Source organism: Silene latifolia, chromosome 2 (genome assembly GCF_048544455.1).
Source record: "Silene latifolia isolate original U9 population chromosome 2, ASM4854445v1, whole genome shotgun sequence".
Lineage (NCBI taxonomy): Eukaryota > Viridiplantae > Streptophyta > Magnoliopsida > Caryophyllales > Caryophyllaceae > Silene > Silene latifolia.
The window spans coordinates 114,277,053-114,349,141 of NC_133527.1; the positions used below are offsets into that span (position 1 = coordinate 114,277,053).

Genomic DNA, 72,089 nt, shown 5'->3' on the forward strand with positions numbered 1-72,089 from the left:
GGTGATGTCTTCATACCTGAGTGGTCCTGGTAAGGCACTTGGAGTATGGGGGTGTTACAAATGGTATCAGAGCGACGATCCTGAAACCTGTAACCAATGAACTTAATGAACATAGGGAGTCAATTAAAATGAACCCGGGGTAAAAGTTGTAGGAGCTAGTGCAAAGGCTTGGGAGACGTCCTAAAGTCGCGGGGGTCGCCCTACAACTTTGAACCGGTCACATGGGAAAGTGCTTGTCGAGTCATATGTGTGCTTGGTTAACTTGTTAACAATGTGATGAAGTGTGTGATTGTTGGATGTTGGAGGAGAAGTTGAGAATGTGAAAGAAAAGTAATAAATGTGTGGACTTGATGTTGGAATAGCATGTTGGATGTTTACAATGTGGCTTTAATAGCATGATGAATTGATCTTGTTGATAGCAGAATAGACGCGTAGCATATTTAGTATGATATCATGTGGTTTTATAAAGTTTAGCATGTTAGTGTATGACGTAATATGCGGGTAGCTCTTACGTATTAGTGATACTCGATCGAGTGGGGCTGACTCGATCGGGTGGGTTTTTGCGATTTTGAGTCCGAATCGCGTTTTTTAGGCACACTCGATCGAGTAACTAGGGGTACTCGATCGAGTAGAAATCACTCGATCGAGTAGCCTAGATACTCGATCGAGTGGGTTAGAGATCAGAAGGTCTGTTTGGTTCTGGAGTTTGGGTACTCGATCGAGTACATGGGGGCACTCGATCGAGTAGCCCGTTACTCGATCGAGTGGGTTTGGATACTCGATCGAGTAGGTTCTGGGCAGCGTGTTTTCGTGTTTTGAAGTTTAGTACGTATGTTCATATCTACCCTTTCTTATATATGTATAGTTTCAAGATGCCGCCAAAGAGAAATGCTTTGTACGCGAGAGCAGAGCTTATGACCATGGATGACATCGTAAAGATGTTAGAACACCAAGATGCTCTTCTTGAGACCCTAAAGAAAGTGAATGAGGACAAGAATAAGGATAAGGAGAAGGAGGTTGACCATGCTAAAGTCAGCCTCTATATTGCGAGGTTTAACCCGAAGGAGTACAAGGGAGTTGAGGAGCCTAACCTTCCGGATAGTTGGTGAGGGAGATGGAGAACATACTAGATTTAGTTCACCGTCCCGATGAGATGAGAGTGGATCAGCTGCATTCTATCTCGAGAGAGGCCGGCAAGTGGTGGGATTCGGTGAAAGTGAGTGCCAAGGAGATATATACCAACCAAGGGTTACCTGCTATACCTTGGGAGGAGTTCCGTAGGGTCATGTGAGGAAGGAGTTCGTACGCAACATGTGAGGAGTAAGTTGAGAGAGGAGTTCGATAAGTTTAAGATGACTCCGAGATGTCCGTGGGCCGAGTACTACGAGCGTTCAATGAGATATCTAGATATGCTTTGAGGATATGGGTTTGAGTGAGGAGAATCTGGCTTTGAGGTTTGAGAGAGGGCTAACCACGAAAATTATGGATAAGTTACCCGTGGGAGTCCTTACGATGTAAAGGAAGCGTATGAGAGAGGGTGGGAGAGCCGAGAGACTAGTGGAGATGGCTCAGGAGAGGTCAGGTGGAGAGAAGAGGAAGTTTGAGAGCGAGGGTGGTGGCCAATCTAATTTCAAGAAAGGCAACTACAATCGATCTAAAGGATTTTCTTCTGGTCCGGGTTTAGTCTTTGGGACTTCCTTTGGGCGAGGCCGAGGGAGTGTGAGTAATAGTTGGGGAGTGACCTGCTTTGGTTGTGGTGGTGTAGGCCACAAGAGACATGAGTGCACGAGTGCACCGGATCTGCTCGAGACCCGCACGAGCTTTGCGAGCAACGGACCCGGTGGATCATGGCCAAACCGGGAGGTCGAGCTACCGAGTGGAGGCAACCGCAACGGCGGTAATTCTTATCAGAAGACACCGATGAACAACAACAACAACAATCAAGGGTCGGGTGCTAAGCCGACCGCATCACCAAGATCTTGTCCCAGGGAGGTGGGCGGAAGACCGATGGCAAGTTGTTCATGATGGACAAGAAGGTAGGCGAGGAAGATGCGCACGTTATCACCGGTACATTCCTTGTTAATGGTATTCCTACGTTTGTTTTGTTTGATTCGGGGCTTCTCGGTCGTTTGTGTCTTGAGTCATGTAAAACAGTTGGGTTTGAGAGTATATGAGTCCGTTAGTGAGCGAGTTTTCATACCTTCGGGTGAGTCCGTATCGTGTGGGAGGTTGTTTAGAGATGTATCTTTGATAGTTGGGCAAGTCGATTTCCCTGTAGACTTGCTAGAGTTTCCTTTTAATGGTTTTGAGATGATAGTTGGGATGGATTGGTTAGGAAAGTATAAAGCTAAGATAGACTGTCATCAAAAGAAGGTGTCCTTAAGGGGTCCAAAGGGTGTAAGTGTGTCTTATCGTGGGTTTCTAGTCAAACCCAAAGTTAAGTTGATTGCAAATTGTTACTTTGAAGTCGTATCGAGGAAGGGATGTCCTTTGATCTTATGCCATGTGAGAGATGACCGGATAGAAAGTCCAGCGATTGATGAGATACCGGTGGTGGGAGAGTTTGCGATGTTTTCCGGAGGAGATTCCGGGGTTGCCACCGAAGAGGGAGATAGATTTCACCGTTGAGTTGAAGCCAGGGACGGGGCCAATCTCTAAGGCACCGTACCGTATGGATCCTAGGGAGATGGAGGAGCTTAGGAAGCAGTTGGATGATTTGATAGAGAAGGGATACATTAGACCAAGTGTATCGCCTTGGGGAGCACCCGCCTGTTCGTGAAGAAGAAAGATGGGAGCTTGAGGCTATGCATAGATTACGGGGAGAGCCGAACCGAGTGACGATAAAGAACAAGTATCCTTTGCCAAGGATAGATGACCTGTTTGATCAGTTGAGTGGTGCAACAGTCTTTTCTAAGATTGATTTGAGGTCGGGGTACCATCAGGTGAAGATTAGAGAGGTGGACATACCGAAGACAGCTTTCACGTCGAGGTATGGCCATTATGAGTATGTGGTGATGCCGTTTGGGTTGTCTAATGCGCCGGCAGTGTTTATGGATTTGATGAACCGAATCTTCAGACAGTTCTTGGACCAGTTCGTGGTGGTGTTTATCGATGATATCTTAGTCTACTCTAAGACTAAGGAGGAGCATGAGGAGCATCTGAGGATCGTGTTGCAGACTTTGAGAGATCATGAGTTGTATGCTAAGCTGTCCAAGTGTGAGTTCTGGTTAGAGAAAGTTGCTTTTAAGGGCATGTAATCTCTAAAGATGGGGTAGCAGGATCCAAAAAGATTGAGGCTGTGACAAAGTGGGAAGCACCGAAGAATGTTGCTGAGGTTAGGAGTTTCTTGGGTTTAGCTGGATACTACAGACGGTTCGTGAAAGATTTCTCCAAGATAGCTAGACCGATGACGGCGCTGATGAGGAAAGAGAACAGGTTTCGTTGGGATGAGAATTGTGAGACGGCGTTCCAAACATTAAAGGAGCGTTTGACCACAGCTCCTCTCCTAGCATTGCCTAAAGGGAGCGAGAATTTCGAGGTTTATACAGATGCCTCGAAGAATGGGTTGGGATGTGTGTTGATGCAGAATGGTAAAGTGATCGCCTATGCTTCTAGGCAGCTGAAGCCTTATGAGGAGAACTACCCTACTCATGATCTGGAGTTGGGTGCAGTGGTGTTTGCTCTCAAGATTTGGAGACATTACCTTTATGGAGCAATCTTTAAGGTATTTTCTGATCACAAGAGTCTCAAGTACATCTTCACGCAGAAGGAGTTGAACATGAGACAGAGGAGGTGGATGGAGTTGATTGGCGATTACGACATGGAAATCATATACCATGAAGGGAAGGCCAATGTTGTTGCTGATGCTTTGAGTAGAAAGAGTGTACATTCCACAAATGCACTCTATCTTTGATGAGGCTGAGGGATGAGGTAGCAAGCTTTGGGATTCATATGATGCGAAAGAAAGGAGATGCTATGGGTGATATGACAAAGACATATGGAGTTTTATGATGACATTCGGGATAAGCAGGCTTTGGACCCTAAGGTAGTGGAGTGGAGAGCTGGAGTAGAGAAAGGGACAGTGTCCCGGTTTTCCATTCATACAGATGGTAGCTTGAGGTTTGATGGTAGGTGGTGTGTTCCTAATGATGAGGAGTTGAAAAAGACGATCATGACGAAGGTTTATTGCACACCATATTCATTCATCCAGTGGAGACAAGCTATACAAAGATTTGAAGAAAACGTTTTGGTGGCCTGGGATGAAGAAGGAGACAGGTGAGTTTGTGTCCCGTTGTTTGACATGCCGAGAGAGTTAAAGGGGAACAAAGAACGACCACAAGGTAAGATTCAGTCTTTAGAGGTGCCTGAGTGGAAGTGGGAATCCATTTCCATGGATTTCATTGTGGGTTTGCCTAAGAGTCAACAAGGTAACAACATGATTTGGGTGATAGTGGATCGTCTGACCAAGTCAGCTCACTTTGTTCCAATGAAAGATACATGGACTAAGGCACAATTGGCTATGGCCTATCGAAAGAACGTGCTGAAGTTGCATGGAGTCCCTAAGGACATAGTGTCTGACAGAGATGCGAGATTTATATCGAGGTTTTGGAAGGAGTTGCAGGAATCGTTGGGGACAAATCTGAAGATGAGTACAGCTTTTCATCCTGCGACAGACGGACAGACCGAGAGAACAATCAAGACTCTTGAGGATATGTTGCGAGCTTGTGTGATGGATTTTGGTGGTAGCTGGGAGCAGAGGTTGGACTTGATAGAGTTTTCTTACAATAACAGCTATCACACTAGTATTGGTATGGCACCGTTTGAGGCTTTGTATGGGAGGAGATGTAGGAGTCCAATCTGTTGGGACGATAGTCTTTGAGGCAAAGTGGTTTTAGGACCGGAGATGGTGCATGAGATGGTGGAACAGTTAAGATGATCGAGAAACGGATGAGAGCAGCCCAGGATCGACAGAAGAGTTATGCAGATCTACATCGTCGGGACATAGAGTTTCAGGTTGGGGACAAGGTTCTTCTGAAAGTGTCTCCGATGCGTGGAGTTATGAGATTTGGGAAGAAAGGCAAGCTAAGCCAGAAGTTTATAGGGCCTTATGAGATCTTAGACCGAGTTGGGGAAGTGGTTTATCGTCCGGCTTTACCAAACGTTAGAGAGGGTGCATAATGTGTTTCATGTATCGCACTGCGAAGTATGTGAGTGACCCTTCACATGTGTTAGAGGCCGAGAACTTAGAGCTTGATGAGTCTTTATCATATCTTGAGGTACCTAAGCAGATCCTAGACCGAAAGGTTAGAAAGACTAGGGGTGGTGAGACAGTTTTGCTCAAGATCCTTTGGTCTAACCACGAGACCGAGGAAGCTACATGGGAGCCGGAGGAAGCTATGAAAGAGCGTTACCCCTTCCTTTTGATCGGTATGTATGGTTACGGGGACGTAACCTTGTTTCTTTTAGGGGGGGTAGGAGATGATCGCGAGCAGTTTCTAAGAGTTTTATACACCTTTTTATATGTTGCGTCGGTAGGTTGTCGGGATGAGTTGGGTAAGTAGCGTGTTTTATATTGAGTTTTGTTTTGGTTGTTGAGTCGGGAATGTTTTGGAGTACCTTTGTTTTAGTAGTGGTTTGAACTTCGGGGACGAAGTTCCTTTTAAGGAGGGAAGACTGTAATACTCCGTATTTATAGTCTTGGGGGTACTCTATCGAGTAGGCCTTACTCTGTCGAGTAAGGGTAAGTGGCGAAGCAAAATAGTTTCTGACCTGTTGGGCACTCGATCGAGTAGCTGGGGCACTCGATCGAGTAGGGGGGTACTCGATCGAGTACCTTGGGTACTCGATTGAGTGTCCGGTTTTACGGGGGAGTTTTCTCGGGTTTTGTTAATTACGCGATTAAGGTATTTAAACATATTCGTCATTGTTTTAAATCACTTTTTACAAAACCTAAAACCAGTTTAAGAGAGAAAGCAACTAGTTCTTCTTCCTAATCGCGTTCTTGACAATTCCCGGAGTTCAGACGGTCAGTTCGTATCGTAGTTCGTGTCATTGGATTCCTTGCGTCGGGGATAAGCTTTTAAAATAATTTCTATAATGTTTTGTTAAGATTGGTGAAACCCTAATTTAGGAATTGGGGGTTTTGGTGTGTAGTTTGTGATGTGTAGTCTTTATGTGCTGTATGATAGGAGGAGAATTCGTAGAGGAGCCGTTTTGATACAAACAGTAGATACCGTCTGCGTGTTGTGCTTTCCAGGTAGGATTTCCTACTCAGTATTAGTCCCATAATGGGATATTGGTGATGTGCTGTAGTTAGTTGTTTGATATGATGATTGTGATTGTGATTGTGATCGTGATTGGTTGTCTATGGCTCTCGAGATGCGTTCTCGGCTGAGGGGGGTCACTTGCGGGAGTGACTTCACGCCCTAGTTTCGCCCTTCGTGGAACCCGCCACGGAAGGGGATGTGCACATTAATGGGACAGGGTTATCGCTCGTACGATGAGCGGGGCTTAGGTGGGAACGGCCGCGGTCCCCCATCGCGGGTCGGTCCAAGTGGACGGTCGATATTGAGATGATGGGAGTTGGTGGTGTGTGTGTGTGTGTGTGTGTGTGATTCAAATTGTCTGTCATGCGCTTATTACCATTATCTATATTGATTGTGTGATTAGTACGACCCGGTGTTGTTTTGTAAACTGTGGTGATCCATTCGGGGATGGTGAGCGAGATATTGAACAGTATAGAGATGAGTCTTTGGGATAGGCTGGGATGGCCACGACATGACGATAGAGTCTTCCGCTGTAGTTTAGCATTTATTTACATTTCAGTTGAGAACAGTTAGTTTGGAATAATGTATCGTACTTTGGTTTGGTTTTGAGGATTGTATTTATCCATTAAACTATTTATAATAAATGTTGTTTCTGTTTTGTCTATTTGATTATCATACCTCGGGCGACCGAGATGGTGATGTCTTCATACCTGAGTGGTCCTGGTAAGGCACTTGGAGTATGGGGGTGTTACATAGTCGGTCGAGCTCCAAGCTACTCGATCGAGTAGCCTCGACTAGATCGAGTACCACACCCAAAACTCACCAAGTCACAAGACAAAGCTCATAAGGTTTCCCCAAAGGCCAAGACACATCACTAAGGTCGGTCAACATCGGTCAATGGGTCCTTAAAAAGACAGGTATTACAAAACGGTTGGGAGTGATGTTCGAAAAGGGGTCCAAAACCCCCTACTTTGGCTCACAAAACCAGGGGAACAGGTTAGGTCTTTGGGATCGGATTTAGGCTAGATCAGGGCAGGGCTAGGGCTAGGGCTAGGATAGGTGTTGGGGTTATGGGCTAGGTGTTGGGTGTGAGCTAGGCTAGATGGGTGCGGGATTCGGTGGGGTTTGGCCTGGGTTCTGGGTTCGGGAAACAGGGGACACGAGATGTTGTTTGTGTCGTGAGTTTGGAAGGGAAAAAGGAAGGGAGAAAGTGTTGGTATGGGGATTTGAACAAGGGACCAGTGGGGATAGGTTGTGCTAACTTTGCTCCTCGGTATTCGTGCTCAAATTTGTACAAAAAGCCAACTTTGCTCCTCGGGATTCTTCACACATTTCTTTTTCAAATAAATTTAAAATAAAAACTTTAAAATAATTTAGTTTTCAAATAAATTATAAATGAAAGCTTTAAATTTAAAATAAACTCGAAAATACGTAAAACGATGAAATAAATTTCATTTATTTCAAAATCAAAACAAATAATTTAAATTTCATTTAAATTATAAAACCGTCAAATAATACCCGTCTCGCATCACAAAAACGGAATTCATTAATGGTTCGGTGCTTACTAACGTTTGGTTTTAAGATTTGGTTTCTCAAATATTAACTTACCATTATCTTGGATGACGGAATTCCAGTTCGCGATGGGTATTCTCTCGTACCATGAGATGCGTAAAAAAGTCTTAATAGTTCGATTTTGAAAAAATGGTTTAAAAATTGTATGACCTCGATGATGACTTTTCGAATTTAATTGTCAGCTGAAATGATTTAAAAGTGCTTGTTCTTTAAATTTTGTTTTCTACTTTTAAGTTTCGAGGACGAAACTTTTTCATAGTGAGGGAGGTTGTAACACCCGTAAATTTTTTAATCTCACTTATTTTATTATTAATTATGAGATTTAAAGTTTTAATTTTAATTTATCGGTTTTCGTCAAATCGTTGATTTAATTCCGTTTTTAGTATTATTTCCGTCGGATTTCTATCAGGCCGACTTTTACAGAAATGACACGTGTTTTTTTAAGCGAGATGGGAAAACGATTTTGATACCATTGCTATATGGACCGTACATTTGACTATTATTAATCAAGTTAAGTAATTAAACTTATTTTATTCTTTAATGATTTTATTTGAAAACCTATAAAATTATTATTATTGTCCTATGTTTGATATTTAATTTATAAGAAAAATCGGATGATAATTTATGGTTGTTAAACAACCATTTGACTGGTTTATGTGTAGCAATTCAAGGAGATTATTATTATTGTTATTATCATCATCATCATCATCATCATCATCATCATCATCATCATCATCATCATCATCATCATCATCATCATCATCATCATCATCATCATTATCATCATCATTATCATCATCATTACCATCATCATCATTATTATTATTATTATTATTATTATTATTATTATTATTATTATTATTATTATTATTATTATTATTATTATTATTATTATTATTATTATTATTATTATTATTATTTTACTCACTCTTAAACTCTCTTAACTTAGACCACATTCACTCTATCATCATTAAAAAAAAATGAAATCAAACCCTAGCTATGCTACGTTTCATTCCTTCAAAAAATATTACGTACGTACTTGCCTTCTTACTTCTTTATTTCCGTTCAAACAAATTACGTATGTGCTTGCCTACTTGCTTATAATCAGGATCGATCTTCCTTCATCTTTTCTTGCTCCGATTCGATCGTTCCTAGTCTTATTCTAAGGATAATTGATGATCCTTTACTTGTTTTTACTAATTGTTATTCTAGTTTAACAAACATGTAATTAATTCATATGTATAATATTTATTTTGAAGGCAATCAAAAGGACCCTTACAAAGACGAGTACCACATCCAGTCGGATAGCGATTAGAGGTAACTTCAACGTTACTCGGTATAACGAGATGTTTATGTTGTAGTTTCATATATTAAGAATTATTTTTTTGGTGTTGTGAATTGTTGTGCTGGCCGAGATTCACTAATAGGGTGGTCTTGAGATTTTTAATCAATTGTTTTGATATTAGAGTTGCAAATATTCGTTTTTATGTTTGAAGGTTATTAAAATATTTTTCTGTAATTAATATCTTATTTTAAGACACCATGAATTTTCATGGTAACTATTTTGGAGTTATAGTATTAGTTTCGGATTTTATTGTGTTGTTACGATTTCTACAATGATAGTAGTGTTGAACTGTTTTAATTGGATTTAAAATACTAATTCAAATGCTTAATTCACAAAAATTTAGTATGTGGCAGAGACATGGAGTATTAAGGTGTGCGTAAAATTTTAGGTCCTGAAACCTTCATTTCGATTTTATAAGTAATTTAGAATTTAGTATGTGGCAGAGACATGGGGTATTAACGTTCGTTAATTGTGCTGAATCTGACAGTCTGTTTGTAAAATTTATATCGCCTTGTTTTATTTCTAATATGCAAAAATGTTGAAAAGAGACTCCTATTATTTTCAAACCTAGAGTCAGCACAAAACAACCCATAAAATTCTGATGTACGGTTTGCTCAGAATAAATTTTTTGTGAACAGCTCGCCTATAAACTGTCATTCTATCTTTTGCTCAAAGATTATTTTGTAAAATGACTTTCCTTTGTTTTTAATTGGCTAATAGTTTTCCTATATAAACTTTGGGATATCTAGTTATGTTTATAATTTTTCTTTGCCTTAAAATGTTTTCTTAAAGTCGTTTTATGAACTAAAATATTATGGATATTGTTTTCTGTCAGCTTTTAGAAATGAATTTTTAGACCCCTGATGCTTTCACCTTTTAAAGTTTATCAAAGAATAAAAATTTTAGCTAAGAGCTACATAAAACCATGAAAATTAGCTTTACGTCATTTCGATTTTTCTGTATTTAATTATGAATTTTACAATACTGTTGTACTTTTTTATAAACTGTTTTAGAACTCCGTCTCATTAAGGCGTAAATAACATATCTTTACTAAAGTATTTTAAGTCATTTGATGGTTTTGAGTTTTAGTAGAGTTACTTATTTAATTTAAAATTGTTGAATTAATTTTATACTTTTGGAAGTGAAGTTTAAGCTTTCTGCTTGAAGAAATAAAAAGTTTAGTTCACTTACGAACCTTTGAAATTATATGCTTTGAATAAGATAATCTTGAGGATAATTTTTAAGTTTGGAATAAGTAAAGGAAGGGCAAAAGAATAATGAACTAAGGCATTCGGGTTCTTATACATCTATACGATTGGGTACTTGTGGGAGGTACAGATTGTTATAGAATCATGTACATGTACTTAGATTGGGACTACGCACTGTATGGTAAGACGAGTCCTGTTATAGTTTGTTGTCTAGTGAGTTGACTTGGAGTTGGTCATCTTTGCATGACACTGGGTTCCCGAAACTAGTGTAAGATGCTGCGGTGTCAAGGAGTATTGCTAAAGTTGCATTCTGGCCTGAACTGTATTATTTCCATTCTGTCATTTGAGGAATTTTATTTTTAAGCATGCAACACGTTTCTTTTTAAACGTGATATCGAAATCGTATTTTCTTTACATAGGTTTGTAATATTCCAATCTATTTTTGATATATTATTGCTTCTGCAACATTTATATTGTGTGATATGGGTGGGAGAACGTCGTGTAACACGCCCATTTACAAAGGTACCTTACCAAGGACCACCCCAGCATATTAAGGTGCTACCATCTCAGTTTCTCGAGGTAAGTAGATCAAATAAACAATAACAGAACATTTATTAATTAACTTTATGCTTTATAACATAAACCAACGTGAGAAAGATTACAACATATACAACTAGAAGAACTACTAGACATGGGTGACAGCGGCACCTAGTTCGATAGCGTGATGACTCGATTCCCTTCCATGTCCCGCAAGCATCGTGACTAACAACAGCTGCTAAACCAACTGCTCACCATCCCCGAATGGATCACCACAGTTTTGAAAACACAACACGGGGTCAGTTCACTGAGTAATTAAGATAACTAGAGCACAAAGACAGTTAACACCATTCACAGCAACTGTATGACCATTCTCCAATTCCTATCATAACCAATATCCGACTACACACTTAAGTGTGTCGCCCTGCCATATTACCTGTCGCGACAGGTAATCCTCACCGCTACTGGGGGACCGGAGCCTTGCCCACCTAAGCCCCGCTCATTGCAACAAGCAACAACCCATGTCCATTAATGTGCACACCCCCCCCCCCCCCCCCCCATGTGATGGGAACCACAAGGGGCGAATCAAGGGCGTGAAGCCATTCCCGAAAATAACTCCACTCAGCCGAGGACGCACCTCAGAAACATTGACAAACAACAACAATTCCAACAACTAAGAAAGATAATGCCAATAACGATACTAATCATGCCAATACCACAATAAACCATCTTAAATCAATTAAACAGGCAACTGAGTAGGGAAAACCTACCTTTTCGCTATTCCATGAAAGTGCATCCAACAAACAAGCCAAGCAAGACTCCGTGATGAATCCTACAACTAGCAACCATATCCTATTACTAGACTATTCAAGATCTATTAAAAGGTAACAACAAAGCACAAACTCACCTTGAGACACAGACCGATGCTGGTAACGGGGACAACCCGACTCGATGACTTCAAGCATAAACCATCTCCCTTCTTGGGTTAGTGTCAAGGTCATGTGATAGTATAGGGTGATAAGAGATAATTGGGAGAGAGAGAGAGAGAGAGAGATATTAAGGTTAGAAAGAGAAAGGGACCGTCGAAAAGTGAATTGGGTTTACGATTCCGCGTTTTTATAATAACACGTTAACTGACGTGGTACTCGATCGAGTATAGACATACTCGGCGGAGTACGCCCTACTCGGTCGAGTATCCAAGCTACTCGGCCGAGTCACCATAACTAGGTCGACTACAAGCTACATTGGACTATTAACCTCTCTTGTATCCCTTGCTAAGACTCTCCTTTGATCAATAGGTTAGTTAACGGGTCCCTAAACAGGGCGGGCATTACAGTCTTCCCCCCTTAAAAGGAACTTCGTCCCCGAAGTTCGTCCCACACTTCCCAAAACAACATGACAAGGCATCTCAAGGAATCCCGAATATCCAAGCGACACGGAACACCATGTAAATCTATGACGCATACCGAACTTTGTTGTTATCATTACTTGATACTGATTTGCCAATCATGAAGTCACTGTACCATCACTATATGCAACCATCAAACTATTTAAGAACAAAGTTGATATCGTGGATTAATGAAGTTATGAAGTGACGACTTAAAGATTCCAAAGTAACACATTAAAGAAGTTTTGTGGCAACTTAAAGACTCAAAATTAAAACATTGAAGAAATTTTGCTAACTTTGCCATGACTTTTGCCGCGATGTTATCTACCCCTTTCAAAAGGAACTTCAACCTCGAAGTTCATTCCAACCATAAAACGAAACTTGCATATACCTAAATACAACAATCATGGAACATATACCACTTTTCTTAACAATTAAAACATACCTGGAACATGAGTACGACAAGAATCATATTCATGAAATTTAGAATTTAAAGTAATATGCAACATCAACAAAGAGAGGTGTAAACTATACACAACTTTAACTAGTACGATAACATTGTCATGTCATCATTCATACCAACTTTTATATTGTTACCGTTTTAATTCCAAGTTAACCGATGTACCGTCATCATATAAGCCGTATTCATACCATCCAAGACCCATGCCGATACTAGGACATCCAAGGATACATATATAATAAATTCAAATACTAAAGTTTATTGTACAACAAGCTTAAACAACCATGAATGCAATCTCCAGATACTCGGTCGAGTATCGAAAAGTACTCGGTCGAGTACGCGATACTCGGCCGAGTATCAGCTTGCTCGGCCGAATTTTCGAGTCCAGAACTCGATTTTCGTAATTCATGTTCATGGCATAGAAATATTAACCTGCAAAACACATCGTATGTCCACTACCAACACAAGGTTCACGGTCTTAACGACCCAATAGCAATACGGAGAAAACAAGTAGTGGCCTTATGGCCGATTACAAGCACTCAAAATAAAAGAAAGTACGATAAAAGTCTAACAAACATCCAACGACAAGTCCAAAAATACAAACGGAGCTCAGATGCCCGCATCCTCATCCATATCCTCTCCATCCGCGGTACTAGATATCCCTGCTCCCTGATAAGCTCCAGATGTGTAGCCTCCACCGCCAGTCCACCTCCCTGCCTCTTCTAGCTAGCTGCCGTAGTTGGCTCCCCCACGGTCCTGCGAGGCAGCCATACTCGGTCTTCGTCGGTGCTCTCCAAGTGTTGGGGTCCACCCCGTAACTATGGAACACCCCAGAGTCATTTTCGGGCCCTCTCCACTAATCTGGTTATGCCAACTCCTTCCCTATACCCTGGTTGTAAGCCATCTGATACATGTTCCGTAACACCAAGGTAGTAGAGATCCGCTTGGTCAGCTCTATGACCTGCATCCTAGGGTCGTGGACGGTGCGGTAGGGCGAGTACGGCGAAGGATGAAAGCTAGATGCGGTATAGGAAGGGTCAGTCTCAATCTCGGCCTCTCTAGCCACTCTCCCTCTATGGTGCTCGCGGGGTAGCGGAACGATCGCCTGCTTCTCCGAGGTAGTGATCGGCCCAGGCAAGTCTAGAAGGATGGTGGGATCGATCAGGTAAAACTGAGGCTCGGGTCAACGTTCCCCACTCCCCGGGTCGTACTCCTCTAGGTGGTTCACCACCGGTAGGTTCTCATGATCGGGGAGTACTATCCACTTAGTCCCCTCACCCTCCAAGCCAAGGACCCATCATCTAACCTCCTAAGCCACTTAATGTGGCACTAATACCTATCATCCATAGTAGGGACAATCTCAAACAACCCCGCTCCTGACGCAGATGGGGCCTCAAAATCAGTCAGTCTCTAAGCCAAACTGGTCACTATAGCCGCGCGTTTTATAATAACACGTTTTATGGCGTGGTACTCGGTCGGGTATAGACATACTCGGCCGAGTACGCTCTACTCGGTCGAGTATCCAAGCTACTCGGCCGAGTCACCCTAACTTGGTTGAGTACAAGCAACATTGGACTACTAACCTCTTCTGTATCCCTTGCTAACGCTCTTCTTTGGTCAATAGGTCAGTCAACGGGTCCCTAAACAAGGCGGGTATTACACGTCGAGTTACTCCCCACTGGTTGTGATTGTTATGTTCATAACATGACATGTATTCGTTTGCCGGGATTCGTGTATGAGCTACCTAGTAGTCTTATGATCCTACTCTGTATTTATGTTTCTATTTGCATATGGATTTTGTTTGAACACTTTGGAGGAATTTTATTTTCGCCATTTCTATAAAAGTGGCAATTGTTTAGACTTAACATTTTAATTTTATTGTTGAGAATTTCCATATTCTCGATTTAATAATGTTAGATTTTTCATCTATGTGCATTTAATTACATTTAATAATGTTTTCGCCACTGTTTCGCACTAAGTTTTATAGGGGATTACAACATGGCTACACCATCAATATATAATGAAACAGACAATTACATTGTCAATTGTAAACCTACACACATTTGAATACAACTATACAAGTAATACGACTATTGCTATGACAATAACCCTAATAAAAACAGACATGACATGTCTTCCACTTCAACCATCCTTCTTATTCATCTTCCTCACTTCTCATGCAGCTTTAAGGTTGTCCTACTCCATTTTCAGCATTTTTCTCTCTTCATGAAGTGTCTCAACCTCACTATTCAAAAAACGCACCTCATTTTTCATGCGCTTCTTCTCAAACATTATTTGATTGACAACATCCCTTTGTCAATTATTGGGATTAAGATCAATCCACTCAAAATACTTGCACCCAAGCACCTTAGCGACTGGGTTGTATGTAACACAAGCTTGAAACCTGTTACCTGGGTTGTTAGTCGTCCATGAAGTGGCAACAACAGTTTGGTTACCACAGTAGCATGTTCGTCTCCCTCCAAAACTACATCCTGAGCTACAAGGGGAAGAACTATTCTCAGACCAAATTGAACACATATTACCAAAATTGAAGAACTCTAATTTTTTTTAATTTGGGGAAAATTGATCTACAAAATATAAAATAGAGATAATGAAGAACACTAATTATTTTTAAGAGAAAATGGAAATAATAGTATTCAATTCAATTGATTAGGGTAGAATTTGAAGAAAATGGGCGAATTGGATTAGGTGATATTGTTGAAGAAATGGAGAATTAGAGAGATGATGGAGTTGTGAAATATAATGAAGGGAATGAACACAAGGGAATATAAAGGATGAAAGTAAGGGTGTTTTCGTCTTAAAAAGTGAACTTACGTGACAAAAATTCAAATTTGCATCAATTTTCCACCGGAGTAAATTTTTTTGCTGTAATTTCTTATAAGAAATGTTATTATGGCTATAATTTACAAAAAAAAAATTATAAAACTATAATTTACCAAAATTAATGATTTTTAAAAAACTGTAATCAACAATTTTCTCTTTTATTAATGTATTTTTTCTTTTTAATAGCTAGAATTGCGGATATCGTGTGAAAAAAGGATTTTTCATGATAATTTATGAGAAATGTATCTACTTAGGATATAAATACACTATTAACCAAAATGAAAAATTAATGTATGAATCAAGATATGCTATCTACTAAAAATGTGATCTTTTCATTTCAAACAACCATAGAGTACCATCTTTGCAATGTTTTTGTTTTCATTTGTTTGACCATTTAGCAATATCATAGAGTGAAACTTTGGTGTTGAAAGAAGTATTATTCCTTATTGATAGCTGGGCAATTTTTATCGGGATACTAAAGGTAATTTAATGAGTAAACCCTTACCAAGTTTGGTTTTTTCATTCGTAAGAGAAGGAATCAAAATCCTGACCACTTAAAATGTTGAAATTTAACTAATTGCGATATATGACATTATGACCCCATTTACCTTATATGAAAGTCTATGGACCAAAATAATTTGTATTTGATGTTGTCCAAGGCTCTAGAACCCGATTCCTTTCTTGCATATATGATATACCTCATTTTACAAGCATGATTGAAGAAAGGACACAAAAAGAGTTGCTCAGTTAAAGCACATTATGCTAATTGTGCCTTTCTTATTTACAGATTTTCCCTTCTCAACTGCTATTATCCTAACTAATTCCTCTAGGAAGTACCACTTGCATGAAGAGCCACTAATGATGCATAAGCACCATCCTGTATCTTCATTAACTCTTCATGTTTCCCTTTTTCAGCAATCACCCCATTCTTCACCACCGCGATTATGTCAGCATTCTTTATCGTTGTCAACCGATGAGCAACAACCACGGTCGTTCGATCAACTGACACACTATCTAAAGCACCCTGTACGATGCGTTCCGACTCTGCATCAAGCGCACTGGTTGCTTCATCGAGCAACAGGATTCTCGGGTTTTTCAGGATAGCTCTCGCTATAGCTATCCTTTGCTTTTGCCCTCCTGACAATTGTACCCCTCTCTCCCCGACCGAGGTGTCGTAGCCTTGAGGAAGTCCTGAGATGAAGTTATGTGCATTGGCAGATTTTGAGGCCTCAATTATCTCATTTTCTGTGGCATCTCCTTGCTTGCCGTAAGCAATGTTCGTTCGGATGGTCTCATTGAAAAGTATCGGTTCTTGGCTGACTAACCCCATTTGTTGCCTTAGCCAACTTAGCTTGAAATTTTGAAGTTCCACTCCATCTAAAAATACTCGTCCATTGTCCGGCTCGTAGAACCTCTCAATCATGCTAATAACCGTCGACTTCCCGCTGCCACTTTCTCCGACAAGCGCAACAGTCTGAAAGAGGTAATAATTAAGAACATTTACATGGCGAGTAAAATGAACGGGACAGGTCTGCTTTTGACCCTAAAATAACGAGTATTTTTTTTTTATCTCAGGTTAAGATTTACAGGTCTTGACCTTGAAAAAACGAATCGGATCAAACAAATTTGAACGGTCTAGATGGGGTAGCTAACAGTCGAGTCAACGTCACATCACATTTCTTAAGGTTCTTGTCATTTGTTATGTGGAAAAGTCACTTAGATCAATTTTTTTTGGATTATGTCGCTGTTAGTTCCAACATAGTTCAGACTTGATAGAGGTCGAATCAGCTAATCTGAGTTGTTTTGTTGGGGTCTAATTCAAGATTCAAGTCAAGTAAGTCGGGGTGGGTAATTTGTGTAGGATTTGTCAGGTCTCAATATAAGGGAAACTTTGAACACAGAATATTCTTCTAAGAGGTTATGATTTTCAGAGGAATACCTTTTTAGATGGAATGAACAAGCTCAGGTCTCTGAAGATTTGAATGTCAGGCCTTGTTGGATATCGAAAGCTAACGTGGCTAAGTTCAATATCGCCTTTGACTACTTCCAAAGTTGTTCCTTCATCACTTTTTGAATCGATGCTGGGTTTGCTATCGAGAATCTTGAAGATTGAGACAGCGGAGTCCTTTGCCTTGGTTTTGTCCATAGCCATGCTACTGCTTTGCGATAAACCAACTGCTGAGATAGTTACTGCAAAGAAAACCTACAACCAGGAATTCGTATCAATGATTCTATAGTGATGCTGTAAATAGTTTCCATTTTTAAAGGATGACTTGACAATGTATGGGGTCAACCAGAAATAGTCTATACGTTTTAATATACAGGTAAAATGCGTACATTGGCGGATGATGATCATAACTTTTAGGGTGGCCACAAATTTTAGGAGGCCTACATTCAAACTCTAAAGCTCCTAATCAATCTTACTATTATTACTCTGTTAACCAGCTTGGCAAAGCGAGTTAACATGATAATCAAAGCTAACTAACTGTACACGATCAACAAAATTTCAAGGAGACCCCACCCCTGCCTGATAGCGAATAAATCCCCCTCTATCCACCTATGTTCGATCCCCACACCTTACCATAGACGAGAGCTTTTGAGGCATTAGAGCATATGTTAAAGTTGACAATGATAATATATATACAGAAAAAGGAAACCAATAATCATGCACAGAATAAGCAATCAAATAATAGAAATTGTGACTTCTGACCTTGAAAACTTCTCCAAATGTAGCTTTGCCATGCTGAATCAGGACGGCACCAATATAGAAGCAGAAGGCATTAGTGCAGTAAAGAGCAAGAAAGGAGAAACCAAAGCCTGCACCACTAATAAGTCCCAAACGAATGCCGCTTTTCACTGGAGCGTCGCATTTCTTGTTGTACAAGTCCATCACCTTTTCCTCTGCACAAAATGATGCAACTGTCCTGATGCTGCCTACTGCATCATTTGCAACTTGGCTTGCTTCTTCATACATTAGCTGCACAGTACATTAAACATGCAACTTTCTGTTTTCGTGGTAATGTATGTTTATTAATTTGGTGCAAGCAATATTGATAGAGACGGGGTTTCTAACTTTGATCTATGTAATTCTGATAACCAGACTTTGCTAAAAGACTCGTAAATTTTACAAAACTTACTCTAATCTTGAAAAACTGACCAAAGGTTCAAATTAACCCAAAAGGATTGCTCCAAAATGCCACGACACGACACTAAATAATTCAATTCAAGTCGTAGCTGAGCTGAATTTTTTTGGACTTGATATTTACCAGTTCCAAAATGAGCCCGACCCAAAACCACTGACACCAGAATGATCTTATCGAAAATTATGAGATCCAAAACGTCATGAAATTACTACTTTTGAGTTACATTTAAATTTATCTATATAGCAACCTACAGATAGGATGCGCCACAACCCAATCTAAGTTGAAATACATAATACACCCAACATGACCTCACGAAAGACCTGACTAGTAAAAACTGAACACCCAACTTGAAACGAGTTGTAACCAGAATGATTCGCCAAGAACCAATCTAAGCGAAAGTGCACAATATACTTGAGTGACCCAACTTAAACTGCCCCGAATCGTACCCGACCCCAATGACACAGCGTTCATGAAAATCTACATATTTTGCCTTTAAATGAGGAGTTCAGTATCATACTCATATCCGTGTGGAGACCTGGCAACAGTCAAAGTAACATAGACCCAAGTCCTGGGTATCATCCCCAAATGGTCTTACCAGCAGGTTGATATATAGTTTTCTAACAATGCTACAGATACAAAATAGTAAGAACTCAAAATTTATGACGAACTGACCTTAGCATCGGCACTGAATCCCTTCATAAATTTTCCCTGAAAGTACCCTTGTACAAATATAAGTGGAGCCACTGCCAAAAGAATCAGCGCTAGCATCCAGTTAGCTGTGAAAGCAATTAGAAGACCTGCGACTAGAGTCGCAATATTCTGCATAACCAGGGCCAACTGATCCCCAACCAAACTCCTCACGTTGGCAGCATCTGTTGCTAATCTAGCTCCAATCGCTCCACTGATATCAAACACATTCAAAAATATATCAAAATATTTCAGATACGAAAACATGAACTCCATCTTACACGATACCTGACCTGAGCTCTAAATAGAACAACCTGATATCCCTGTAAGAAATGAAACCCGAAATAATCCTATGCACACCATACCCTACCCGACTTTTACTGGCCTGATGCTGACCCCACTACAAGCGACCCATATTTTCAAATAAAAAATTTAAATTACACTTACATTCATCACGAATAAAATTACAAAATCTTAATTGACACGCAGTCAATGACCTAGCTCAGGCCCAACTGATGAAGACCAAAAAACCAGTATCCTGGTATAATTGTAATACCTTGAATTTGCTGGGTCATCGAACCATTTAATTTCCTGGTGCACAATCTTTTCAAAAGTCATAAAACGAATTCTTCTGATCAGTTTCCCTCCTGCAACTCCAAACAAGTAATTCTGGAACGGTATGGCCAAGAAACTAACGATACCGAAACACAAGTATACCAGAGACCACTTCCTTGAATCTTTCCGAAGAAGATGGGGTGGTTCATAGAAAGTTTTAATTACAGAAGATATCATGAACCCAAACATGGGAAAAATTATCCCATGAACAGATGCAGCAAGGCTGCCAAGTACCAATATAGGTATTTCCGGCTTATTCATGTAAGCTAAACGTCTCATCGAAAGATTTCGATGTTTCTCGTCTTCTACTTCATAAGCATTGTCTTTGTCCGTATAATTTTCGTAATCATCTTCTCCTTCATCGGTCTCCTGAATATTGACAGGACCAACAGCACTAAAACTGATGGAAATTGAATGCCTGCTACCAGATGAACCCCTGCTTGCTGATCTCCTCATGGATAACTTCTGGCTTGCTGATCTGCTCAGTGCTCTGTCATTGTGGTATATTACATCATTGTTGTTTGGATCCATCAGTGCGGCTTCTTTTTCCTTGGCGCCTTCTTGAAGCCTCACTAATTGAGTGTAGCCTCCTTCTGGGTCTCTGATCAGTTCATCATGACTACCTGATACGGAGTACAATTTACAGGCAACGATTAGACTTGGAAATACTGACCTGGCCCAAATCAGTATGAACAACACGGAGTAGACCCAAAGGTGACTTCAACCTACTCGAAAATGACTCAAACTGTGTAATTTGAAACCAAAGCCTTAATATCTTCAACCTAAAGAAAACTCAATTGACCCAACGCCTAACCATTGACCTTAACAAAAGGACTCAATTGATCCAACGACTAACCATTGACCCTTACCAAAATAACCTGATCCAAACCCGACCTGAATGACCAGTTTGCCAAGTCTTGTAATAATACTGAATATTTAGTGGAGTGGCGATACAAAACAATTCAAAAACTGTAAGAAAGAAATGGCTATTTAGTTTGTTTTTACCTTTCTCGATGATTTTTCCTTGATGAACAACTGCAATCATATCTGCATTCTTAATAGTGGTCAAGCGATGTGCAACAATGACTGTAGTCCTGTTAGTCATGATTCTGTCAAGTGCATCCTGGACAATGCGTTCAGATTCAGCATCTAGGGCACTGGTTGCTTCATCTAGGAGGAGGATTCTCGGGTTTTTTAGAATTGCTCGTGCAATAGCTATTCTTTGCTTCTGACCTCCAGATAGCTGAGTTCCTCTATCTCCGACCATTGTATCAAGACCCTACAGTGCGATTTGCACACATTAGAATAGAGAGAGCACCATTTTAACACGCATTAATAATGAAGATACTGAACAATCTAGAATGGCAAAGTCTTGTAGACCAGAATAAGTCATTTTGAGTACGCTATTATCAGCCGTTTTCAGGTCAATATTTACAGATTTGGTGATCAGGGTTATTGTTTCAAATTTTTGCTCTTTACACAATGATTTTTTTTTTTTTTTTTTTTTTACCTTGGGAAGTTTGTCAATGAATTTCGCAGCATTTGCAAGCTCAATGGCAGTTCTTATCTCCTGATCAGTGGCACCTTCTTTTCCATAAGCAATGTTTTCTTTCATTGAAGTTGTGAAAAGGACTGGTTCCTGGCTCACTAATCCAATCTTCTGCCTAATCCAAGATAGCCGATACTTCTTCAAATCCACTCCGTCGATAAGAACTTCTCCTGAATCAGGGTCATAAAACCGTTCTACAAGACTAATCACTGTAGATTTACCACTTCCACTCTGCCCAACAAGAGCTGCAGTAGTGCCACTAGGAATTTGCAATGAAAACCCAGCAAATATCTGCACATCGAGCCTAGCTGGGTACCTGAAGTACACATCTTTTAGCTCAATATCACCTGTAATATCTTCCCTAGTGATCCCTTCTGTGCTTGAGGAATCTATTTTTGGTGTCCGGGTAATCGTCTCGAACATCTTATATGCTGCTGCTTGTCCAGCTGCAAATGCATTTAGACATGGAGATGTTTGCCCGAGTGACCTGTTCAAATATTACATACAATCATAATCATAAGAAAATGTAAACCCTCTTTGCACCAAAAAAAAAAAAAAAAAAAAAAAAATGTAAACTCTCCTAGAAGTTATCCGAAGCCACCTACCGGACCTCAGATTATGGTCCATGGTTTTTCAAAAGTGAGTATATGTATAAATTTCGGGATCATATGGTTAGTTCAAAATTCAAATCTACTCGGTATAACAATAAGGAGTATATTAAGCTTTGTAGCCCGTACTGCTATATTCAAACCATACAACAGCTATTTAATCCAGAAAACTCAGCGATTCTATACATGTTTTGTCGAAGAGCAAATACTTACATTCCACCGGTCATCATAGCCATGATAACGTTGATAACTTGCCCACCATTGTAACCTTTCTCAAGAATCATTCTCCCACCATACCATACAGCAAGAGCATAGCAGCTAGTAATTATGAAAAGTAATGCACCCAGTCCTAGTCCTGACGCCAATCCTTGAGTTACGGTTGCTTTATAGGCAACCATAAGCTTGTTATCATATTTTTCCATTGCATTTTTTTCTCCTGTAAATGATGCAACCTTTGGCATGCAGTTAAGTAATGCAAATCAGTATAATAGCATGGTAATGACGAAACTCTAAAATTTAAACTAGAAAGCCAAATTCGGTATTTCAGTATAGTAATTTTTTTAAAAAAGAACTTGGTCAAATTAGGCCAATATAAGAAGAATTACGTAATTTTACATGCCTATAGAGACATACCGTCCTGATAGAAGTCACAGTTTGCTCTACAACGTTACCAGCATCAGCGTACGCCATTTGTGCGCGACTAGACATCTTCATCATTATCAGTGCCATAGTACCACCAGAAATTACAAGGGCAGGAATGCATGCTAATAAAACAATAGCCAAAAGCCACCCTCTCACGAACGCAATCACAAACCCACCAACAACTGTTGCCGTTAGCTGAATGAACTTGGCTACCTGCAAACATATAATACAGCAAGTTACTAAAAATTAGTACAAAAAGGGGTTGTGAACAATGTTACTACAACTCTTCATTTTTGGGGCCATACCCGTGTCCTACACAGCACTAAAGGATATGGGCATGGAATCCATACTCGATACTTACCAATCCGCCACTCCTCCTTACGGACAGAAAAGAGAGGCTTGCATGACAAAAGTAGAGGAAAGGATTGAGTATGTGAAACATATAGCTAGCATGATTTGTGATAACTATGAGCCTTATTTCATAAACACCTCTCTATTTCAATTTGAAAACTCGAAATATGATACTCTGTATCTGTATTATAATAATTCTGCTTTGAAGGCGTTTCCCCAAATCCATATCATAATTTTAAGCTGTCTCAAAAATTTGAAGCATGGCAAGGTCAGCTTTTAAAGATGTAACCATGTCCAACACACATACCCAGTAATACATGTCGTGGTGTCATGGCCCCGACAAGAAATATGAACCCATAGATGTTCGAAAATGTATTGTCTAGCTCCGCTAATATTACCTAGACAAGAAACTCTAAATATAGTAATACAAAGAATGAAAATGAACCTTTTCACCCATGGCATCTTGAATAAGAACAGTATCTCCTGACATCCTACCAATGACTTCACCAGTGGTTGTCTCAGTGTCAAAGAAGGCCACATCTTGTCTAAGTATTGTCTGCAAGTAGAGGCCTCGGATACGTGCTGCTTGTCTTTCCCCAGTTATCATCCAGCATGTTACCTCTGTTACATGTAAGCGATATCAGAATAATGGTACTATAGCAGTGTATTCTCTGTTTCAAATTAATTAACAGGTGGATTGTTTCATGTCAAGCTAAGGTTAGTGAGAATTTTCGAGGTTCATCAACTTTCGTTCTTTCATTTTATTTTTCTTCTCCCATATTTCTATTTCTTTTTGTTCTCCTAATTCATACTGACGGTTTCAGACCCAGGTCATTCTTATCGTTGTTGTTTTTAAGTTGAGCAGGACTATATCTTCTTAACTGTTATCGGTGTGACATTAATATGTTAAAGCAAACTGTCATATGATCAAGTGATGCACAAGTGTTAGCAATGAATGCTTAGACTAATATAAGCAGCAATTACCAACTAAGCTATTCTTAAGTACTCGGTAGGCCGTAAAAATACGTAATTAATTTGATAATCACACTTACGCAGAAAGCAAGCTATGCCAGTGTATATTGCAAGGTACAAAAACCTAAGAGAGACCTGCAGCCAGACATGATAAAAGAGTTAATAAAACTAGAGTCGAGATTTCAAAAGATTTGTGCTCGAAAGTAAAGTTATTAATTATAATAACAAAGTAATACAAATGTTTTATACATATAAAGTACTCGTATATAATGCTGCTCTCTTTTGCTGCCACTCAAGAGTCAAGAAGGATTGACTAACTGAGACATTTTTAATTTAATTATTCTGTATTAGTATTATCTAAAGGGTCTAACCACGAGGAATTAGCTCAAATATAATATTATAGTGTAAATTATTACTTTGGCACTAATTTGTTTAATTTATGTTTCTCCACCTAATACACTCAAGAACTAGCTAAGGTTACTTATGATGTTGCATCCACAATTTGTGTATAAGTAATTAGAGGTAGCAATGGATACAAAAAGGAAAGCTAGAGGTAGCAATTGGGTGGGTAGGTTGAGTTTGAATCTGTCATTATATGTTTTTCTTTGTATTTCTCCAATCCTAAAGTTCGTACTATGTACTACTTTACAATTGCGGGAGGGTATTAGAATATTAGGCCCATTAGGGCCGCCGGCTATCGTCTAGGGTTTAGTATAATAGGGTTAGGGTTTCATTAAGTTGGGAGGTATTATAAATACCTCACCATATCAATGTAACACGACGACTATCAATATAATTCCTTTATGCAATCTTCCCTCTATAATCTTATCAACTTCACTTTGTAAACAATTGGTCTCCCTTGTGACGGGTTACCATTTGTGACGGATATTTTGTGAGTTAAAATGGTTATAAAATGGGTTAGTGGAGAAAGGAGACCACATAAATAGTGTTGCAGAGAGAGAAAAAGTGGGTACTTTGTGAGGTAAAATGGTATCCGCCACTCAAGAGTGACGGATATGTGCCATCACAAACAAGAATTTGTGCTTTGCAAAATTCATCATGCAATTGCTTGTTAAATCATGTTGAGAATAAAGTTTAGAGTCTTGTACTTTTAGCTTGAAATAAGCTTATTTTAAAAACCTTATTGACTAGACCAAGTAAATGAATCATTAGAATAATTAAGGTCATTTATTTAATTTTAGGGGTATGAATGATTTTCTTCATTCTGTTAGGTTATTCAGTACAAGCTGAGTTAAACCGATCTAAACGGTCAAAAACACAAGAAAAAGAAGTTAGATGCATAAATAAAAGAATAATGATGAGCAATAGAAGACAACAAGTGAGACATTCCATATTTCCATCAAACTTTGTAACATTCAACTTTTGTAATGTCGGCCACTACTCTCATACATTTTGATATAACCCTAAACAATGCAAGGATCCAACTTAACTTATACTAGCAAATTGCAATTAACACTTCCTTAATTAATTTACTAATAATTATGCTTTCCTAAAACAGCAAACTGACGCGTACTGATCTATACAAAATCCCCTCAATAAAACACCTTTGAACGATGATCATTCAATGTGATTAACAACCTTGTCATATCATATACTCCGTAGTATAGTAAGTGGATGTGAGTTCAATTATTTTGTTACGTCATTTTCATTCTAAATTCTTTCAAGTCTAATCTTGCCTCATTCCTCCAACACTATAGTAATTATAAGAGATGCTTTATTGAGTGTTATTATAATTATAAGTAGTATGAATTTTGTGTTCGACTGTTCCCTTAGTTAAAAAAGGAACAATAAGGCATGAGCCAAAGGTGCACGCCTCATTTACGGACTACACTCTCCCTCACAGCTATAGTCTCAATTTGGAGGCATTTTTGAAACATTGACAAGGTTATTTCTCAATTTCGTAAATTTGAATTACTATTAAGTTAAAAAAAAAAAAAGGTTCAGGAGCAAAATGTTTGTAGCAAAAGACATCTTAGATGAGTAGTTAGACAATTGAGTTGGAGCATCTAAGGTGGACACCTACAAATTAGTGACATTTACCATATGCATTTGCTTAAAAAATTATGTGATGTTAATTGTCAACCAAACTAGCTAGTGCGTGTTATAAGTTACTCTATAACTCATATCGTTTTTCACGAAATCCCACCAACCAACACGGTTTTTCCAAGCCATCCTTTGCCCTTCTGCCTCTAAACTAAAAATCTACACTACACAAGAAGAAGAAACGGAGGACATACAGTATACCGACTGTAATTTTTAAACAAAGTTGGTTGGTTGCTCCGTTCAAAAATACATTGTCCCCATCCTCTTTAATTCTCTTTCATTCTAAGGACATATATATATATATATATATATATATATATATATATATATATATATATATATTTTTTGTAATTTTACTCTATTTCTTAATCCTTCTAAAAATAGAAAGTAGAACGATAAAAGTAGAAAGGACTCATGGAGGGAGTAATAATTACTATATTCTTGTGTAAAATTATCTTACAAAATAATTAATATTTTTACGTAAAACCGCTCTACAATAGATTTAAGGACTAAGAAACGACTCTCTAGATAGTCTCTATCAACGTAAATGAGACCGAACTCTCTCACTACTAAGAGAATGAAATAGACTCCTAAAATTATCATGTAATCTTATCGTTTGGAAAATGGAACATATTATATGAGAATTTATGATAATCTTGATATAATGACATTATTAGTAGTAAGAAAGAATATATTGAAATGAATGAATCATTACCATATTAGAACGCTTGTATTCACATATAGACAAGTTTTGGTTCATAATCACTACGATTTTTTGTGATCTCATTCATTGTGTGTGATTCATTTTTCCAAAATTCTTGGTGATCTGTTACTTAAATCTTTGAGATGACATTTATGAAGCAATAATAAAGTAATGAGACGAGGAATGAAGTTCAGTATCGTGATGAAATTCTCAAACTACAACCCTAAAATTAGGGGCAATTTTGACATGCAAATACATTCACTCCCCAACATCGATCAACAAATTTCTACCACATTAACACTACTTCTAAAGCTACTGTAATATCTATCTAGTGTGTCGTTATGTACAGTATAGTATATACACTATGTGATTTGTAGGCTATCAGTATACTTATATTTAAAATGTTTACCCGATCAAAAAGAAAAAGAAAAATTAAACGAATATAACAAACAATTGCTACTTTGATCATTATTTTCACGTCTCAAATAAGAATCTTCTAAACTGATATATCCGTCTTAAATAAGAATTTGGGTTAAACTAGAATTACGTTCACATCAAGCTAAGGTACGCATGACAAAATACCGAAATCGAAATCGAAAATCTTGGAGGCAATAACATATATACTCCGAATTTCGTAACAAAAAGATTTTAGAAAAGGGAGAAGCCAAAAAAACACATACCTTAGAAACTTGATGAACAACATGATTGGGATCAGTGTGGCCAAAAGAGTTGATAATCTGACCTAAAATAAGAGTCATCAAAGGTTGAGCAATACCATTACACATGGCGGCTATGCTTCCCACAATCATCAATATTGTATCATATTTATCAGCAAAACTGAATAGCTTGTAGAATGATACTTTCTGCAACTCTTGTTTTTTATTCGTCTCTTTTTTCTTCTCTTTTCCCGACTTATTAATCTCTTCACTTTCATTATTATTATTATTATTATTATTATTATTATTATTATTATTACTTCCCATCAATCCAATCCAAATTACAATAATATAATCAAGAGTTTTGTTTTGTTTGTGGGTTAATGATGATGAATTTGGTTAATTATTAATCAATTAATTAAAAAAAAAAGTAAGGTTTAGGGAGATGAACGAACGAATGAATGAATATAGAGAGTGTATGATGTGTTGTTGGTGATTTCAGTTAGTGGTATGTGTTGTGTTTGAGGAGGATACAACCATCTGCTTCAATTCTTGGGAGGATGGGAAGGGAAGAGAATAAATAGGCTTCTACGTGGGATGTTCTTGTTGCGTTTCTTTCTAGAAACCCACCAACATACCCAATGTATTCTATTTCATTTCCATTCCCCCCCATCTTTTCGGAAACTATTTAACTAATTTCAATTTTAAATAATCCATTTTTTTGTCTATTATACATTTTTTGCTTCCATTTTTGACACAAATACTACCATACATTCACTTGTATAATAAGCATTGTAAAATCACTATACATTTATCCGAACTTATGTGTAATTTTTCTGAGTTGTGTAAAAGTTTTTTTTTATGTTTAAGTGTGTGAGTTCAGAAACTTTACAGCATAACTCAGATTCTTTAACACAAAACTCGAAAACTTTAGTACAGAGCTCGGATTGTACACCATACAACTGGTGGTATAATCTACTAATTGCATTTTTGTCTATTCAATATTTATTGTCTTTTTTCACTTTCTTTCTAAAAATACAAAAAGAATTTATAATAAATTATTATAGAAGATAAATCAATGTAGAAGATGGGCAAGGGCGGATCTAGGGGGTTCGGGTGGGCAAGTGCCCACTATGAAATTTAGAATATTTATGTTTAGGTGTACAATATAGTCATAAAGATTCGATGGCACAGTTGGTATAATACATGGAGTTGATGTTTGGAGTTCTAGGTTCGACTACTCCCAAGTCCCAAGGGCGTTTTTGTTGTATAATTTTTGGTCTGCAGTTTTCATTGTCAAAAATTGTTCTTAACAAGAATTGACCTTGGACCTCCATTGTATTTTGTTAATGTCTCGAGTCAAGTCACTAGTCTTCATTGTTTAATATGGAAATAAAACTACGGGCGATTTGCATATTACTACCTATTAAAGTCAGAAAATTTTAAATTACTACCTAATATACCTATTTATGTAAAATACTACCTATAAGCCTACAACTAAATACAATCTACTACTAGTGTGACGGAAATAGGGTGTTTGCTACTAATAAGTTATCTGAGCATGTGTTATGACTATTCTACCCTCACTTCACTCTCCAACAATTACCCACCCTCACTCACCAATTAACCCAAACTTACCCAAAATCACTCATCTTTTTAATTTAAGCCTCCATAAATCACCAAAATTCATAGCTTTCATAATTGTCATCATCGTGGATCATCTTCCTGTCAGAGATTCGAGTAAGTAGCTTCTATTTCTTAATTGTTTATGTTATTATTTTTTGCTAATTCTTAATTTAAAACCCTAACTTTATAATCAGCATTATTATTGGTAATATTTTGGGGGGGTTTTTGTTATTTGATTATTAATGGGGTAAATTTGTGTTCTTTTTTATGCATGATGTATACATTGTTTAATTAATTTTTTGTTGATTAATCACTCAGATTTGCTTATTGTTGATTATAGGATGTCATATATACCTCGTTCATTAATCACCCACCGAGAAAATGAGAAGAACAAAAAGAGAGGAGAATTAATGGAAACAAGAACAAAATTTAAGGAAGAGAAAGCTCAATTTACATTTAATGGAGGAGGGAAAATTTGGCTTAGTAAAGATGATAATGGAAGGAGGGGAAAATGTTTGATTACTTAAGATTATTAGAAAGGGTAGTATGGGTATAAATCTAGTGTAAATATAAAAAAAAAAGTGGAACACAGCCAATATGAGGTCAGTTTGGTAGTTTAAGTTGTGTTTTCCGTCAAATGGGTAGTACGCTGAGTATATTTGCAATTTTGTAGGTAGTAGTTTGCATAATTAAGCATATTATGTAGTAAAATAAAAATTCATGACTATAATAGGTAGTATTTTGCCATTTTTCCTAAAACTTAATATATCTTAAAAGAGGTTTTCTTCTAAGCTATGAATTTCGTTTTGTAAAAAAATAAAAAATTAATGTACTAACTCATTAATTTTTTATTTTTTTTATTACGTTATAAAAAAAATTATAATATATAAAGGTGCCTTATAAAATGAAAGACGATTTATTTGAGAAAAATTTGTGCCCCCTTGTCCCAAATTCCTGCCTCCGCCCCTGAAGATGGGTAACCAAATCTTATCTATATTAATACAAAAGACAATACTCAATCCTCGGCGCGCCACATCATTAATGCAAGTTTTTTTTTTGGAAACTCATGTTATGGTGGGACCCGCGAGCGTGCATGTATTTATTTCTTCTGATTTCCGTCTAGCGATAAATTCCGTCTTACAACAAATTCTATGAAATAATATTATGAAAAAATTCTATGAATTAATATTATGAAATAATTTTATACATTCCGTGTAAATAAAAAAATAACATATACGCAGAATGAATTGCAAATGCGAGTAAATGAAATTGAAGTACATAATTTTTAAAACAAAATTTAATAATAATAAAATTAGATAATTTCAAGAAAGAATAACATTTATATACGGGATCGAACATAAAATGCAAATGAATTACATAAATATGTTAAAGTTGATTATATTAGATTATATTTCTTTTATCCGGAGTAAAGTTTTTTATGTATGCATTTTATTTACAAGAGTAGATTACGTTATTTCCTTATAAACCCGTGTATGTGAACACGTGTTTGTAACAAATTTAAACATAAATTATGTATATCGTAGATTTAGACCAACTAGATAAGTACAATAGAAATGCAAAAACAAAACATCCAAAAACATTAATACTGGCCCAAATACATACCCGTGCAATTTTGCACGGGTTTAAAACTAGTGTGTTGTAAATAGAGTGTAAACACAATATATGTGTGTACATATATTAACTTAATTAAAATAGGTGGATTAATATCACATGTGATCGCATAGAGTTTTTTTTATTAATCTATTTAGATTTAGATTGTGTGCTAATCAATTGTGGTAAATGCAACCTTAAATATTGCTGTACGTTTTTCAATGTACTAATATTATATTATTATTAGTTTAGGATCCGTGCAATTGCACGGGTATATAAAAAACAATTTTAGAAGAAAACAATATGAAGCTTATTAATTTGAGAGTCAATGTATCGGTTTTTATTGCTAATTTTTCTTGATTTTATGAAATACTAAAACCGCTTAAACAAAGCACCTCCTTTAATGGGTGATTTCCGTACATAATGTTGTGAGATAAAATAATTCTCACTATATAGTTACTTGAAAAATAATTCCCTCCATATAGTTAAGTTAGGTTTGGATAACCCGATGTAAAAGGATTGGAAAGAACATTATACTTGGATTTTCTAGAGGTATTGTCTTGTAAGAAAATTATTCCCTACATATTGCTACTTTTATTTTTATTTATTTTTTAATTTTAAGAAGACATATTTAGGTATATATTATAATTATTTGACATATAATATTATATAGTAATAAAATTTAAATTAGAATTATGATAAAAGAATTTAAAATATTTTATTTTTCGGTTTTTTCCCATGGTACCCTCGAACTTTGGCAGATTACACATGGTACCCCTCCTTTTAACTTTCTACATATAGTACCCCTGTATTTACGTTTTTCTTTCCCAGAATACCCCTAGTCAAACTTCCGTCATCACTCCGTTAGATTTTTGACTAATGACCTTTTTTTTGTTATTTAATTCACTAATTATACATAAATCACAAACCCACTTCTTTTGTCTCTTTCGTTATCTTTTAAACTCAATCAACAATTTCCATACTTCAATCTAATAGCCATTTAATCCACCATGAAAACCCATGTTACCACCTCCAGTTTCAGTTCTCATTTAACAAAACTACCATTGCCATATTTTTCGTCTGAAAACCCGACATCGAAACCGAGTCAACAAGCAACCAACTTTTCACCATCGTCACTACCATTCAACCACCAGCTGCTCCTCCGTTTCCGTCTCCATCCAACGCGGCCTCGAAATCAAGACACCAAGACTCGTGCCCATCAACAAGCACCAGCAATCAACAACTTCATCAGCACCGCATCACTATCAATCACCATTACCGTCAATTACCAACCACCTCCTTCTAATTCCAGATCCCGACCACCGTCAACGACCAATTCAACCATTCACCTCAATTCATCACCGCTCCACGCACCTCTGTCTACACCAATGAGCGGCCAAATGAACCCGGATCGAGTCACCATGACTCGATTGCGGCATCGAAACTCGAGTTGAATTTGCAGTCGATGCTTTTAAGGAAGGAGGAAGAAGAAATCAAGAAGGAAATCAGATCTGAAAAAAATTTCACCAAAAAAAATAGAAAGACGACGGTTGTGGACTGGTTTGCCGACATCGGCAAGGTGGTGGATGTGTGGTGGCGTCGGCGTGGTAGTCGTCGAAAGCATGACAAGTGGTGGGAGCTATGAAGATTATGATGGTGATTGGTATGGTGGTGGGTGAAAGAGGAGGATGGTTGGGGTGATTTTGAAGATGATGATGAGTGGTTTGGGAATTTTGTTATTAAAATTAGTTAATTGTATAAATTAAGGAGTTATGTATTATTAGTGTATTAAATAACCAAAAAAAGGGGTAATTAGTCAAAAAACTAACGGAGTGATGACAGAAGTCTGGTTAGGGGCATTCTGGGAAAGAAAAACGTAAATACAGGGGTACCATATTTAGAAAGTTAAAAGGAGGGGTACCATGTGTAATCTGCCAAAATTCGAGGGTACCATGGGAAAAAACCGTTTATTTTTTATTTGAGTATATTAATATTAGTTTAAAAACAACTTTTTCATAGATTTATTTTGTGTGCTCGGAATGTATCTTTTCATCATTTTCTTTTTGCAATAGTTAGCTTTTTTTTTTTTAATACAATAAGGCAATTTTTTTGATTTTTTACATTTAATGTATGACTTATTGCAAAAAAAAAAGATGAATCATAACTCAAACTTGTACTAGCTTCGATATTAAATTTTAATCCGACCATTTCGAACACACATATAAATAAAGCTAAGAAAAAAGTGCGAGTATATTTTTAAGTAATATTAATACACATAAAAAAATACATTTTAAATTTTTTTTATTATAATTGTAATTAGAAATTAAAGTAGCAATATGTAGGGAATAATTTTGTTTATAAGACAATACTTAAGGAAATTTCAATTTTATTGTTCTTTCCATTCCTTTGCTTTGGATTATCCAATCCTACCTCAACTATATGGTGGGAATTATGTTTAAAGTAGCCATATAATGGGAATTAATTTGTCTCATAGCATTATACAAGGAAATTACCCTCCTTTAATAGCTACTCGTAATTTTTTGTGAAATGTTAATTATTAAAGCTCAAAAGACACAAAATACATAAAGATTTCCAATACAAATTAGGTCTTATAATAGAATCAGCTACCTCTAATAATCAAAATAACTGATCATACAAACTTACACAACTAGCTTGGCTTTCGTCGAAGATTTGAATTTCTTAATAGCTATTCACAAAGAAGTTCTAGTCCAAAAATAAAAATCACAATTTGTTAACAACATTTCTAAGGATTTCGTAATTAGTTACTTCGTAGATAATAAAGGGACCGAACACTTTCTTGTCATACCACAATGCGAGAATACTTCCTTCTAATAAATCATCATCCATAACTTCTAGGCTTTCATCCATAAGAAACATTTTCTTCCTATATACATTGTTCCTCATCTAGCAAATGATTCCTATGATCTTGAAGTCTCCTCCTCGCAACAATTGAACTGGTTCAACCGGTTTCCCGTTGGTGGCTTATCGAATAAAGCCATGGTTTAAGTAGATGTCATCTTAATGTTTGCCTCCATGACGACTTAAGTTGTTTCCTTATCTTCTTTCCAGACCTCTATCCACTTTCTAGTACCGTTGTCGAGGTGTCTTCGTATACTAAACATTAAGTCGAGAAAATTATACTGTATCAGTTAATCAAAATAATCTCCAAAACTCCTAACATAATAAAGCAACAAAATAAAATGACAGTTAGTCAAGAGGAAAGAGAGTATAAAACAGAGAATCAATAAAAGAAAAAATTCAATTTCATTGAAAAATAATCATGCATAATTGATAATTATTATACATGCATCAATAAATAGTTTATGGTTGTCAAATAAACAGAAATATAGACACCGTGGTTTGCATATACTAAACATAATAAATTCGAGTTTCGAAATTTAAAATGTGACTTTAGAAGCTTTCTATGCAAGATCAATAATAATAAAACAATAGGCCTCTTGTAAGGCGGTTTTACACTAATTTTGTGTAAAACGTATTCCAGCATGTAAATCAACCATAAATGTAAGAAGATAGTTATCAAAAGGTTCCGTTTTACCGTGATGAATTATAAGATGTAATATAAATGCATCTTAAGATGTAATAACAGTATACCAATTTTAATACAATGACACGCAACCATCTAAAAAAACAGTATTTTAATGGTAAGTTATAAAATTTTAGTCTCATGCACTCAAGGAGATATAGTATGGAGTATAAGCTAGCAAATATAGTAAACAGAAATTTTGTACGATAAGGCAATAATAAAAAAAGGCAGAAATAAAGATTTCTAAAACTTGTAATGGATCCTCTTGATGATCAGGTAGATACATAATAATTTCAGTAATGACTATCCCCTCAGCCCTGCCACTTATGTTAGCCAGTTAGTCTTGAGAGACCGAGTAACTTTGTTGTTTATACTCTACGAAGTATGAGTGCAAGACTTTTCAAGATACAACAGGGCCATTATTAGGATTTGGACAAACCTTAATGACATAAAAGGTGGATGCTTATCGGTTATCACTAACAATGTCCCATACTACCACGCCATTTGGGTTTTACCATGACATTTGGGACTTCCATTAACATAGCATAGCTTGTGTTGATGTGTGCCACTTTCAATGGTACTCTGGAGCAAAATATTTTGAACAAAAAGACGTAGACTTGGTCATTTGGCACATCATATTATCATACATAATGCATAAACTATAACACAACTCTATGATGGCAATCACTCAACTACCATATTTTCTAAATAGACATGTCATTTATCAAAGAATTACGATCAATTCTCAACTAGAATTCTAATATGTACGTATAACTAACATTTATAGGATCTTGTGGTGGAGTTAGTTGGACGTTATTCAACAAAATTATAATGGTAACCAAAAGATTTAAGCTAAACTACATATTCAGTAACATTGAAACCCATGGTAAAACCCTTTATAGACAAAACATGATTTGAAGTTCACGAACAATACATTGACTACCATGCTGACAAAAACATAGGTATATGGAAAAGCAGAAGCAATAGAACATTATCAAATTTAAGTAGGTAAATAGGTTATGTCAATGGGACATTAGCAACACAATATTTAGCTTGATAGAAATTTCATTAATTTATTACCATTGCCTTCTGCAAATAATACATGTATCTTATCGTTTAGGACAATTTCTGTAAAACTCTTCTTATCGGAAGTACAAATCCCACACTAAAAAAGTTACACAACAACAATGGAGACTCGGTAAGTAACGCAATATTGATGTAGCAGACAAATTTGCATATGCATATTCATTGCATACCATAAATAAGAGACATAATCGACATCATTTTATTGATGAAAGGTACACACATCACATAAATCTAAGTAGGAGAATGCACTTTGTCTAAATAGATATAGAGTGTTTGGAAAGCATGAGTTTGTTGCCTTTTTTTACGCAAATCTACATGTAGATATTGGGCTAAAATGCTCAGGCGTTCAGCTAATCGACTTCTATACAACTACACAATTAACATAGAGAAGAATAAGTACATTCTTAAAGTGATGAATAAGAAATACATTAAATGATTTAAAATTAACTAAATTTTCCATAATTATGAATTACTCCCTTTATCGCAATTTTATTATCTCCTCGTCTCTCAAAATTCATCCCCAAAATAATATTATATCAAAGGGGTAGAGTATGTAGTTTATGACTTTTTCTTTTTTCCATTTCTTAAACCTTCTCAAAATAAAATAGAATGAAAAGAGTAAAATGATACGGAAACCCAGGTTACGGCAGTAAAATAGTAATCACTAAATTGAAATTATTAATGAGTTAATCATAATTCATGCCATGTTCTTTGAAGATATCTGTTCAGAAGTCCCAATTAATCATCAAGAAGTAACATCTGCAAATAGTAAATATACTAAAAAAACTATGAAAAGGAGAGTAGATAACTAGAATCAGTCGAAAAGAGAAAATAGAGATGTCATAACAAAAATCAATTAAATTTAAAAATAACCAATTGATTAATTACAGGAAAAATATGAAAAACTCAAAATCAATTAGAGGAATTGAAGTTGGAGAAGATTACCTCAAACAATATGATGATTCCATGAGTACGGAGACCGTGAAATCTTAGAGAGATGCGCCTGGATTTGATATTTGTATAGGATGAATTGATAGAAAGAGGCGGAGGGAGAAAGGATGCCGGTCATTAGGCTTATGAACTTATGCGATTATTAGATAAATAAATGAGTTTAGAGTGGAACCTGAGAGGAGCAAAGTAGGAAAATTGGTTATTGAATGAATTGAGCGATGGTTAAGGAGAAGATGAAGGCGGCTTAAAAAATGGATAGTTGTTACTGATTTGAGAAGTGTACGGCCCATTAGTTTCTGTTTTACTCCTTAAGTTTGGCATTAATAGTGGGCGGGAAAAGCAGAGTGGCAAAGGTTCTTGTTTTATTATTTTATATAGAATATAGATAGATATAGATCCGTGAAAGTAGTAATTGACCCCCATAACTTTGTCTAATCGTGAGATTAAGCCCCTCAAGTTTTAATTGGAGTGATTAAGCCCCTTAACTTAGATACAAAGTGAAATCAACCCCCTACCCAAAATCTCATGAGAAATTGATATCTCATAACACAAATACAAATATTTAACCTACTACATAATAAAATTACGGAAAATAATACAAATAACAGAATTACAATATTATTTAGAAAAAAAATCATATCTTGGAGAAAATGCTGAAAATTTAGAAAATAAAATGAAAATTCTAAAACCTCTGAAAAAATTCTCTCTCTCTCTCTCTCTCTCTCTCTCTCTCTCTTTATATATATATATATATATATATATATATATATATATATATATATATATATATATATATATATATATATATATATATATATATATATATATATATATATATATATATATATATATATATATTATATATATATATATATTGCTATATATATTGCATGTTATTTATGTTTTATACCGTCAACTTTTTTTTTAATATACGGAGTATATTTTTCATAGAAAGATCGTTATTTTTTTTCCAAAATAGTTAAACCAAAAAAGAAACACTTTTGTAGTCGTAACAAAGTTTATTATAAGGGGTTTTCGAGTTTTGGCAAATTTAATTATTCCTGTTTTTTTTTTTTACAATTTTTGAGAATTACTAAAAAATTTAGAAGAAAAACTCATTATTTACAAAAGAAAGACATTTTTTAATAATTAGTTTTTTTATAAAAAATTATATGTTGTGAATTAGTTTCAAATATATATTTTTACATTATTTATTAATTTTTTTCGAAACTATCAATTTTAAATTAAAAATATATATATTTCCCAAAATCTGATTATATTTTAGGTTAAGTATTTGATTTGTAGTATGAGATATTCAATTTCTCATGATATTTTGGATAAGGAGTTGGATTACACTTTTTGTCAAACTAATGAGGCTTAATTACACTTTTTATCAAACTAATGGGGCTTAATTACTCCATTTGAAACTTGAGGGGTTTAATCTCACGATTAGACAAAGTTATGGGGGTTAATTGCTACTTTCGCCGATATCGATCAATTAAAGTTGGCTGGTGTGAGTGGTAAGGGCTCTCATCTCTTAAACAAGTGGTCAGGGGTTCGATTCCTGACTCTTGCAAATGAAAAGTCAAACTTGGAAGGGGTCAACCCATTAAATTGCCAAAATCACTAAAATCTAATATAATTAACTGTTTCACACTTCAGACTTTCTTATTCACATCAAAGTAAGCATTCATGACGATAAATCAATGTAAACATTATATAATTTTGGTTTAAGTATAAATTTAGAAAATACCAGAATATGGTGAGTTTTCTTAAAATAAACATGTCTCACTTAAGATATCAATTATTATAAAGATGTTAATTATTTAACATACACAAATATAATACTGTAAGTATATTATATTTTGGAAACTATTAAAAGGTAAATAAATCAGTCTAGATTTTCAAAAAATATAGTATTTCATAATTCATTAGATTTTTAATTTAATTAGTAAATAATAATGATTACTCTTAAATAATATTCTAATCTAATATTTCAGATTTATTTAAATATATAACTCTAATACAACTAGATAATCAACTACCATGATAATAAGTTAGTCACCACCCATGTGAGTAGTAAAAACAACAATAATAGCAACGAGAGTAGTGAAAGTCATACTAGCAGGAACGGGAGTAGTGGAATTAACAATAATAAATGTGGGAGTAGTGAAAGAAAAAAATAATGACGGCGGGAGAAATGAAAGTAATAGTAGTCACAACACATGTAATAAAAGTAACATGGGGCCCACAACCTGTTGCTGGTCAAACAAAAAGTCAACATTTACGACGGAAATTTCGTCGTAAAACACTGTATATAGGGGCCACATGTTGTTCCAGGTCAACCAGAAAGTCAACATTTGCGACGGATTTTCCGTCGCAAAACACTGTACATAAGGGCCATGTGTTGTTCTAGGTCAACCAGAAAGTCAACAATTGCGACGGATTTTCCGTCGCAAATTCCGTCGCAGCAATTAGCAACCAGGGGGGTTTACAGCAGTTCCAGCTCCCTCGAAAGCTACTAAATCAAGTTACGGTTCCTGCAAACATACCAATTCCAGCATTCCATAAATTCACAACTCGTACAAAACGAGATCTCCAAACAACAATGTAACACCCCATATGTTATAATAATATTTTATTAAATTAATGATTTCGATATTTGATAATGTATTTTGAAAATATATATTTATCTCTTCCGTTCTCTATTTTATTATTTCTCATTTTAATCTACTTTTGGAAGGGCTAAAATGTCCGGGCACGATTTGACTATTTTAATTTAATAATTTCTTTTCTATAATAAGCTCTCCTTGCATTTTAATATGGTCCAATCAGATTTGTAATCAGATAATCCATTGTATAAACTAATGGATCCAAAGCCCACTTGTTAATCTTATCTTTATAAATACAGAAACATTTCATGCATCCACATTAATCCACGTCACCTTATGTAGTTTTTTTTTTCTTTTTTCCTTTTTCCCATAAAATAAATCGTGGGCCCCTTTCCCATTAGTTGAATTAATTTCTTTTTCATTACAAACTTATCGTGTTTATAATCTGATAAGTCAATTTATATAATGATTACTATTTCTTCAATTTTACAACTTTAAGAATATTAAATAGATAATATAGAATATCAATACAATGTACCCAAAAATTGAACAAATTAAAATTGATAAAATAAGGGCTTAAAAATTGATAGCTTAAAAAATTATGGAGTAGTTATATCAATCTTAAATAATGTTTTAAGCATGCAATTACCAGATTTACATATTTTCTAATTCTATAAAAAAAAATACCATTTGGTTCTCATGAAGTATAACTATTACCAAAGAAAAAAAATAACATACTGTTTTTTATGACTAATGAAAAATAATAAAGAATCTTAAAAAATTATTTTAAACGCTAGAAGGAAAAATAATGAATTTTATCACTATCGCTGAAAACAACAATATTAAAAAAATATTTATAAATTGGTTAATAGTTATTACACATAAAAAAGTTGTAGACAATTTTAAAAGAATTTTTTTTCGATTTAATAGTATTTTTTTTCACCATCGTATGCATTTACACCAAAATGGTGGAAGTTCAATCCAATAATTCCATTCACTATAATCATATATTACATTAATATTTTTTTAATGTTAATCATTATATCAATGTTCCTAAAAATATATCCGTGCAATTTTGCACCGGTTTAAAACTAATGTAGTCTACCATGAATTTTTCTTATATTTGGAATGATATTAGACTGTTTTAGTTAATTCTATGTTTATGTTTCTTGAACTGTAAATTTTGACAATTGTTTTAATTCTATAGCGATATTTACATTGTTAGCTATTTATTATTTTCCATACTTTTTATTTAATATACTCTATATCATGTTTTAATACTGAATTCATGCATTTTTTTCACGGATTTAAAACATGTGTAAGTTTCAAACCCTTGCCATTTTTACACGTGTTTTTACCTATTATAATTATAAAAGAATTAGAGTATAAAATATTCATGTGTTTTGGTTAACATTTTTCAAATATTAATCATTATATCAACGTTCTTAAAAACATACCCGTGCAATTTTACACGGGTTAAAAACTAGTTTCCTTATAAAAGAAAACCTAACCTAGCAGACAAGCTGCTCTCTTTTCTTTGCGTGAAGTGTCGCACGACAGCCTTCCCTTTTGTCTCTTTTGTTCTTCTTTTCTCCCTTTGACTTCCTTGTTGAATATCTTTCCTTCTTCCAAACTCATACACAAATTATATTTTCACAATCCTTGCTCTTACCTCTACATCATATTTATCTCCAAATAATTTTATGCGGATTATTTATATATACCTTTGACCTTCGTTTTGGGTCTCTTATTTTAATGGGCAAAGAAGAAGAAGAGTCTTTTATGGTCCTTTCATGGATTTGGATTTGGGTATTCTTTAAAGTTGATTTTTGGGGACGTTGACACGTGTTGGAGACAAGGATTTGATGGTCGTGTCTTTCATGAAGGTTTTCATTAATTCGCATCGTTAATTTCTAAAAAGGTAACTAGCTGTTTCTCTTTTAATTGTATTTATGCCAATTGATGTAAGTAATATGATTTAATGATTGTTTTGTATGATTGGTACATGTTTGATTGTTTATTATCACGTTAATTTTATTTTCGCATGTTTGTATATGTTTTAATGTATTAGTTATATATCATATGTTGTTTATGCGTTAATTATGGGTGTCATGAGCGCAATTAGGGTTTGCGAATCAAACCCTAGTGGCGGCATGATAGGCGGCTAAGAGTGCTCTCCAAAGTTATAGCTAAAGCTAGTATAACCTTGATGATGATTCGAGTGTTATAGCTGAAGTTGGTACAACTTTGGGTCGTTACTCAAGTTATGGCTGTTTGAGGTATAACCTTGAATATATGAATCAAGGTTATAGCCGAGTCTACTATAACTTTAGAACGTGAGTTAAGGTTATAGCTGAAACTAACGTACCCTGAGAATTATGGCTTAAGGTTATAGTTGGAACTACTATAACTTTGAATTGCGTGTCAAGGTCATGGTTGAGGTAAGTATAACTTCAAGTTATATGTGTTGAAGTTATAGTCGAGGCTCGTATAACCTCGCATCTAGAGTTTATATTATGACTAAGGTTAATTACTATAACATTGATTGTTAATACTTGTTTCGTATGTTGTGTTGTATTCAGTTATAGTATACCACTATGTTTTTATATGCCTTGGTACTCTTGTTCACATGATAAGTAGGATAATCAGTTATATTATCCTATGAGTTGAGTCGTGACGTTGTTCACGCATGTTGGTACAGTCATTTATACTGTGCATTTGTTTGTTGGCTAGTAATATAGATGACGTGCGGTATCAGTTATATACCAAACAGAATGAACTAATGCCATCCATTATAATTATGGGATTTGTTTGGTCTATGTTCGGGGGTAGTCAGAGTCATCAGTTATACGTTCTGGGTCCCGAGTGTCGTTCGGTGTACAGTTATTGCACCGAGGGGTCTGGCAAGGTCTTAGGCACATAGGCAGTGGTGATACGCTATACATAGTACCGTGGAGTATCAATTATATACTTCACACCGACGGGGAGTCAGTTATACGATCCGTCAGTCAGAGTACCAGTTATATGCTCTGACAGGTTAGAGTGTCAGTTATACGCTCGAGCCGGTGTTCGTTTTATACCCTATGCGTATTGTGTGGAAGCATCGGTTATATGCTCCAATTGGTATGATGTGTTGTGTGTCACCATATTTGCTATGCTTTAATGCTAGCATTGTGCCTTAAGTTATTATGGGTCGTGTGCTACTTTGGTTGTAAGTGTACATGGTCTAGTGGTTGCATATGGTTTAGGTTTGCATGATTCTGTCTAAGATTGATAAGTCACGGTAAGCTGTATTGGGTTTTCATGAGTATAGATGGTCTCGCATGTTTACTAGTTTTGCATTTCAATTGTTAATGATTGTTAGTTATATTCAATTGTTGTAAACATGACTGAGAGAGCATCTAGTTACTCCCGACTGATTGTCGAGCCCCATTCTCAGGTTGTTAGATGATTACTGTTTTGGATGATATCTTGCTGGGAAGTACTGTGCGGCGAGATGAATAATAAATTAGGAGTTTGTTTTCATGTTTTGGGAACCTTTGAATAATGTATTAGTTTGTTTTGGTTTTAGTAGCGAACCGAATTGGTCAGGTGTTTTCGTCACCTTGACCCTTTTATCATTGTTGTACTCTGATAATTCTCTTATATAGTACGTTTTTCCTTTGTTTTATAATCCGGGTTGTTACAAACGGTTTCTCATATTACCTTAAAATAAAAGGTTTACATAAGTTTAGTACACAACAAACTTAAACTAAATAAGTGTTCAACAAAGCTAAATAAGTCCATAAACCAACTAATAGGTACTCATCAGTGCACAGGAGTGAATGAGGTGAAAGGAGTAGAAGTAGGCCTAGCATTGTCGCCACCATCATCATCAAAGTCATTTCGACCTTGAAATACACCTCCAGGGTTACAAGTTGGAGTAGTAAAACCTTATTGGCTCAAGAACGCCTCTATTGCCGCAATCCTTTAAGATTGTTCGGCCTCGACTTGCTTAAGTCGGGCATTCTCTTTTGCGACTCTACCAACAAAACCCGGAGTATGAGAAGTAGAAGTGGCGGTACCAGTCAAGTGGCGATGGTGCTCCCAAATGCGTGGTGCTGCTGGTCCCGTGCCATATACTCTACCTTTCTCATCAAATCCTCCATTTTCCTTAAAATAAATCTCATTATCGTCGATGTTCTCGACCCCTTGACTTTGAAGCTGAGATTTCTTTGAGATGATCTTACCCTATATCATTAAAAAGCGAAAGGTTAGATACCATCTACTAAATAATCATGATTGAAAAAATGAGTTAAATTAAATAATTATAGTAACTTACAAAGAGTTGACTGCCATTTTTGGTTAACCATCCTTTTGGGCTATGCTTCTTTGTCTTCTCCAGCAACTGTAAAGCGGACGAAATTTCTCCGGTATCATCTTTGTCGACCTATAATTTTGATACTTGTTAAATATAATTACTAACTTATAAATAAAGTAAAAAAAAAGTTAATAAATTAAAAAATCAAGTGAAGAAATTAACATTTCATCCATATATTGCAAGGTGTTTTTTCGACCCATTAGGTGAGTACCCAAAGTCTTCCCCTTCTCGTCACATCCCGACTTACGGTTAGCCGAATACTGCTCCGATCTTTCCGCAAAAGAAGGTTCTTCAACTGGCGTTTTCTTCAATTTATGGAATAAGTTAATACTAATCCATTCCGGCTTTTCATCCTCTTCCTTATGATAAGCTCGGTAAATCATTTGCCGTAAACGTGTCTTCATGGCATCTTCCCAAGCCTTCTTAACCCTACCCTTGTCGCGGGGATGGTAAGTAACACGTCTCTGTTCAAAAAACGATAAAGTTAGAAAATAAACTTCACTGTCAATAAATATAAAATAAATGAATAAAATACCTAATAGTAAAATAAATTACAATTTATAATACCTCAAACCAATCCCACCAATGCTTCTTTATATTAGATGACGCCATTTTCCAGCAAGGAGCGTGTTCTATGTAGTTGCATCCAATATTGTCCGATATCAAGTTCACAACGGATGAATGACTGAACCTGAAAAAAAAGATGACAATATAATAAATAAATATATATATATATATATATATATAAATCGTTATAAAAATAATTAATTACAAAAAAAATGACATACTTACCAGATGCCATCATGCTCAAGAGGATCGAGATGAACTCTCTCAATTGGCACATTTTGCTCTTGCCCTTGATGACCTGCTGGTACTTCTTCATTCGCGTTTTCATTTCCTCGATTTCCTACATTACTACTACTACCTCTTCTTCGTCCCCTCGTCGTCATACAAACCAACTAAATTCTTCAAAATTGTTCGAAATCAAATATTAACAACAAAATAAAAAATCAAATAATAGCAATAAGTAAGAAATTAAATAGTAACAATTAAGTAAGAAATCAATTAATCAAATAGTAGCAACAAAATAAAAAATCAAATAATAGCAACAAGTAAGAAATTAAATAGTAACAACTAAGCAAGAAATCAACAAAGTAAGAAATCAATTAATCAAATAATAGCAACAAAGTAAGAAATTAAATAGTAACAACTAAGTAAGAAATCAACAAAGCAAGAAATCAAATAATAAGAATTAACTAGATTTCATTAAAATTAAGCCATATAGCATCTACAACTAATAGTACCAACAAAGTAAGATTGAATGAAAATGTACAAAACATCTACAACCCTAGGCATCATCATCACTTAAATTAGTGTCTTCGTTGCCTTTGAAAAGCGAATCTATAAAATCCTCATCATCTTCTTCTTCTTCCTCCTTCTTCTCCGCCTCCTCCCCCTCTTCTTCCTCATCTTCCTCCTCTTCCCTACCATTATTTTGTACTTGTATTTCTTCTCCTTGCATTTCTTCTTGTTCCTCCACATTTTCGTTCTCATCTTGTACTTCAATTATTGACAATGTTGTATCACCATTATTAACATCTTCTTGAAAGATAGATTTATCAATAGAAGCATCAACTTGTGATCTGGCCTTAGTTTTAAATACTGCTGACCACTGATCTTTATATCTTTTGATATTTAGATAAGGAGCATAACAAACTTGTTCCACTTGATACGCTAACACAAATGGGTCATATTTTGGAAATTTTCTGCTTCGATTAACATCCAGAAGTTTGTATCCCTTATGTACTTGCATTCCTCTTTCTGAGTTATCTATCCAACTACATTTGAATAAAATAACGTTGTAAATGTCTTTCTCGCCAGTATAAGACAACTCAACAACTTCATTTAGGGTTCCATAGTAATCAGCTCCTTCAGTCGAAATCACACATACTCCGTTGTTAATTGTCAACTTTTCCAAATATTTCCCATCAGTGAAAGCTCGAAATTTGTAACCATTGATGGAATAACGCTTTCATGTTCTTACCTTTCTTGAAGGTCCATTTGCTAAGGCAATTAAAACTGGATCTTTTAAATTATTTACCTATTATTAATAATAATGAACCAATTATTGACCAAATAATACTTAATTATGTCGAAGTGGGAAGTAGAGTTAATTACATGTGAGGAACAAGTAAATAAACCACACAATAAACGATAAATATATAGCGATAAACAAAATTACAAAGAATTACAATTATTATGTGATTTACGTTAAAAATACACTCAAAACGAAAATTTGAAGAAAAGAAAATAAAAGATTTAGAAATGAATGTGACAAAATAGGGCAGATTAAGGGTGATACTACGATTATTAGTTAATTAATACCTATTTAAAGCTACGTCAAAGCGAGAACAGAAAGTTTAGGGACAGAGACCATCTCAGAACAGTCGCAGCATCTGCTGCGTCCCTTAGAAGAGGCGCAGCTATTCCTGCATCTGTTCTTGAGTTGAGAGCTGGCTGTGAAGTGAGAACTGCGGGTAGTTAATGTTCTTTGGTATGTTTTACGATTGATTATCGATATTAAACTCAAGTGAAAGTGATTTAGCATATTAATTACATACTGACATCGTCATAAAAGCGATAAACACAAATTAAATGAATTAAACGAGTTAAAAACGAATTAAATTTATTTACGATACCAGAAACACAAAAGAAACAAATTTTGAGAGAAATTTGACAAACTGAAAATAAATAATGGAAATATGTACAAAAAACGAATTCCAGAAACTTGATATGGACAAACCGAGCCTCTAAGATCCGAGTTTGATTTAGTGACGAAAACTCGCAAATATCGATTTATAAGGGATTTAAGTTGAAAATAAAACGTTAAAATTGAAAGGAGTGATCAAAACATGGTTTATATACAAAGGAATGAAAGGAAATAAGGAAAATAAGACAAAAAGAACAAAACCACAAAAACCCGAGCAAGAAGAAGAAGAGCAGGAGCAGCCTCTGGAAGAGGCGCATCAGGTGCTGCGACTCTTCGAAAAGGCGCAACTGCTTCTGCGTTTCTTCTCGACGTCTGGTAACTGCTGTTTCGTAAAAACAATTTGTAATAAAGGTTTTTAAAGTCGGTTTTAAATGTATTTTTGACGTGAATCTTACATTAATCGATACAAAAATAAAATTACAATAAAAAGATGGGATTTAACACCCTCAGACTTACATTTTTGATGAAACGAGATTAACTAAGTTAATGTTAGTGATTGCTCGACTCAAATGTATGTAGAAAGTGCCCTCGTTGGAGGATTTTAGATTAATTGATTGATTGATGTGTAGTGGTCAAATTGGTCGGTCATGCAACGTGACTGGTACTCAGAATGACCCGAGCTTACGTGGTCGATTGATCAAGCACGTATGCGTCAAAAGTTTAGTTAGAATGCAAAGAGAGAAGAGAAGGGCGGTCACTCGCGTGAAAAATATGGAGACCGGAGGTCTCTATTTATACTAAACAATGTGAAGAGTTTTGGAATGACTCAAACTTTGGAAAGAAATCACAGAAAAATTCTGTAAACAGCGAAAACAGGCTGGAGAAGAGGTGCAGCAGCTGCTGCGATCCTTCCAAGAGGCGCGGCACCTGCTGCGTCATTTCCCCAGAGGTTTCCTCTTGCGGAAGAAAGATTTCCGCGTTTCTATTATGGAATTGCGGTAGATCTATACTTCCTTATTCCTTAAAATATGATATACGGGATATATTTTACCAAAAGATATAAATTTAATTTATGGAATAAATATCCGGAATTCTAGAGCGTTCCGACTCGGCATTTTAAACGGTTTCTTAGAAAATGAATCGATTTTTGACCCGGACTCCAAATGAACTCTAATTACTATCAAAACCACCGTATCGGTGCGTAGATGATGACCAAGGGGTAGACACAAGTGTTTGAGTTATCACATGACGATAAACTTATGAACTTTCATAAATCGTTTCGCGTGCCAAACACGCGGCCCAATCATCACTGGGTGGTTGGCGGAAGGTCTAGAAACGAGGTATCTACAGAGCCCCCACTTTGACTGAGGCTTGGACAAGGCGAAAGTCAAAGTATAGCCATCAGGTCAATCGAAGATTACAACCTGACGACTATGGCGACGCGAGGCGGTTCAAGTGGTCTGAACCAAGGACCTGTCGTCGGGGACATTTTAGAGTCTGTCGGCTATCGGGGAGGGTCGTTTAAAGTCCATTAGACTACGTAAGGAGGCTCGCCAGCCATAAGAAGAAACCATACCTGAGAACCCGTCTGCCTCTGTTTTCAAGCAAACTCTCGTTGGGGAACATATAAAGTCTTGATTGTCGACAACAACACTGCAAAATATCGCTGGAGAAATACAAATATCGATGACCAGAATTATCTTGATCATCATGAATGAAAATCTTGACCGAGCAATACTACAAATTACTGCTGCGCTGGGGAAAATGAAGACTCGAACGATACTGCAAAATACCGCTGCACTGGGCATAACGATTTGAGCAACACTGCAAAATACTGCTGCACTGGAAGACTCAAGCAATACTACAAAATACTGCTGCACTGGACATACGGAAGACTCTGTCTGGGTTGAATCATTTCCGGGGGAACCTGCTTGTGTCTGTTTCCAAACAAACTCCGCTTCTCGAGAAGTACAGTATATCGGCTATAATGAACTCTCGCTCGGGATATAACTATATTGATAAAGGTGTATCTTAACACCATTGAGGAAAATGAAGAGGCTTGACTGATAATGGCGCGTCTTAAGCACTGGTGAAATCCGCTCAATTGTTGCAAACGAAATTCTGCTAAAAAAACTGACGAGCCCGTGACGGCTTCAAAGGAGTCCTTGCTAGGAAACAAAATGTGACGGCTTGGCAGTCCGTTTAGAAAAATAAAGCGGGTCTGGACGAAAAGAACGCCCAAAAGAACCAAGTATAATATATAGGATGTTGGAGAAGAGGTGCACCAAACTTGGACCCACAAATAACTAATTTATAACGAATTTTTGAATTTGAGCTGAAGACGTGCTGGGGAATAGGCGCAGCAAGAGCTGCGTTATTTGGAAGGGGCGCAGCTAGTGCTGCGTCATCTCCTGAGCTTGTCCCTGTCCGAGTAAAAACACGATAAACCGTGTGTTTTATTTCATTTATACAAAACACAAAACCTTCTCAAATTCTCTCAAATTCCAACCAAAATCCATCAAAACTTGATCAATTCGTGCCATAAATCATGAATAATTGAGGTATGTATCTTATCCTTGCTTTAAATTTGCGTTTTTGATTGAATTGAGGTATGTATCTTATCCTCTAATAGATTTGTTTGATAAAGTTGACATTAGAAATGGGTAATTGACAATATTAGGAACATAACCATGTATTATTTTTGCATTTTCGTCAAGTATTGAGCATTTGGCGAAAAATGAGACGGTTTCTCAGCTGTTTCAAAAATTGCTTCGAAAATGCCCTTAGGATTATCCATTTTTGATGAAACTTGGTGTTTTGGAACCCTTGTGTAATGGGTAAACTTGCTATCATGTCGAATTTTTGATTTGTGATAACTCTTTCAGGACACTTTTTAGGGCATAATCGCTATTATAGCGAAACGCTGCCGAAATTTCGACTCAAACCCGCAACTAGGCTTGAATTTAGACTTGACTTACCCCAACCTTCCACGTGTGTGGTCGGGTTTTGGAAGAAACAGGCAAAGATGGCCGGAAATCCCTCTTTTTAGGGCTCGAAAACGCTTGAAACGAGCGTGAATAGGCTTGTCATGGCTTGACACGGCCATGTCTACCTTGATTTTTCAGGTGACGTACCTTCTACGTCGGGGAGGGCCTCCATGGACGTGGACTTCGACCCTTATCTTGCTCTCGTGGGTGGCGAGAGGCAAGAGGAGATGCTTGAGGAGGAGGCCGAGGAGGTCCCGAGGAGGGCCAACGTGGGGCGAGGTGGCCGCCAGCTTGTGAGTGCACCTGAGTGGGCCGAGAAGTGGGATGGTAGACATCTCATTTGGGCGGCAGAGAGCCACCTGTCTTACAGGACGGCGAGGAGTCTGGTAGGTTTCAAACTTGTCATTTCCTATTACCTTTCCTATTTGCTTTCCGTTTCATTTCTCATTCGTCTTATGCTAAAGATAGCTTTTGCTTTGAATTGATATAGGATGATGGGAACATGAGGTCCTTTTCCGGCTACACGACGATGATGGAGGCTTTTGAGAGACTGACGGAGGAGGAGAAGGCCATCATCGAGCTGGGAGACTTCGGGGCTTTGGTCGGAGCTTGGAGGGCGATTAAGGAAAGGAAGATTTGGGCTAACCTTTGCCTGATTCGAGCTTTCCTTGATCGGTACTGGGACACGACCTCGACTTTCCATATACCTTTTGGAGAGGTCGGGGTCACTTTGGAGGACTACGGCATGATCTCAGGTCTGCTATGTGGAGAGGAGACTTTGGTGTGGCTGTTGACGGCCATGAGAATAGACACGAATGAGGCAAGGAGGCTGATCGGCTGGAACCTGGCGGCAGGGGCTGCTAGCGTTCCCGGGTTGGTGCCGAGTTCTTACGTCAGAGACTACTTCGCTGGTAGGACCCCGACGAGGGTGAGGATGGATGGGAGGATGGTGCCTCCTCCTCCTTGCACTGCTGAGCAGAGGGCTCGTCTGTGGCTGTGGTGGTTCTTGTCTTTGATTTACCTCGGAGACAAGGGGGAGAGGCTGTCGATGAAGCTCCTTCCCTTCCTTTCTGACTTGAGTAGCCCGGGTCGGTGGGACTGGGTTACTCTTGGCTTTTCAGTCCTCACTCGCTACATGAGGGCCATGGTACGTCCAGAGCTGATGGAGAAGGGGACTTCTCCTACTACTGTCGGTCCTGGACTCTTGTTGGAGGTATGAACCTTTCTTTTGCATTTATTGAAAGATCATTATTTCTTTCTTTTTTGTTGCTATTGAATTATGAAAGATCATTATCGTAGAGAATAAATGATTGTTTTGTCTGCAGGCATGGGTGTACTCCTACTTTCCCAGCTTCGCGCCCAAGAGGACGGAGCCCGAGCTGAGGGGATACCCCGTTGTGAGGGACTGGGTGGTGTGCCGTAGGAAGAGCCAGCGCTCTTCTTACGACGTTTGTCGGAGGGGCGTGAATGCTCTGAAGTTGGAGGACGTAAGTGCCTTTGATCCTTATTTGATTACTTTTCTTTTTCTGTCTTTCATTTTGAAGTGATCATAGAGATGATCCCCCTCCCCACTTAGACTCGATCATAGGAATGACCCCTTGTCTCATTATTTTAGTGGGTGCCTACACCTTGGGAGAACTACCCTGACGCTCCAGCTTTCGTGGCTGAGGTCATTCGTCCTAGGAGCTCGAGTTGGCTGATGCTGAGGACGTCCATGGGACTTGTGTGGTACCTGGGCGAGCGTTTGACTCGGCAGTGCTCTCGTGACATCTTCACTGTTCCCATCGATCCTCCACGGACGATGTTTAGGGAGCCTTCTGAGGCTGAGAGAGAGGCCGACTTGGCTGACGCTAGTGGTGATGCCCTCCTTCTTCCTGGGGAGGAGTGCTCCGAGTTCATTCACCGGAGGTTGGCGTACTGGCCGATCGTGGTAAGTACTTTACCTTTTACTTGTTTTTGATTTGATTTGACAAATGACAAACGATCGTCAAATAAAGAGCCATTTGAACCTTGTCGGAGATCGAGGTGGCAGGCGTCGAGCCCCCAGCTTACCCCGAGGTGTTGGAGTACACTGACGCGGCGGGCATGACGACGATCTCGGAGCTCCGTGACTTTGGCGAGGAGGTGACCGACGCTGGCCTGGAGGAGTGACAACACCTAGTAAGGAGGGTAAGCCCCCAGCTTTGGCTGTCTTTATTATTTTATCGCATAGGAATGAATTTGGTCTTTTTTGAACCTTCTTTACATTTGAATGCAGGTGGCACCGTCTCGGTACGTGGCGTTGTGTAGGGTGGCCAACCGGCTGCGGGCTACAGCCATCGAGGCACTTGTAAGTGGCCGAGGACGATAGGTATGAACCTCTCATTCCCTTTATTTCATTTTTGAATTTTGTTGTAATTTCTTGCATTTTTGAAATGATTAAAATGAGGCATTTCTTCATTTGTATGCAGGGAGAGCGTGACCTGGAGCGGGAGCTGGCGGAGTCCCGGGAGGGACGGCTCGTCTGTTTAGGGAGCTCGAGGTCAGAGATGCTGAGATCGCTTCCCTTGAAGCGACCGTGGTTGAGTTGAGTGGCGACCAAGAGTAGCTGCCCTTCTTTTGTTGTTGTCTTGTATACATTTTGTACATTTTGGACTTTGTTTTGGGCGAGAGCCCTCAGTTTGATGCATACACTTGCTTTTGGTTGTGTATATAATGGCCTGAGTGCCTTTGCTGCTGGGTGTTTTCTGTTCCTGCAGGTTAGCTTAAAAGAACAGGTTTGGTAGATGACGGTTTGTGCCGTCATGCTGTCGAAATTTACATAGAATTGACACGTAAAGCATATAGCATATAGGTGGCCTAAATTGGCGCAAAATGAAAAAAGTAAAAAAAGTGCCCAAAAATGACAAAAATGTCCAAAAGTGACAAAAAATGCGCCGAAATGCCCAGAAATGAGGCAAAATGACCGGACAGTAGTGTGAAAAAATGACAAAAAAATGCCCAGAAATGAGCAAAAAAAGCTTAGAAATGCGCAAAAATGCCCAGAAAATGAGCAAAATGACCGGACAGTAGGGAGGGCTACCCCCTAAAAAAGAAAATTAGAAGAAATGTATAAGTGTGAAATGTATTGAAAAGAGGAGTGAAATGATTCCCCCTAAAAAAAGAAATAAAAAAAAGGGTAGGTGTGCTCGTTTGGCGAAAATATCGACTTTGTCTCGAAAAACGAACCCGAAAAGAAATAGGAAACATAAACTTGGTAATTTGGCGGAACTACCAAATTTAGATCCTATAGGAATAGGAAATTATAGCCGGAAGCAATTTAGGAAAGATCCAAAGCTGAAAAACACGGAAAAGGGCCTGGGAAGAGGCGCAACAAGAGCTGCGACTCTTCGAAGAGGCGCAACAGATGCTGCGTTATTTCTCCAATTTGACAGACCTCGACAGAAATTAGGAAATAGCGAATAGTATAAATAGAGACTTCGGGGAAAATTTTATTCACACAATTCCTTCTTCTTTCTTCCGTCTATTACATAAAAGCTCTTATATCTTCTCAAAAAAAATTCAAAATTATGGATGCCTTCGAAAACCGTCTCCAGGAGTGGACGAATGAATTCACAAATGTTGAGAAACACGACATGGGTGCTTTTAATTTGGGATCGATCTTGAGTCTCAAATTAGTGAAAGTTGTGAAGCCTTTCTTGGATGCTTGTCTTGAGTATTTGGGCCCAAATTTTCACGTGTTTGCCTTTCCTGGAGGCGATATTTGTCCTTTCCCTGAAGAAATAGCCGCTATTGGGGGATGGGACCCAGAAAATGCACCAATTGTACCCCTTAGCTCTCAAGGATATAAGAATAAATTTAGGGACTTGCTTGGATTGACCAAGGCTGAGGTGGACCGTCTTATGACCTCAAAAGGTGTCCGCATGTTTGACTTTATCGATCGATTTATAAATAGGGAGGACCCTTCTATTTCTTATGTTGCGAAGCACATGGCCTTCAGGTTTTGTCTACTTCATTTCTATGTCCTTCGAGGGCATGTTGATGATGACATGAGAGGTGATCCCCGTTTTCTGAGCCTAGTGGAACAAATGGAACTGCGCAAGAGCCCAACATGCCTTTGCTTAGGGGAGACCATTCTTGGTTTGGATAACAGAAAGGCCAACCGCGAGCTTCCTTATTTGAGAAGTCCCGTCATTCTGCAGGTAAGAACCTACTACTTCTTTCAACCGTCCTTTTTTCGTTTTTTTTTTGCTTTTTTTTTTTTGTGTTGAAACATGGGCGTCAATTTCCGTCTTCTTTTGCAGATATGGCTGATTTAACGGTTGCGGTTGATCGAGCCCCCAGTTAATGTGCCAGGATACCTTGCTCAATCAATTGCAATGAGAACTAAGCTCTATATGGTGGACTTCACTCGGGTATGCAACTACTGGGAAAATAAGCTGAAGAGTGAAGGTGGTCCCTTGATTCGATGGATTGTGCCATGGTGGCATCTCAGGTCAGCCACTGTAGTCTCATCTTTGGACCCGACGCGGTCAGTTCGCATCCGTGGCTTGAAATTCATGATTTGCATATTTCCGGAGAGATTGATGAGGCACATGGGCCTTAGGCAGAAGATTTCGAAGCTTCATACCGTTCCTCAAACTGCATTGGCACACACTACGGAGTCTCATCGAAAGTGGGAAATTAGGTGGGCTCAGAGGAACATGTGGTTCATACTAGTTCCTATTGGCTCCTTATGGGTATTTGACTCATACTTGCAATGGAGAAAAGCTGGTACTCCCGAAGAACGTGAGAGGCTGAGGAAGCACGAGCCCATGGATTATAAAATCCGCGAAGTAGCAAATGAGAACCAAAAGTACTTGACTAAAGAGGAACAAGAAGCCGGATTCCTAGTTACTCGTCCGTCAAAGAAGCCGAAAACCGTCTCTGCCGAGAGATGGTGATAGATCGAAATGGTAAGGTTAGACTACGAGAGAGACCGTTGGTGATTAGGTCGGAGATAGCACAAGAGCGTCCAGCTCGTGGTCGAGACAAGAAGTATGATAAGGGTGACAAAGGCAAAGGGAAAATGGAAGAATAGCCTTAGTCATTTATTATAGTATTATTTATTATTAACTTGTAATAAATGGTGGGGTTTTTAGAATCCTAGCCTAGCATTTATTTCAGCATTTTATTTTATATGTATTTGGCGTATTATTATTATTTATGGAACAATGAAATAAAAGATTTATTAGTTAAGAAACTATTGTGATTTTCTTTTATTATTCTTGTCGAATTTCAAATACAAATGCAAATGTCCTTCTATTTACTTTTAAAAATAAATAAGTTATGGGTTGTATCCTGTGAAAGATTGCCTACGTATTTCTTAGAAAAAATGAAATCAAACCCTGTGCGTAGTTCGAATAAATGTAAAAGAATAATTGTTCGAAACAAGAGCTTGTAATGAACTTTAGAAAAATAAGCACGTGCTTTTTACTTACTCCTAAAGGGAGTACAATTCAATTTATTTGATGATATGAGGATGTCGGAATGTCAAAATGCAAGAGCATAGAGACATATGAAGGAAATGTAGATCTATATACATATTTAACATACTCATATATGTCTAATTAATTTGTCATAAAATTAAAACGGATTTTATGCATGCAAACATTAATAAAAGAGAAGAGAAATAATGTCCTTACATTGTAGATTTCGGCTATTAGGGCACAAGAGAGATCACCTTTCTCTTCTTGTTCTTGAGCTATTCCAATGGATGAACAAGATCTAAGAATAAGATCTCTCCCTAAGCTTTATACCCAAGGCTTTCACTTAATCTAATTAATATTATAAGTACTAGTATAATATTAATCTTAGTAGAAAATTGAACCAAAACTCTTTAAATCACATAATAGTTTCGGTTTTTAAGAGAGGAGAAGAGAGGATTTTTCTTCTCACTAGAACTTGTATTTTGGATGAGTAGTTAGAATGAATAATACACACATTACATTATGGTGTATATCAAAAATAAGAAGAAAAACCAAGTGGTTTTTCTTCTCTAAAAATCCGGCCAAGAGGAGGTGGAAAGGAGCCAATGCATGGGCTCATTTGTCTTCACAATGCACTATAGGCATGTAAGGCTACTAAAGCAAAACAATCATTATGTTTAGCTACTAATTAAACAATTTAATTAGCTTAAACCTCTTCTTTATTTCGGTCCATATGATAATATGGAATCCATATTATTTTGTCAATTGTCAATATGTAACATGTCACATGTAACATAATTTGTAATGTATTTTTAACATATTAAAAATCAACGTATTAATAAAAATACGTCACATACAAAAATTGATTTAGTAATTCCATAATTACTTGTGCGAAATAATTTTTACCAATTTATAAATCACAACGATTGTATTTATAACAATTCATTCAATTTAATTGTTACATTAAACAATTTATTTCATCCGAGTAATTATACAATTTAATTACTCAGACCGTATCTCATTTAATCACATTTCAATTTGATACGTAAATTTTACTTCCAAAATCGTCCGTCAATTTTCAAGTAATTTAATTAACTCGCAACATTATACGATTAATTAAATAATCAATTAAGAGTATTGCCCTTTAGGTATGACCTAGGGGTCAACTGATCACCACCGTCACACGACAGTAATGTCAAACTCTAGTCAGCCAATCATTACCGATATATGTTGACCAGTTGACAGTAACAATATTACTTCCCAATTGTATTCTTAAAATGAGATTTAATAATGATATTTAAATCATATGATCGCACTATTGTTGAGGACATATTTCCCAACAATCTCCCACTTGTCCTCGACAAGTGTGCGTCACCAATTCTCTTGTCCTATTACTATCTCCCACTCAATGCAAGGTGTCTTTCGGTCGTACTTGCAAGTGATCATATCGAGAGTGGTTTCCTCGATCTGGAGAATAACCGATTGACCGGATTTATCCACTCTGGATACCTTCCGAGCGTGGCCACGCATTTCCAATTCATTACTCCTCGAGTGGCCCCGAGATATTGTTTTAACCCGACAAGGGGTGGACAATTCCTATCGCACTCATTCCCTTCGACTAGCCACAGCCATCATAACCCAAAATATGCCCATTTGACCCCATTTACGAAGGTCGTAGTAACACAAATCAAAGTTAATCAAACTGTGCCATCTTAGGTGAATAGTCTTTAGTCAAAAGAATCGACTCATTAGAATACTATAGCAGCTCTCGCCACGACCAGGCTATATAAATTTGCAGAACTCTATAAGCGGTCATAAGGCCCGACAAGGTGTTCCTAACATCTGCCTATGTGATCGACTAGTCATCTCACATGACCGTATGGCACTTGAACTTGCCATCAATCGCATCACACTCTAGTCACTTCGAGACGTCACCTCATACAAGTGACTATGGGCGAATACTATGCTAATCCGTGTTCATTTTAACGGGGTTCAATTGTCTCCACAACCCGTTTGGATGTAACAAAGTATAATAAAAGAGTTTTAAAAATAAAACTCGAACGACAAATGCGATTATCACACATGAATAGTCAATGCCTGATTACTATTTCATGTTCTATAATCTGATTTGATCTTGTACGTAGTTGTTTATTTCAATTCAATTGAAATGACATGACTCATCATGTTTAGCCTTTGAGAAGGCTTTGGTTAGTAGGTTTTATCAACTTCTTGTACCTTACTCAACCTTACTACATATTCGTTTTCCTTTGTAATGTATACATTTGCATCACAACACTTTCTCGAGTACGTGTCGAGATCCAATCAAGACATAGGCCCTCTTAGCCTAAGAATAGCTCCCACTTTGTTTTCACAAAGTGTGCGGACTCATCCTCTTGCACATCTCATGATTGCAAGTGTACTCAATTTCCGTTATATATATATCTCTCATTGTTCTTTATTGCCTAGAACGATTCTAGAAAATCTACTTCTTAATTATCATAGCCACAATGGTATCTTAACCATCCTAATGTGTTTTGATTATGGTTTTGTCGGAAACCATGCGCAACCTCAATTGTCAATTGTCACTTGTGTAACACCCTTACACAAAATTGCATCATAAACACTTTGCTTTACTTCCTTAATGCTTCTGCAAGCACTTAAGGGTAATCTTTATATACTAGGTAAAGATTACTTAAATTCGATTTTGAAAACAATTCATCATACTCAAAGTATATGAAGTGTTATACATCATTACTCATTTAATTGATCCGGCAGCGGAAGCAAATGGAATCAATCAAATATGTTCGATTTAATTGAACTAGTCATGAATCTTATCAACATAAGACTTCTTAACGACGCTAATATCATGTGGATTTATCTTCATAAATCCGGATATTCAAGATGTATTATAATACTCCAAAAGTCTTAAATCATTCTCGATGATCAATATGTCATCCACATATCGGACTAATTAAAATTTCCGTAACTCCCACTAAACTTCATGTATAAACACAACTTCTCGACATATCGAGAAATGTTTTATCACATGATCCAAAAATGTTGATTCCAACTCATTGATGTCCTACTTAAGACCCTCTCTTAAGTTTCACATTATCTTAGGATTGCAAGAATCTTCAAAACTCAAGACATGTATTGAATACATTCCTTCTAATTGAAGAAGTGGGTTTTAGATTCACTTGCTATGTATTTCATAACCTCATAATGAAACACAATCCCTAAGAAGATCCAAATAGACTTAAGCATTTCAATTAGTGCAAAACCCTTTGCATCCAATCAAATTTTGAAATTTGTCTTTATTAGTGCAAAACCCTTTGCAACTAATCAAGCCCTTTTATTTTGGATTTTCATGGCTCTAAGCTTTATATTGAGTTGTGACTTAAACACTCTCATGTAAGTCATATGTTCATTACTTTCTAGAAGTAATCAATTTGAATCAAACGATTTCTTTGTAAGTTATAAGCTCTTTACTTTCTTAAAAGTAGCATGAATCCATCATTTTTAACAAGTGATGAATTTTAACCTCCTAGGTTTTGAAGAAACAATGTCTCACACAAAACGTCTCATGTAGCCAAGAAAGACCAGTTTCTTGCGACAACGTTTTACACAAAACATCTCATGTAGCCAAGAAAGACCAGTTTCTTGCGACATAACATCTTGTGGCTCTTTGTGGCTCTTTGAATAATTTCTCCCACTCTGTCTTCAAAAATAAACTTGTATTTTAGAAAGACAACTTCATGAGCCGCAAACCCGTCGTACTCGTGATAATTGGAAAGGGAAAAATGAGCATTTGTTTCTTGTGAAAACTTACAAACATGGTACCCTTACCATTTCATATCTCATATGATTCGTTTTAGTGGAAAAATAATTTAGACAAAAATGATAAAAACCCCAAAAGGATCAAGTAACTCAAAGTAACTTGATTGAAATCCAAACCATATCGAATAGCGTTTGATTTCTTATCCATCCACACATTATTTCATAATGCGTGCTAAGAGAGATTAACTTGTGATACTATATCACATTTCCTTTGGCTTATATCAAAGTCTTCACTTTGATAATCCCATCACGACTAAATCGTGATTCCTTGAACTCTTGAACTTCTTCAAAGATTTCTTTATTTACCTTATTAAGTGAACATATTAGTGTCAACTTAAATCGTTGGTAAAAGATAATGATCAACCTATTTTGGATCGATGATATACAACCTCGATCACCTTTTCAACCAAAAGGCACGAGACATCTTGCTTTGAATACAAGATACACATATACCATTAACAATCTAATGGTTTCAAGAGTACTCGATAACTCTTTGCGTTTATCATTCCAAAATTTAAGGTTTGATCTGGGTTACCAATTTGAGTCTTGCATCATCTTCATGATATATTATTCTAGTTTGGTTTAGAATATATTCACCTTGATAATGGGCTAGCCATACATCAAATCGTGGTGTAAAGGGTCACAAAAGTGAAACCTCTTTTGTATCGTAACAAGCTTGTATTCTAATTTAGAGTTTATGTACTTAATAGTCACAATTAAGCACAACTCCAAACCCAAAAACTAGATTTTGGTACACAATGACTCTTTCTCTCGACTTCATTGTTGCTAGTCGTCATATTCTAATCATCCTATGTATCCAACATAATGATGAAAACCTCCACTGGTTTCTAATATTGACGAAGTCGTACTAGCAAAATTTATGTTTAATCAAATAAACACTTAAAGAAGAAGATCCCATTAGATGTCCCACAACTAATTTGTTGATTCTTCAATAATTTGGGGTAGTTTCCTTTCTCGTGTCCAACATTTTAAGACAATGGAAACTTTATCGGTCGGGATTGATAGGTTTAGTATCGTCATTCTCAACAACTTTACTTTTAACATTACCTTGTATCAATTCCATTATAATCTTTACTTCTTGAACCTCGTCCTCATCTTAACAAGTTAAGAGAATGCTCCCACTCATTTCAATGAGTCTTTGCTTTGAGAAGCAAAATTGAATTCATGAAGATTACTCTTCATTTGTTCGTTTTAGTCTTAAAAACTTTCATTGAAGTGGTTGCGTTATTTTGGTCAATTACGAATTCTTGACAAAACTAATTACCAAAACAATTTTATCGCTTCGATGTACTTAATTCATTTAAGTATATGAAACATAATCCATTGTAAGTAGATGTGTTAGTCTAGAATCAAAAACCTGTTTGATAATGAATAACATTAATCTATACTCCTTTCAAGAGATCCTTATCAATGGTTCATTTGAGGTTTTAGAAGCAAATTCATATTTTGTCTTTAGTTACGATATTTTAATGGAGATTTGAATCAAAAAACGAAATGATATCGTATATGAATTGTGGTAAAGAAATAGAACAATATGATAACGGAATAGTGGAAAACAAAACATTCATCGTCATATTAATACTTGTAAACAAGTATAGCATTTACATAGTGACCTCTACCCAACTATGATAAATGATTCCAAGATCCAAATTCATATTAACTTGGGCACGGGGTAGCCGATGAAACCCTTATCAATATAACTCGGTGGATTAACTCTTTAATCGATTCTACTTTTAGAACTCTCGGTCGATAAATTTACTCTAATATTTATCTATAGCCCAAAACACATCAACAAGGGCACGGGGTAGCCGATGAAACCCTTATCAATTACTTTTGTTGAGTTCAATCCAAATTTCGAATAAATGTGTCCATTATCCAAACCCACATTAACTTAGGCACGGGGTAGCCGATGAAACCCTCATCAACATGAATTCGGTGGATTAACATTTATCACCCACTTCCCCTACGTAACAAGGTTTGTACCCCGGGGTAGCCGGGTGCACTCCCTCGCGAAATAGGTTTTCATGGTTTCTACTATTTGGTAAGGCTATGTCTCAATTAGTTGTTTTAGCGAGAGGTCATGTCAATTTATTATCTATCACGTTTTAAGTGAACTAAAGCGGTGAACTACGATAATTCGAATTGACACGGTCGATAAACTCGATAAAATAACAATGCATGTTTAGTTATGGCGATTTAGCGATGCATGTGACATAAAATAAAATGCAAGCATAAAAGTAAATAAATCCTAGTATGGCCTTTCCTAAAATAGAAAAACTATTAATCTATTACATATTCGGAAACCAACTCCATTGGTCCCTTGAACTTCGGTTGTGGCACGCATCTCGAGGTAACACCGTCTTTATGTATCCCCATTCTTGAAGTAATCCGTCTTTTGGAACTCCTAATGAATAAAATTACATAATAAATTACATAATTTCCTATTATACATTTGTAACTAAAATAAAATAAATCTATTAAATTACAAAACGGTGATACGAGATCACAATAAAAATTACAACCGAATCGATATTCCCATACATTTCGGGAAATACCAATTAAAATCTAAGGCCATACTAAGTAAAATTACATAATTCAAAATTACATAAATTAAAATTATGACAATCATAAAGAAAAATGCAGCATTATAATATGTATGAACATGCTTAATTTTTATGCTAAATCGCCTTTTAATTAGCCAATATCGTATATTACTCGGTTTTTACGGATTTGCGTGATTTTAACATTTTATAATCACAAAAATGCATAAACTCATATTTATGCATAAGTTCATTACCCTAACCTCTTAGGACTCAAAATATAGTCTTCACTAATAATTTGACCATAATTAACCTTTATTTATAAAATTGTTCATAAATGGACCAAAAATTACAAAAATAAGCCATTAAACTTCAAATAAATCGAAAAATTTCAAATAAATTCAAAATTTGAAATTTAAATTCATGAACATTCTGGAAAAATTCCATGACACTCATAATGTTCAAAATCTTAGGTTAAAAATTTCGAAAATTTTTCGGAAAAACAATGTTGCGGTTTATCGATATTTAATAAAATAATCATAAAAACATGGAAAAATTATTTTCATTAACTTTTCAATTTTAGATCTGAAAAATATAATAAAATGCAACATTAGACGTTTTTCCTAAGTCATAGATTATATTTTATTAATTTTTCACTAATAATGTCACTATTTATGTCATTTTTCTTCAAAAATTCATAAATCATGCTACAGACTTCTTTATAGCCAATTATTTTACACACATCTTGTAAAATTGCATGTGACAACATATAAATTTTCTATGACCATATTCGAAATTTAACTCATATTAACCTATTTTTCTCTTAAATCCGAATTTAATAATGAAAAATTCATTTTTCGAGCATAACAAGTGCAAAAATTATGAAAATTTACAGGTTATCTCAAAATAATATATGTAACAACATATCCAAAAACCAAGTGAAAATTCGAAGTATAGCTAATTTTCGACCAAAAATGACATTTTTACTCATAAAATCACATTTAAATGTCATTATTATTAAATATGAACAATAAAAATCCGAAAAATTAACCAAAATATCCTAAAACACTTTAGGACCAGAAATATTAACATGCATGTAATAATTTCGTGATATATCATAATAACACAAATTTTACAAGTTTTATTTGTTATTCATATAACTTGGAAAAACTTTTAACCAATTTGCATGCAAACAACCGTGGCTCTTGATACCGATTGAAGGAAATGTAGATCTATATACATATTTAACATACTCATATATGTCTAATTAATTTGTCATAAAATTAAAACGGATTTTATGCATGCAAACATTAATAAAAGAGAAGAGAAATAATGTCCTTACATTGTAGATTTCGGCTATTAGGGCACAAGAGAGATCACCTTTCTCTTCTTGTTCTTGAGCTATTCCAATGGATGAACAAGATCTAAGAATAAGATCTCTCCCCAAGCTTTATACCCAAGGCTTTCACTTAATCTAATTAATATTATAAGTACTAGTATAATATTAATCTTAGTAGAAAATTGAACCAAAACTCTTTAAATCACATAATAGTTTTGGTTTTTAAGAGAGGAGAAGAGAGGATTTTTCTTCTCACTAGAACTTGTATTTTGGATGAGTAGTTAGAATGAATAATACACACATTACATTATGGTGTATATCAAAAATAAGAAGAAAAACCAAGTGGTTTTTCTTCTCTAAAAATCCGGCCAAGAGGAGGTGGAAAGGAGCCAATGCATGGGCTCATTTGTCTTCACAATGCACTATAGGCATGTAAGGCTACTAAAGCAAAACAATCATTATGTTTAGCTACTAATTAAACAATTTAATTAGCTTAAACCTCTTCTTTATTTCGGTCCATATGATAATATGGAATCCATATTATTTTGTCAATTGTCAATATGTAACATGTCACATGTAACATAATTTGTAATGTATTTTTAACATATTAAAAATCAACGTATTAATAAAAATACGTCACATACAAAAATTGATTTAGTAATTCCATAATTATCGTGCCGAAATAATTTTTACCAATTTATAAATCACAACCGATTGTATTTATAACAATTCATTCAATTTAATTGTTACATTAAACAATTTATTTCATCCGAGTAATTATACAATTTAATTACTCGATCAGTATCTCATTTAATCACATTTCAATTTGATACGTAAATTTTACTTCCAAAATCGTCCGTCAATTTTCAAGTAATTTAATTAACTCGCAACATTATACGATTAATTAAATAATCAATTAAGAGTATTGCCCTTTAGGTATGACCTAGGGGGTCAACTGATCACCACCGTCACACGACAGTAATGTCAAACTCTAGTCAGCCAATCATTACCGATATATGTTGACCAGTTGACAGTAACAATATTACTTCCCAATTGTATTCTTAAAATGAGATTTAATAATGATATTTAAATCATATGATCGCACTATTGTTGAGGACACATTTCCCAACAACATAAGCTATAGCTGGCCAGGGGGCGGTTTTATTTCGTGTCGCATGAGCGGCACGTAGGTTACGCGAGGCACGTTTTCTGTTCTATGCTAAGGGTAGTACCGTTTCAATTGGTCTAAGTTGGTAGGATTGGAAAATTCATTCCCATCTAAGTCTGTAATCTTAACCCCACCCCCTGAGAGTATGGACTTGACTAAGAAAGGTCCGGCCCAGTTAGGTTTAAACTTTCCTTGTGGATCGACAGGTAGGAGAGCTCTGACTGATTTGAGCACTAAATCTCCTTCTTTGATGTTCCTGGGCTTAACCCGTTTATTAAAGGCTCGTTTGTTACGTGCCTGATATGTTTGTACATTATGTAGTGCGCGCAACCTCCGTTCATCCAAGAGGATGAGTTCTTCATACCGATCCCTAGTCCATACAACTTCCGGGATTTGACTTTCGAGCAAAATGCGTAGGGACGGGATTTTTAATTCAACTGGTTGCACAGCTTCCATGCCATAGGTTAAAAAGAAAGGGGTAGCCCAAGTGGGTGTCCTAACTGAAGTGTGATAACCCCATAGCGCAAAAGGTATTTTGCTAGGCCAATCTCGATAATTGTCGATCATTTTCTTGAGGATCATGACGACATTTTTGTTAACTGCCTCCACGGTGCCGTTAGTTTGAGGTCTGTAAGGTGAGGAATGGTGGTGCTTAACTTTGTATTTGGGTAGCAACTGCTCAGTCTCAGCCTGGAAATGTGATCCATTGTCACTGATGATTTGATGTGGACAACCATATCGACAGATGATATTGGTTTGTATGAACTTTGCCACATTTTTGGCGGTGAGACTAGTGTAAGATGTTGCTTCGACCCATTTAGTAAAAATAGTCGATAGCTACCAAAATGAAACAGTGGCCTCCCGTTCCAGCTAGAGTAATATTCCCAATGATGTCGATTCCCCAAGCAGAAAACGGCCAAGGAGTGGTCATGGTGTAAAGCATCGAGGGAGGAACATGCTGCACATTCCCGAAGATCTGGCAATTATGGCAATGTCTGACGTATTTAATACAATCTGACTCCATTGTCATCCAGTAATATCCCAGACGCGTGATTTTCTTTGCCATCATGGTGTTAGAAATATTAATCTCATTATTTAACATATTCATATATGTGACATTTAATTTAGTCATAAAATTAAATCTAGATCTTATGCATGCAAACTAAATAACAAGAGATGAGAAAATCGTTTTCTCACCATCAAAAATTCGGCCAAATGGGCACAAATGAAGGTCTCCTACCTTCATTTGTTCTTGAGCTAGAAAATACATTAGGATGATCATCCATGACTTCAAATAGAAGCCCTCCAATAAGTAGCACCCAAGACTATCCCAAAATCCCACAAAATAATATGTACTAGATATTTGTAATGTGGTTTACCTTAAAATCGATTACTAATACTCATATACTACTACTAGTATTATTAGTGATTGATTTGTACAAATTAGATTCATAAAAATAATTTTTATGAAGAACAAGAGAGAGAGAGAGAGTGTTGTGTTTTTTCATAAAACATAAGAGAATGAATAATTGAGAAAAATCTCTCAAATGTTACATGTGAAAAACCGGTGGGTATGGAGGGTTATAGGACCCTTTTTCTTTTTCCTTTTTGTCTTCACAAGACTAGTTAGTGTAAGCCTTTGTCATAGTCAAGTCACTATCAAATGTCATAGACAAATGAATAAGACAAATGAATAAGACAAAACTTCTAAAATTGCCCACCAATTTTCGATTATCATGTGTAATATGGAGTCCATTTTATTTTTGTCAATTGTACAATTTTTTGTCATGTGACATGTGACATGTCTTATGTCATGTTTTAATTTAAAATGCATATTTAACAAATTAAATATCATTTAGAAATTAAATAAATCACATTTAACAATTGACTAGTAATTCAAAATTACTTTCACATAAAATGGTCATTTAAATACTAGTTAGTATAATTCACAACATCTTGTAATTATAACTAACTTATCATTCTCATCTCGCGTGTTTCGCAAACACCGATTAATTTTAGTAATATAACTTCTTAAATTACTAAATAAAATCTTATTTAATCACATTATAATAAGATGTCATTTTCTCTCTTATGATAATAATTTGTTCAATTTTAAGGAATTAATTAATCTGTATCGACATACAATTAATTAACCTTTTACAATTAAGGGAATCGTCCTTTAGGTGTGACCTCAAGGGATCAACTGATCACCACCGTCGCACGACAATAATGCCAAAATCTAGCCAGCCAATCATTACCGATATGTGTGGACCAGTTGACTATATATGTAATGTATCATCCCTTTCGTATTCTTGTTATGAGATTTAAATATGTGATCAATATGATCGACAATTGTGATCGCATTATTGTCGGGGACACTTACTTCAACAATCTCCCACTTGTCCTCGACAAGTGTGCGCCACCAATTCTCTTGTCCTATTACTATCTCCCACTCAATGCACGGTGTCTTTCGGGTCGTACTTGCAAGTGATCATATCGAGAGTGGTTTCCTCGATCTGGAGAATAACTGATTTGACCGGAATTATCTACCATAAATACCTTCCGAGCGTGGCCACGCATTTCCAGTTCATTACTCCTCGAGTGGCCCTGAGATATTGTTTTAACCCTGACAAAGGGGTGGACAATTCCTATCGCACTATTTCCTTCGACTAGCCACAACCATCATAACCCAAAATATGCCCATTTGACCCCATTTACGAAGGTCGTAGTAACATAAATCAAAGCTAATATGAAACTGTGCCATCTTAGGCGAACAGTCTTTAGTCAAAATAATCGACTCATTAGAATACTATAGTAGCTCTCGCCATGACCAGGCTATATAAATTTGCCAGAACTCTATAAGCGGTCACCGCCCGACAGTGTTCCGAACAGTCTGCCTATGTGATCGACTAGTCATCTCACATGACTGTATGACACTGAACTTGCCATCAATCGCATCACACTCTAGTCACTTCGAGACGTCACCTCATACAAGTGACTATGGGCGAATACTATGTTAATCCGGGTTCACTTTAATGGGGTTCAATATCGTCATACAACCCGTTTGGATGTAACAAAGTATTATAAAAGAGTTTTAAAGTAAAACTCGAACGACAAATGCGATTATCACATATGAATAGTCAATGCCTGATTATTATTTCATATTCTATAATCTAATTTGATCTTGTATGTAGTTGTTCATCTCAATCCAATTGAAATGACATGACTCATCATGTTAAGCCTATGAATAAGCATTGTAAGTAGGTCTTAGCAACTCCCTGCTTAACCTTGCTACATACTTGTTTTCCTTTCGTGATGTATACATTTGCATTATGTAGATACCCGTATCCGTCGATATTGGAATTTATAGAGAACCCGACAAACACCCGATGATGATAGGACACATGTATTCTTTAGTTGTCATTTGTCATTATTTGGGTTCGTTTTGCGATGTAGAACGAGCGTTGTCGATGGAGTATTTTATTAATTTAAATGATATTTAAATTAAATGTTTTTTTAAGTGAATTCATTTTATTATTATTTTATTTTGAATTTATTTTCCCAAGTTTATTTTATTGAAAATAAAATAAATATTTGATTTGAAAAATCATTTTATGAGTATATTTGGTTTGAAAAATCATTTATTTTAATGTGTTAATTGATTTGAAAAATCGATTTGAAAATCGAAAAGAACTCGTTTTGAACATGTGTTTTTGAGCTCGATTTTAGCTCGGTTTTTGAGCCCGTTTTCTTTACGAATTGGCACGAATATCGAGTACACTAACCAACCTAAGCCTCTACCCATCCACCCTTGTTCGAACCCCCTATCCACGGCCCAATTTCCATCCCCAAATCGTCCCAACCAGCCCGCGCAAAACACCAAGCAGCCCCCTGTTTTGCAGCTCAAATCTCGAGCCCAAAACCCGCTCCAAACACCACCAAAACCCGTGCCCATTAACCCTAACCCATACCCTAATATCCTACCCATATTACCTTACCTTAATCACCAAGAAAACCCCCCATACGAACCCTAGAAAGCCCCCCAAAAGCTGCTGGACAGCAGCTATGCTCAACAGGCCCGATTGCCTCTCCCTCTCTTTTACCCTACTTTAACTCCTTATAAATACCACCCCTTCACCATACATTCATTCCTCTAAGTTCTCCATACATCCTACCATCACCCACAAGCTTTAAACCTCAGAAACAAACCCTAAACATCCTTCAAAAACCCTAAACAAAACCGACACACAAACTGAAACTGTTTGTGTGTCCTCTTCGAAAACCCATTCGTTCCTCCATCAAAACTCCATAAAAATTCGAGTTTCTTGTTCCTAATTAACCACATAACATCCATATACACATTAGACAAAGAATTACGAGCCAAATTGCCCTTGAGAGTACACGAAATCCCTCGAAAAACAGAGTGAAATAACACTCTGTTTTCGCGGTTTCTTCATGTCTGTCCAGTTCTGTTTGTGCTCGTTTTTCGTGCCCATTAACCCAAATCGAGCAGGGGTTGCTTTAAGATCCTTGTTCTCCTCTCTTTCTAGTTTCCAAAACATCTTTCGAATCGAATTTTCGTCGTAAAACGAGGGAGATATCACTGTTTTAAAATCGTTGTCCAGAAACTTTCCAAAACCCGTGTTTGCTTTGTTCTTCGTCGACGACGGCCTCTCGAGATAAAATCTACCATCGATTACGACCCAAGACGGTGTCAACGATACATGTAGGTTGAGGGTGCATCAAATCCCCTTCTTTTTTCTCTTTTTATTTCGTTTTTTTATGCCTTTTTTATTGTCTTTTTTTTGTTTGTTTTTTCGCTTGTTTATCGATTGTTTTAAATTAACTATGAAACTAGTTAGTCCGAGTATGAGTTAAAGTACCACTATGAACACCCGCGTTGACTTGATATGGGAAAAGAAACCGCTACATCTGTCGGTCGTACACCCCCGTCTCATTTACATATCCTCGTGTTCAAAGTAGGGCATAAATAAAACAATTATCTAACTTTGTTCTTCGTTTTCGACCCCCTTCTGTTTCGGCCAAATCGACAGACCCTAGGACCCGTTGCATGTTAGTTTAACCTCTGGTTGTTAACCTATGACATATTTAGATGACTTTAATTTAATTTAATAACCTAATTAGACACGATAGGTGGCTTCGACGTAAGTTATAAAATCAATCGACGATTCTGTAATTAATTGAATGCATCCCACTCTTTCACCTAATTTCTCGCTAGTATAAGAGTGCGTGATTAGCACCTTCTTATTGACACTCGATGAGTTAAATTAATTAGCAAATTTGACCTAATTAGACCCTTTAGGCCGTGTAGAATGCACCCTTGCGCGACAATCAATCGACATCGTTTTTAACTCGTTTTCTAACTTGTTTCTTATCCCTTTTCGCAATCACTCGATCTAATCAATGAATCTAACTTAGGAACTAGGTTGGCCTTGTCTTGGCCGTGAGGTTGCCGTGGGTTTGGGCCGTGAGGTGGCCGTTTTATTTACCTTTCTCGTTTTGTTTTTATACCGTTTGTTTCCTCGTTGTTTCATTGTTTGTATTTTATCGTTTGTTATCGAGTTGTATTTTTTTCAAGTTAGCTTTCTTTTATTGAGTCAAAACCTTTTCAAAAACCTTGGTCTTGTTTGGTTAGACGGTTGTTCCCCAATGCCTGTAGGAGCGTAGTAAACCGCATGTTGTCGAAAGCAACATGGCCCGGTTTATGCTAATGCATGCTTTGGTGCGTAGCCTTATGTCTAATTCGATGAGATTAAGCGCGAGCACGCATTACAAGGAGTGACCCAAGGACCGTGGGTCATGTGAGCCGTGGGCCACCCTCATGTGCACGGTTTTCAAGGCCCAATGGCCGTGTGTTTTGTGTCGTGTTTTGAGTTGTATGTAGCAATTGTAATTAGATCGAGTTGTAATTTATTTATCGTTGTGTCGGCATGAAATGCCTGGTTTGTAATAGGTAGATCCCAACGGCTCCCCCATTCCCCCTTAAGCCTTGTTTGTTTGCTTTACATGTTGTTAGATCAATCAACCCACATGCTAAATTACAACTTTGACAAAGTTAGTTTAGTTGCATCTAAAACGACATAGAAATTGTTGTCACATGATAGGGTTAAAACAACGTTCGCATATCATACATCGTAGTAGCTATGACCTTGTTTGAAATCCGACACTTGACTTAGTAGAGGCCGTTATCGACGGGCGGGGTTGGGTGTCCTTATGGGCTTCCCAACACGTACCCTCACCCCTTACTCAAGATCTATGGTTTGTGGATCCGTCTAAATACCATTGGATTACGAGAGTCATTCAAATCGAGTGATATAGGGTACAAGTCTTTATCTTTAATCACTCGTAGTCGATGGGCTTTATGCTTTTCGATGAAAGGTGTAAAGTTGACTTGAACGGTTCCAAGTTCCCAAAAACTTGGTGGCGACTCTAATTGGTCTTAATTCGATTCGAAAGAACCTCGAGTCGATTATGCCTGGGTGTGGATCCCGCGGACGCAGCCTCCCGAGGGCCTTGTCCACGGTTTGGCGACTCCGCTGGGGAAAAGAGGACTAGTTACACTGTGTTTCTAGGGTCTTTTCCTCCGAGGTGAAACTTGAAAAGAAAGTGTTGGAAAGTAAAACATTACTCATAGTGCTACGATTCATGCATAAACCCTTAAGGACTTGCCCGGCCGCCCCGCGCGTTTCTTCGTGATGCGTGGGGGGCGACGTCCCACTATGCCAGGAAGCTGCACATTGCTCGCTTCCACTTCGCCTCGCGTGGTTCTTGAGGGTGGGGACGATCTTCTAGGTACTTTACCTTAAGACACCTCGCTCTATTAGACCGCAAAAGGATGGAGGGCATAGACCTTCTTATAGAAGACTTGCCGAGACTTAGAGATGTCTAGGAGCATACATCCTTATAACATGAGAATGACAATATGCAATGTGTTTTCCCGAGTCCTTTTTTTCGAAAATTCCAAGTCCTTTTCAAAACCGAACTTTTGAACAACTTACTTTCAAACCTAGCATGATTTTCAAAACGCGGAATGCTGCCCAAATAGGACTAGAATTTCGGCCCAAAACAAGCTTTTATAGCCGACATACTGCCCATTTCAAATCTCATTTTTCAAATCGATCATTCGTTTTTCAAAATCAATCCAAAATGTTTCTCGAACCTCAACCAAGCATGAAATGCGTCGAGTCGTGTCCGGGTCCTGGCCGTGTTAGGCTAGACGTTTTTTTTCATTCCAAGAGTCTAGAACACGACCTTGTTGGGTCACCCAAGCTCACCTCTTAGGCTTTGAGTCATGTTGGTCGACCTTTTGGTCTAGGATAGTCCACAAAAAACGTCCAAGCTAGGCCCTTATGGACGTTTCACACGAACCCATGGGCTATGTTAGCCCAATCACGGGTTTAGTCACACCAAGTCCAGTTTAGAATCGAGTTATGACAGTTTGAGTCACGTCATTTTGTCGAGTCTAAAGTGAACCGATGTCTAAATCAAACCGTGAGTCGAACCCTTGTTTAATCAATCTCAAGTCGAGTCTTTGTTTGAGTCAAGATGGGGTCGAGTCCTTAAGTGTGCAGGGGCTCTTACTTTAAATATTGACTCAGTACGGGGTTTTCTTGTAGAAAGGCCGCCAAAAACCCGACGTCAAGCAATGGAAGATGCTGTTAACAAGCTTACTGAGGCCGTGAACCTCATGATGACCCGAATGGATGCGATCGAGTCCAAGCTAGGTGAAGACTCCGCTTCATCTACCCCACCTCTGACTGATCTGGAGAAACGGTTCAAGTTCATTGAGGACCGTTTGAAGCTCTCCCAGGGGAAGAACATCCACTATGAGAATGCTAGGGCCTATGCCCCAGTTCAGGATAAGTTGCCCACGAACATGGTACTCACTGACATCCCCAAGTTCAAGGGCACTGAAGATCCAGTTCACCATGTTAAGGCCTATAAAGGGTACTTAGCACCAAGGGAGTACCTGATATGCTCTCTGAAATTTTTGCCCAATCTCTGGGAGAACACCCGAAGGCGTGGTTCTATAATCTGGACCTTAAGAACTTCCCCACTTTCGAAGATATTACGGTGGAGTTCTCAGCAAGCACTATCTTTGACAATGTTGAGATTCAAACCAACATAAGAACTTTGGAGGTTATGACACAAAAGGAGAAAGAGGGCTTTACTTGAATTCCTCGCAAGATGGCGCTACCGAAAGCGTGAAGTTAGCTAAGAAGCCTGATGAAGTTGAAATGGTAGATAAGTTCGTAAAGAATCTACGACACTGTTTACCGTAATGCTCGAAATACTGAGAATTTTGGTTCTTTCAAAGAATTGATAAGAATCGGGATAAAGGTAGAGGATGATGTCCGAATGGCAGAAGCTGAGAAGCCAAAAGGATACCAAGGGGCCTCATCGTCTAGGACCAAAGCCCCAGCAACGGCCCATATTGATGAAGACGTCAATCTCTTAGAAGGGCAATCGAAGAAGTCGCAGCGCCAAACACCTAGGGCATTCACTGATATCGGATGCACTTATACATACGCTCTCCAAAGGCTCATAGCCCAAGGAAAGTTGAAGCCTATTGGTCCAACTCCTGACCCTCCTGCTGATC

The 72,089-nt window shown here is 36.9% G+C and overlaps 1 protein-coding gene and 1 long non-coding RNA gene across 5 annotated transcripts; both read right to left on the minus strand.

Moving 5' to 3' along the window:
- Positions 1 to 16,228: 16,228 nt before the first annotated feature.
- On the minus strand, positions 16,229 to 28,270 carry LOC141642902 (ABC transporter B family member 9). Of its 3 annotated transcripts, none has more exons than XM_074451890.1 (12): positions 27,634 to 28,270; positions 24,267 to 24,321; positions 23,660 to 23,835; positions 22,855 to 23,076; positions 22,435 to 22,673; positions 21,575 to 22,100; positions 21,070 to 21,343; positions 20,006 to 20,687; positions 19,435 to 19,663; positions 18,330 to 18,596; positions 17,559 to 17,822; positions 16,229 to 17,093 (listed from the first exon to the last, which is right to left on the minus strand). In XM_074451890.1, exons 1-12 carry the CDS (start codon positions 27,934 to 27,936, stop codon positions 16,446 to 16,448), a joined length of 3,885 nt encoding a protein of 1,294 aa, XP_074307991.1. In that variant the 5' UTR covers positions 27,937 to 28,270; the 3' UTR covers positions 16,229 to 16,445. The 3 variants fall into 3 exon arrangements, with proteins under 3 accessions (XP_074307991.1, XP_074307992.1, XP_074307993.1); XM_074451891.1 differs by lacking the exon at positions 27,634 to 28,270 and adding an exon at positions 26,966 to 27,145; XM_074451892.1 differs by lacking the exon at positions 27,634 to 28,270 and adding an exon at positions 24,436 to 24,457.
- Positions 28,271 to 33,445: 5,175 nt separating this feature from the next.
- On the minus strand, positions 33,446 to 36,740 carry LOC141642903 (uncharacterized). 2 transcript variants are annotated; one of them, XR_012543525.1, is made up of 3 exons: positions 36,443 to 36,729; positions 34,851 to 34,993; positions 33,446 to 33,981 (listed from the first exon to the last, which is right to left on the minus strand). It is a non-coding gene; the product is annotated as an uncharacterized LOC141642903 (long non-coding RNA). The 2 variants fall into 2 exon arrangements; XR_012543526.1 differs by lacking the exon at positions 34,851 to 34,993 and having other exon boundaries at positions 33,507 to 33,981; positions 36,443 to 36,740.
- Between the last annotated feature and the right edge of the window lie 35,349 nt (positions 36,741 to 72,089).

Coding starts and splice junctions, on each gene's coding strand:
- LOC141642902 (XM_074451890.1), bottom strand. CDS start 27,936: ATGGGAAGTAATAATAATAATAATAATAATAATAATAATAATAATAAT. Junction 22,101..22,434: donor GCTATGATGACCGGTGGAAT/GTAAGTATTTGC, acceptor ATATTTGAACAG/GTCACTCGGGCAAACATCTC. Junction 17,823..18,329: donor CATTTGGAGAAGTTTTCAAG/GTCAGAAGTCAC, acceptor TCCTGGTTGTAG/GTTTTCTTTGCAGTAACTAT.